This window comes from Odocoileus virginianus, chromosome 30 (assembly GCF_023699985.2).
Source record: "Odocoileus virginianus isolate 20LAN1187 ecotype Illinois chromosome 30, Ovbor_1.2, whole genome shotgun sequence".
NCBI lineage: Eukaryota > Metazoa > Chordata > Mammalia > Artiodactyla > Cervidae > Odocoileus > Odocoileus virginianus.
The window spans coordinates 36,176,332-36,248,420 of NC_069703.1; positions in this window are offsets into that span (position 1 = coordinate 36,176,332).

Consider the following 72,089-nt stretch of genomic DNA (forward strand, 5'->3'; position numbering starts at 1 on the left):
ACACCTAATAAGTAATGTTTTTGAATGAAATATGCACACACTCAAAGATCCAGCAATTTTATTTCAAAAGAAATTAAGTTATAGCTGTGGTGTGGAGACACACCACAAGAATTTACAAGAATTATCATAGAGCATTTATTTGAAATAAGCCAACTAGAAATGATGCAAACATCCATCAATAGGAGCTGGATAAATTTATTGTCATTTGTTTCTACCATGGAATATTATACAGCAGTGAAAATAAATTAAAGCTACATACAAATACACAATGGATTCCATAGCACAATGATGAATGAATGGAGCAAGTAACAGAAAAAGACATATATAGTAGAATTAATTTATGTAAATCTCAAACATAAGAAAAGCTTAAAAAACACTCTTAAGGGATATCTTTTTATGGAGTGAGATGAAAAATAATTAGCAGAATAATTAATACAAAATTTTCTTGGGAGAAAGGCAAGAATCTATCAAGACCTACAAGGAGTCTCAAAGGTACACTAATTTCTCAAGCTGGGTGGTGTGGACACAGATATACATTTTATAATTATTATTAATTATACTGTTTTCTATTATTTAAAATTATTATTAGTTAAGCTGTATGTGCATGTTTATATAAACTTTTGAATGGATGAGATAGCTCCCAATAATTATACTCAATGGTCTATATGGCACACCGGCTCCTCTGTCCATGGAATTCTCCGTAAGAATAATGGAGTTGGTAGCTGTTCCCTTCTCCAGGGATTTCCCAACCCAGGGATGGAGCCTGGGTCTCCTTCATTTCAGGCAGATTGTTTACTGTCTGAGCCATTATATTGTGTTGTTTTCTATTATTTACAATTATTATTTTTTAAACTGTATGTGAACGTTTATATAAACTATTTAGTGGATAGTATAGTTCACAAAAAACTATCTTTAAGCATTCTTGTTTTGAGCAGTCATTTGATTCTTCATCATTACACTGTGAGTAGGCAGGCAGGACTGGTTGTCTTTTACCTTCATTTTACAACTGGGAAAATTGAGTCTCTGAGGGATTAAGTGACTGTCTCAAGCTAACCTGTCTGCTTCCAAACCTTCCATTTCTAACCTCTCACCCCATCTCTCAATGCTCTGACCTGACTGAGTTCAAGGAAGCAATGAGATAGCCGAAAAAGAAAATAGAAGTCTCTTTTGATTTATAAAAAGGAGAATCAACCCTTAGGTCATGGAAAAATTCTGGAGATGATATAAGGAGTGAGAGCAAGCTACCTCATCCCTCAGATTATGTAGATTCCTGGGCTGATGCGAATGTAAATGTGTCTGTGTGTAGCAGGGAGGCATGTGGGGTTTGGGGAGAGACAAAAGCAGTGAGAGTGGTGTAGAGACTATACTCTCTGATAAAGGTGGACCCTATACTATATTCCTGTAGGCCAACTGTTACAGGAGGGCAGTAGAAAGCTTCATAGGCTCTGAAAAAGATCAATGCATCTTAATTCCAGGGAAAGCCAAAGGAGGAAGCAAGACCCCAGAGTGCAAAAGGCTGGGTTGTATATAGGTTGGTAGTCTTGGATAGCTTCGCTGAACTTTCTAAAGCTGATTTTATGTAGGAGATGTGCAAATAACCAAAATATGAAATATAAATGGATATATCACTACAGAGTTTACAGATATTAAAAAGATATAAAAATTAACTTAAAAGACATTATGTAGAGTTTTACAATAATAAATGATAATCTAGATGAGCTGGACAAATTTCTCAAACAATTCAACTAACATAAACTGACATGAGAAGCAACAGAAAACCTAGTTAGTCCTATATACTCTTGAGAAAAGATATCCATTTAAAAAAAGAAGTATCAGAAAAAAAATTTCAGATACAGTTGGTTTCACTGTTGAATTCTTCCAAAATATAAGAAGGAAATCATATCATTCTTACACAAACTATTTCAAAGAATGATTTTTAAATCATATTTTTAATATATTTTAAGGCCAACATAATCCTGATGCCAAAACATTGCAAGAAAAGAAAATTATTAACCAATCTCTTGTGATTAATTAATTACTCCAAGATTCGGTTGTTTATTTGTAAAGCAGAGATTATAAGAATTATCTTCCTTCACAGTTCTTGTTAGAATAAAATGAGATAGATGCATAAATCCTTACCAAAATACAGGTAGACCAAATCCATATGTATATACACTATTATGGCCACAACCAAATTGAGATTTTTCTCCTTAGGAATGAGAGGTTTAGTTTAACATTTAAAAATCAATTATCTAGCAGATATAAACTATTATATATAAGATAGGTAAATAACAAGGTCCTACCATATAGCACATGAAGATAGATACATATATATACTGAATCACTTTGCTGTACGCCAGAAGCTAACACAATACTGCAAATCAATTATACTTCAAAAAAATTTAATCAATTATCATAACTGACCATATCAATAGAATAAATATATGGTAAAAATCATACAATCATCTCAATACATGCAAAAAATCCTTTGATAAAATTTAACACCATTCACAATTTTAAAACTTTTAGCAAATATTTAGAAAGGGAAAATTCCTTAATCTGACAAAAAGTATCTACATGAAACCACAGCAAACATCATACCCAAGAGAAAAATTTTAAGAACATTCCTCTCAGATTTCTTTTTAAAAAATTATTTATTTATCTGGCTGTGTCAGGTCTTCGTTACAGCTCGTGGGATCTAGTTCCCTGACCAGGGACTGAACTCAGGCCCCTGCACTGATAGTGTGGAATCCTAGTACTGAATCACCAGAGAAGTCCCTCCTCTGATATTTCTAATAAGACAATTGTATCTACTATCACCACTTCTAATTAACATCACACTAAGGATTCTAACCAAAATAATAAGAAAAAATAAATAAAAGGCATAAAGATTTTAAAGGAAGAAGCAAGAGACAATGTGGTTGTGTTCACAGAAAATCTGAAATAATGCACAAATAATTTAAATGATTTGACAAATTTAGCAAACAATTGAATCATTTTTCTAAATATCAATTATAATTAAAAAATGAAATATAAAATATATATAATTTATAACAGAATCAAAAGTATCAAACAGCTAATAATAAATCTAAGATGAAGTGTTATAAGGCCTCTACATAGAAAACTAGAAAACATTATTCAAAGAAATTAAAGACTGAAAATCAGTAGGAGTACACCATGTTCATGGATTAGAATACTCAACATTGTAAATATATCTAATTTCCATAAATTAGAGAGAATCCATAAATTTGGATTCAATGCAATCCAAATCCAAATCCCAGCAGGCTTTTTTTGGTGGAAACTAAAAGTTAATTTTAAATTTTTTTCATGAAAACACAAAGGTTAAGAATAACCAAGATGATCTTGAAGAACAAAGTTAAAGAACTTAAAGCACTGAATATCAAGACTTATTATAAAGGTAAAGTAATTAAGATAGTGTGGTATTAATAGAGACAGGGCTTCCCTGTGGCTCAAATGGTAAAGAATCCGCCTACAACACAGAACACCCCGGGTCAATCCCTGGAGAAGGGAATGGCTACCCATTCCAGTATTCTTGCCTGGAGAATTCCATGGACAGAGGAGCCTAGAGAGCTACAGTCCATAGGGTCACAAAGAGTCGCACACAACCGTGCGACTAACACTCTCACTCCCTGTCTCATTAATGCAAAGGCAACTAGACCAACGGGACATAAAAATAGAGAAGAGTCCATTTCTTGCAAATCTGAGTTGATGGACTGAGGTTTTTACACACAGCACAAACACCATAAATACCATAAGGGAACATCTAATGGGCAGGCCTTGACTTTGTCCTAGGGATCAGGAATGCTTCCTTGATGGAATGATAAGAAATTTGAAATCTGAAGAAAAAGCAGAGAAAGCATGTGCAAAGGGCCTGTGGGGGCAGCAGCTCTGGCCCACTCAAGAATTTGAGAGTTGATGAGGCCTGCACACAGTGTGGAGAAGGGGCCAGATGGGAGCAGTGGCCAGTGCGGTCACAGGTCAGAGTGGCCTCAAGAGCCCCAGTAAGAAGCACGACCTCATTTCCACTTTCACAAGGCTCCTTACACCTGCTCAGACACTTGCTCCCCATGAGGCTGTGAGCATCACCTGAGTGGACACGGGCTCTGTGTCACCTTGGTGGCGATAGGAGGTGCTCAGAGATATTTGATGAATACCTGTGATGGCAGAGCTGGGACAAGAGCCGAGGCCAGTGAGTCCTGTCTAGGGCTCACCTTGGCTACTCAAGGCTTCCAACAGCTCCCCAAACTTGCCTAGAATCCGCCTCCATCCCTCTCCCTTTAAGTACAAACACAGAAACGGCTTTTGCTTTACACACAAGACCTTCTCGATACTGTGTTGTACTCTTCTTGTCCCCAAGAATGAGGCCACAAGGTCAGCATCCGTACCCAGTGGCTGTCTCCCAGCTCCTGACACAGGACCCGGAACTAGGGAGGAGTCAGCAGACACTTGATACAACGTCTTCTGACAGCTCTGTGCTCAAATCCCAGTTCACCTCTTATCACCTTGGTAAGTAACTTCAGGCCATTTAACAGGGCTTCTGAGACTCAGTTTTTTGCCGTTCCTTCTCCAGTGGACCACATTCTGTCAGAGCTCTCCACCATGACCCGTCCGTCCTGGGTGGCCCCCCACGGCATGGCTCAGTCTCACTGAGTTAGACACGGCTGTGGTCCTGTGATCACATTGCCCAGTTTTCTGTGATTATGGCTTCAGTGTGTCTGCCCTCTGATGCCCTCTGGCAACACCTCCCGTCGCACTTGGGTTTCTCTTACCTTGGACGTGGGGTGTCTCTTCACGGCTGCTCCAAGCACAGTCTCTGCTCCTTACCTTGGACGAAGGGTATCTTCTCACGGCCGCCCCCTCCTGACCTTGAACGTGGGGTAGCTCCTCTCGGCCGCTGCCCCTGACCTCAGGCGAAATGGACATGGAACAACAGACTGGTTCCAAATAGGAAAAGGAGTACATCAAGGCTGTATATTGTCACCCTGCCTTTTTAACCTATATGCAGAGTACCTCATGAGAAACACTGGGCTGGAAGAAGCACAAGCTGGAATCAAGATTGCCGGGAGAGAAATATCAATAACCTCAGATATGCAGATGACACCACCCTTATGGCAGAAAGTGAAGAGGAACTAAAAAGCCTCTTGATGAAAGTAAAAGAGGAGAGTGAAAAAGTTTGCTTAAAGCTCAACATTCAGAAAACTAAGATCATGGCATCTGGTCCCGTCACTTCCTGGCAAATAGATGGGGAAACAGTGGAAACAGTGTCAGACTTTATTTTTTGGGGATCCAAAATCACTGCGGATGGTGACTGCAGCCATGAAATTAAAAGACGCTTACTCCTTGGAAGAAAAGTTATGACCAACCTAGACAGCATATTAAAAAGCAGAGACATTACTTTGCCAACAAAAGTCCATCTAGTCAAGGCTATGGTTTTTCCAGTAGTCATGTATGGATGTGAGAGTTGGACTGTGAAGAAAGCTGAGTGCCAAAGAATTGATGTTTTTGAACTATAGTGTTGGAGAAGACTCTTGAGAGTCCCTTGGACTGCAGGGAGATCCAACCAGTCCATCCTAAAGGAGATCAGTCCTGGGTGTTCATTGGAAGGACTGACGTTGAAGCTGAAACTCCAATACTTTGGCCACCTCATGCAAAGAGTTGACTCATTGGAAGTCAACTGGGAAGGACTGGGGATAGGAGGAGAAGGAGACGACAGAGGATGAGATGGCTAGATGGCATTACTGACTCGATGGACATGGGTTTGGGTAGACTCCAGGAGTTGGTGATGGACAGGGAGGCCTGGTGTGCTGCAATTCATGGGGTTGCGAAGAGTCAGACACGACTGAGCGACTGCACTGAACTGAACTGAACTGAGACTCAGTTGTTCATCTGTAAAATGGGGATGATAAGAGCTATCTCCTCCCAAGAATTCTGTGAGGAGTACATGAGACAATGCATGAAAAGTGCTTAGTAAAATCTCAGTTCAGTTCAGTCGCTCAGTCGTGTCTGACTCTTTGCGACCCCATGGACTGCAGCAAACCAGGTTTCCCTGTCCATCGCCAACTCCCAGAGCTTGCTCAAACTTATGTCCATTGAGTTGGTGATGCCATTCAACCATCTCATCCTCTGGTGTCCCCTTCTCCTCCCACCTTCAACCTTTCCCAGTAATCACGGTCTTTTCCAATGAGTCAGTTCTTCGCATCAGATGGCCAAAGGATTGGAGTTTCAGCTTCAACATCAGTTCTTCCAATGAATATTCAGGACTGATTTCCTTTAGGATGGACTGGTTGGATCTCCTAGCTGTCCAAGGGACTCTCAAGAGTCTTCTCCAACACCACAGTTCAAAAGCATCAATTCTTTGACACAGCTTTCTTTATAGTCCAACTCTCACATCCATACATGACTACTGGAAAAACCAAAGCTTTGACTAGATGGGCCTTCTTTGGCAAAGTAACACCCTGCTTTTCAATATGCTGTCTAGGTTGGTCATAAACTTTCTTCCAAGAAGCAGGCGTCTTTTAATTTCATGGCTTCAGTCACCATCTGCAGTGGTTTTGGAGACCAAGAAAATTAAGTCTGTCACTGTTTCCATCATTTCCCCATCTATTTGCCAGGAAGTGATGGGACCAGATGCCATGATCTTAGTTTTATGAATGTTGAGTTTTAAGCCAACTTTTCACTCTCCTCTTTAACTTTCATCAAGAGGCTCTTTAGTTCTTTACTTTCTGCCATAAGGGTGTGGTAAAATGGACAAAGAAATGAATATATCTGTGAGCAATATGAGTGGAGGTGCTCACAAGCTTCTTTATGTATTTCTGTAATGATTAACATTGCCCATCAGGCAAATATTGCTTTGGTCACTTTTAAAATGAGTAAAACTTACCTTCTGAATTGTCATGAGGATTAAACAAGGCAGCTAGCACTTAGCACAGTATCTGGTTTATAGTATGGTTCAATAAATGGTGAATTTGGTTATTACCAACAATAAGCAGGATCCTTTGTGCAGGAATAGGTCTTCTCAGCATGCCAAGTCTTGACCTGTCCAACCAGCAGGTAACTTTTTGGGGATATTCATGTGTTTCCTGGCTGATGCAGAAAGCACCAGAGACCCTTCTCCCATCGTGGCCTGTGCCTTCTCCCCTGACTTTTCTTATAGAGCAATTATCCCTGGGGTCTTCAGCCTGCCTCCTGCCAGGATATAAAAGACACCAAACTCTGGTGGCTCCATCCAGGCTTCTGACCATCAACCCCAAAAAGTAACTACAGTCCTCATGCCATATGTAAGCCAGCCCTAATTTTGGAGAAAGACATTTGTGTTTTTACGAGAGGCAGGCCACCGGTCTTGGAGTTGAGCAGCCAGTACCTCTGTCCCTGGGTGACAAAGGGAGCCCAGTGCAGCCAGGAGACTGAGGCCTAGGTGCCTCAACAAACAGGCTCTGTGGTTCCTGTAGACTTAGAGGCAGAGAAGAAAACTCCCAGCTTGCCCCTCTGACTCCCAGCCAGGGCTAAACTTCACAGAAAGTTAATGTTGGGGAGAAGGTCCCCCCTCCTCCACTACCTCCTCGGGCTGGGCCACCTCATCTCTCACCTCAACCAGAGGGATGGTCTTCTTGGTGGTTCCTCCACTTCCATTTTTAGCCCCTGTATTAGGCAGGTCAGGTTAAGCAGTACTGCAATAACAAATGATCTCCCTATCTCAGCAACTTAAAGGAATAAAGACATATTTTGGTCACACTGCCTGTTCACTGCCAGTAAGATGCAGCTGTGATCCATGTCATCTTTAGTCTGTACCTCGGTAGATGGAACAACCTCCCTCTAGAACATTACAAGTTGTTTTAGAGCAAGAAAAAAGGACATTGCAAATCACACTATGCCTTAAACTTTCTGCCCCAAAATGGCACGTGTCACTCCCACTCCCATTTCATTGGCCAAAGCAAATCATAGAACCAAACTGGAAGCCAGTGAGGCAGGAAGGCCTGAAACTCCCACCAAGAAAAGTGGATGATTGAGAAGAATAATACAACCCACCCCCAAACATACTACCACCCACTGTACACCAATGTGTTTTCAGTCAAGCAGTTAGAGTGATCTTTAAAACATAAACCAAACCATCATGCCCTCTTCTTCAGGCCCTCCTGTGCCTAGTCGCTTAGTCATATCTGACTCCCTGCGACCCCACGGACTGCAGCCCACCAGGCTCCTCTGTGCATGGGATTCTCCAGGCAAGAATACTGGAGTGGGTTGCCATGCCCTCCTCCAGGGGATCTTATCAACACAGGGATTGAACCCAGGTCTCCCACATTGCAGGCGGATTCTTTACCAGCTGAGCCACACCCTTCACCTTTAGAACAAAATCCAAATTCCTGGCAGGACTGGCCCTGCTCCCTCCCACCTCATCTTCAGTTATACTCCTTGATGCACACTTGTTCCGTTGATACTGGCCTTTGAATGTGCAAGCTCTTTGCTACCACAGGGCCTTTGTACTTGCTGTTCCCTAAGTCTAGGTCAATGCTCTAATTCAATTCCTCCCAGGCCTACCTCTTCTCACTTTTTAGGGATCAACTTAGATGTCACAGAAGAGAGACTTCCTCGACCACTACATGATTCTCTCTCATAATACCCTGTTTACATCTTTCCTAACACTTAGAAAGCTGGAATTATCTTGTTCACATAATAGTATATTTTATATATTTATAATACATAATAGTATTATTGCTCATTGCCTGTTTGTTCCACACACACACTGGAACCTCAGCTTCTTAGGAGTCCATGTGTCTGTCCTGTTCACCACTGTACCTCTAACTCAGTAGTTCGGCAAATGATAGAGATATGAATAAAAGAATCAGATGAAGACAGAAGGGGCAAGCCTGGCCCAGATAGTCCAGCATGTTTAAGTATCATGAAACCTCCCATCCCTGAGAACGTCCCCAGGATGTCAGGGCAGGGTGGAGCCTAAGCCTTACTTCCTCCTTGTCCTTGCCCATCCACTGCAGTCCCTTCAGAACCAGAAGGCAGGTTTTATGTTGCCTAAAAATTAAAGCAGAGGTAACCATTTATTGTGGAGAAGGGAATGGCAACCCACTCCAGTATTCTTGCCTGGAGGATCCCATGGACAGAGGAGATTGGTAGGCTAGAGTCCCTGGGGTCACAAAGAGTTGGACACGACTGAGCGACTTCACTTTCACTTCAACCATTTGTTGAGCTGTTACCCCAGACTGGGTTCTATGGTCTGCACCCCACCAGCAGCGTCTTGAGTGTTTTCTGCAAGCCTGTGAGGTGGGTGCTATGATCCTTGACAGATTTGCAGCTCCAGCTATGCAGCTCACGGTGGAGAAGCTGGGAGATGAACCCAAGACGGGCTCCAAGCAAGGCCTGGACAGGACTTCTGTGCCACCTGAAAGTTTTGGAAGAAGGCACTGTCTTGACACCTATAGTGGCAGAATACTGGCCCGCAAAGAGGCCCGTGTCTTACTCCCTGAAATCTGTGATATGCAAAGGGACTTGAAGGGTGTACTTAAGTTAAGGGTTTGACATGGAGGAGTCCCCTGGGTCACCCCTCGCGACTCCTTTGAGACCACATGGATGACCATCTGGCAGGGGTGTAGAGTCACAGAGAGGACTAGAAAACGCTGGCTGATGGCTTTAAACATGGAGGAAAGAGGTCACGAGCCAAAGACTATGAGTGGCCTCTAAAAGCTGGACAAAGCAAGGAAACGGACTCTCCCTCCAGAGGGAACACAACGGACCCACACCTTGACCTTAGTCCATGGACACTTCTGATCTACAGAACTGCAAGAGAACAGTTTTGTGTTGTTTAAAGCCAGTAAGAGAGCGGTCATTTGACACAACCCCTCACTGCACTGGCACATGTCCTGCCTCCCCCGTCTCCCCAGCTGAACTGTTGATTCTCTTATGGCAAGGGTGGGGTGTAGGAGGCATTCAGTAATGACTCAGAGTATAGTTCAGTGGCAGGCAGGAGTGAAAGGGATTCATGAGCGTCCAAGAGGAGGGGAAGCAGGGACAGCTGGTGAAACGAGACAGGTTGTGGGGGAGGCAGGTGGGATGCTGGCTGGAGAAGCCCCAAACACCAGCCCCTGCAGCATGGCACAGACCTAAATTCCACTGCTGGAAGGATCCACCAAGCCAGGACAATAACTGCCGGTTTACACATGCAAAGGCCGAGACCCAGAGAGAGGAAATGACTTGACCAAGACCTCTAAGCAAGATGGTGACCAAGATGGAATTAGAAATGAGATCACTGACCCCTGTCAATCTTGTTCCCATGCCTCTGGCCAGCCCTGCTCCACCTTGGATGCTAAAGATGTCCCTGATTTAGGGGCCTGGAGTGGCAGATTACTGACAGGCCAGAGGCTGGGGACCAAAAACAAGTAGGATAGGGGAGAGGTGTGGAGAGGACCAAGGCAGGCTCCTTACCCAAGAGCTCTGTCAATCTGTTCTCTGGGAATCAGAAACGCAGATTCTAGGCCCAGCTCTGCCACTCTGTGACTTCCAGCAAGCTTCTCTCCTCTTTGAGCCTCAGTGTCCCTATCAAGGGAGTGAACCTGACCTCTGAGACCTTTACTGGCTCTTGTGGGGTTTGATCTGCCATCAAGCCTGCCTTGCCATTAGCCCCCTGTGCCCCCGACTCTAGCTGGGGCCCCTTGGCTTCTCAGCAAGTTCACATCCTCTCCAGACTCTGCCCAGCCCCCACCCAGGGCTCAATAATAGGAGTTTCTCACCCTCCTGGCCTTTACCCCTCCCCTCCTCCTTTTCTTCCAGCATAGTTGAGTTTGCAAGCTACTCTGCTCTGGGGTCCTAGCCCCAGAGAGAGAGAAGAGGGGCTCAGATTATTACATGGGGCAAAAAGGCATCCAATCCCATGTCTGAGTCTCTCCTGTTCCCAGCTTCCCATCCCTGGGCCTTCCCAACCCTCCTTTTAAACCTACTATGACCACTTCTTGCCTACACCCCAGACTTCGGTCCCTGTGTCATGAATAGCTGGACTTTCTCCTTAGGCTTCAAAAGCCTTCAAACTCCTCCCAACCCCAATATCCTGGTATCCCCAGATACCAGGTCCAGTTCCCCATACCTCTTGGATTCCATCCATGGAAAGGGAAAGTGAAAGTTGCTCAGTCGTGTCCGACTCTTTGCAACCCCCTGGACTATAAAGTCCATGGAATTCTCCAAGGCAGAATACTGGAGTGAGTAGCCTTTCCCTTCTCCAGGGGATCTTCCCAACCCAGGGATTGAACCCAGGTCTTCCGCATTGGGAGCGGATTCTTTACCAACTGAGCTATGAGGGAAGCCCATCCATGGAGAGGCTTACAAGAGAGTGAATCCTAGCATGAAAATCAATGCACAGAGACGGTCGGCAATCGCCTGGAGGACACACAGCAAAGGCACTGAGCCTCCATATGCAGTTTCTTCACCTGGAACTGCTCCCCAGCACCCCTACCACTGCCCATCAACCCCCTTCAACAGCCTGAAGGACAGGGAGAGCAGCCAGCCCTGTGACCGATGGCCAAGCCCACAGCGATGCTATTCTTTCCTCGAGTGAGCTCCACCCACCCTGAGCCCGATTTAGCTGTTTAATGCAGCCGGGCCTGCTCTGCCCCTGCCTCTGAGATTAGCTCTGGAACGGGGCTTTGAATGCCTGCCCAGAGATACTCAGCTTAAAACACCAGGAACCAGAAAAAAAAATCGACCACATTTAATGGAGCCGTTAGCGGGCGGGTCCGGGCCGTCCATTATGCGGCCCTGCCAGCCCAGGGAGCCCAGCCACGTGGCCGCCTGACCACAGCATTAAGGCGACATTAGCCACAGGCCAGGCTCGGGGTGGGGGAGGGAGGAGCTGCCAGAGCCCAGGCCTGGGCCCTGTCCCTCCCACCCCCCAAGGTCCAGGGCCCCAGGGATTCTTGGTGCCACTCAACAGGCAGCAGAGAAGGAGGCCTTGCTGGATAAATCAACCCCTTCTGATCTTCCCTGGTGGCTGAGACAGTACAGAATCCACCTGCAATGCAGGAGACTTGGTTTGATCCCCGGGTCGGGAATATTCCTTGCAGAAGGGAATGGCTACCCACTCCAGTATTCTTGCCTGGAGAATCCCATGGACAGAGAAGCATGGCAGACTACAGTCCATGGAGTTGCAAAGAGTTGGACATGACTAAGCCACTTGCACACACTCATTCACTCTGATCGCGGGACCCCCATGCTGGAACAGCCCTGGGCATGACCCTTCAAGATACCCAGAAGTACTGCCGGTCTGAGCTCTATTGTGGTGAAAGAGATGGTATCAGCGAGGCGTCCCGGGGTGCCCTGTCCCCCAAAGGGTGCCCTGACTCCAGTCTGACATGTCCCCATGGCTGCTGCTCTCTTTCGTGGTTTAAAAAATTGCCTTCATTAACATCCATGCTGCTCTCGGACACTATCCCCCAAAATGTGATCCAGGAAACATCAGTCTCTCAAGATGCTCCACAGAAGACAGAAAAGGGAGAGAAGGTTCAGCAGTCAAGTAAGTTTGGTAAGTACTGCAAATGCCAGTTCCCTTCCGGAAGAGCTACAAGGCTAGGAAATGCTCTGAGAAGTCCTGTGATACAGTTTGATTTTATTTCAGCCGTTTCCCAGAGTGATAACAGAAGCCTCCCCCTTTATCTTGGCAGAATCCCCATTAATACACTGAAGGCCTAGTGTTCCAGGGAACACTCGCTGGAAAATGACACTTTTCTCCTTCTTCAAGCCCCAGCTGTGTGGCCTCCAATTATGAGGCTGCTCAAAGCCTCTGTGAAGAGAATAAGGAGATCCTGACCTTCAATTACAGGTGGATGCAAAAGCCAGAGTGACGAGGTGGGAACTGAGAGCCATCTCCCCCGGAAGGAGGGCCAATGTCACATGGCAAGAAGAGCACGTGGGGTGCCTCCCCTCCCCCACCCATCCTACTCGGAGAGTGGGGGGACTCAGCCCTGGAAGGAAGGGCTTGCCCTTGACAGGCTACTTCACACTCACGCCCAGGCTCCCAGGAGATTTCTGCTGCAGATTCATGGGCTACCCAGTGTCCTGGCAGGAGCACCAAGCAAGACAACAGGAGAACTGCATTCTGCTCCTGCTTTTCCTGATGGTCCGCGGTGTGACCCAGGGAAGCTCTCTGACCTCTCTGTGCTGGCGGCTGCAGATCTGAGCCCAAGTGACCCTCTGCAAGGACACACAGCTTATGCCACTGCCTTCCCCCGCCGCCCAGGAACACTGGGCTCTTTGCATACAGTGCTCTGAAATCCCACAACCCAGGCTTGTCAAGCTGCCTCTCTGCGTCAGTCCCATGCCTGGTGCTGGGGCCTCAGCCTACCCCCTTCCTCAAAGTCATGTTATCTTAACTGTAGGCAGATCTGGAGCACCGGTTGCTACAGTCTTCAATGAAGAAAAGCAGTTTGGTAAACATGGATCTCCCAGATGTGAGAGAAAGAACGCAGATGGGACATCAAAGCTCCTTTTATGTGAACTTCCAGGGCCACGGAACTCATACAGTGTGACAGATGTATTTTCCAAACATGACCACCATGACAACCTTCATCCACATGGTCTTTTAACACGGTGACAACCACCCTTTCTGCTCTTTCCCTTGATCTGGGTGGGCCTGAGATAATAGTGTTAGTGATACTCTGTGACTTCTAGGTCGGGACAGGCAACACGGCTTCCAGTTGCCCCCTTGGGACCCTCCTTCTTAAAACTCAGACGCCATGCACTGAGGAAGCCAAGGGCATGTTGGGGAGAGCATGGGGCTGGGCAGCCCAGGCAACTGGTCCGGCTGAGGTCCTAGAGGACGCCAGGATCAGCTATGAGACCTGACACTGACAGAAGCCCTCGGGATGACTCCCACCCTAGCCACACTCTGAGCACACCGGCATGAACACCAGAGCACGAACTGCCTCCCTGCGCCTGGGCAGCTCTCAGAACCAAAAGGTCACTGAAGAGTGCCACGGCCTTAAGTCACTGGATTTGGGATATTTTATCACCAGTGATTTACAACCAGAACATGTGGTAAGTAGCTTCCTTCAAACCCCCCTCGCAGGGGTGAGGAGGGCCCGCCACCCCTGGCCCTCTCTTCTGCCCTCTGCGGAACCAGGCCTCTATCGCCTGATGACGGTGATCCACACCAACCAGCTCAGACATGACAGAGTCCGTGCCCTCAGCACCTACTGCTTGCCAGGGTCTGATGTCCACTCCTGTCTATACCACTCATGCCAGCTAGATATCTTGAGCTGTGCTTTATGGATGAGGAAACAGGAGCTCAGATAGGTTGAGTGGCCTATCCAAGGCTGCAGGGCCACTGTAGGGAAGCCCAGGATTTGAGGCCGATCCGTTGGTGACCCTCCTCTCAGCTGCCTCCTCTCTCGTCTCGGTCTCTCTCTCTCTCTCCTAGAGTGGCCTGAGCAGAATGGTCCATGGAGAGCCACCAGGCCTAGGTCCCATCCTGACTCTGCCTCTCATTAGCTGTGTCCCTCTGAGCAGCTTTCTTTACCTCTCTGAGCCTCAGATTCCTCATCTGTAAAATGGGCTACAGATGCTTCGATGATAACAGGTGTGAAGATGTGATCATGTCTCCTTTGAAAAGAGGAAGTTCAGGGACCAAGTTCAGCCTGACACTTTGTGAAAGATCTGGCCAGTGGTCTGGACCCTAGACAAGATTGGGGACCACAACTTCAGCCCCCATGCCCCCCGACCAGCCCAGCCCTAACCTCTCAGCATGGAGCCTTCTCACCAGGTGTGGAAAACCTCCGCCAGGCAGCTCTTCACCTCTGGCTAAGCTGGCTCCACTGGACACATCTGTCGGCGACTCCTGGAGGATAAACTCCGGTGCCTTCCTCCTGGTCAATTTGCTTCAACAAATATTTACCAGCAACCAGCCGTGCTGCCTTTTCCAGCCACCCCTCCGGGTCCCATTTCTGCCTTCTCTGCCTTATGCTGGGCCCAAGACGCTGACTCACAGTGGGGCATCAACACACGCCTGAGCCCTGTGGCTGCCCCCTGGGAGCCAGAGGAAGGAAGGAGAGAGGAGAACAGGGACAGACTCGCAGCATCTCATGCTGATAAAACTGGAAGGAGGCTTGGAGTTGGAACCCACCTCCTCAAGTGAGGATTCCAGGGCCCAGAGAGGAACCAGGACATGCCTAAGCTCACACAGCGAGTAGGTGGCTAGTTCTATCTCGTCTACACATGTGGGTGGGGAACACGGAGGGGCAGCAAGAAAGATTGGGTTTGACCCCCCTAGGTGCTGAAGAGCACCTTCCCCGGCGTTTCAAGGGCCCCCTCTCTAGTCACTCCATACCCTTTAACAAGGACTCAGACCAAACCCCTGCCCCTGTTCTAACCTCAGGCTGATATTCGGGGTTAAACCTCAGCCATCAGGTAGGACAATGGTATTTGGAGTCTAAACTCTAGAGCTGGTCAGCCTAGTTCAAGTCCTGACTCTATTGCAGACTGCATGAGCTTGGCATGCCACTAAGCTCTCTGTGCCTCAATTCCCTCATCTGTAAAAATGGAGAGTAACAGTCCCCGCCTGACGGGACTCGGTGGGGATTAAATGAGATAATATTTTTTAAATTCCACAGTCGTTCCAACAAACGTCAGTTGTTCCTAAGACCCACTCCCACTCCCAGATCACAGGTAAACAGGCATTTTCAAATTGGAAAAGCTTTGGGGTCTTATTTTGGTCTGCTATAACAAAATATCACAGATGGCGTGGCTTCTAAGCAACAGAAATGTATTTCTCAAGGTTCCTGAGGCTGAAAAGTCCAAGATCAAGGTATCCGCATGATTGTGTTCTAGAGCAGACCCTCTTCCTGGTTCACGGCAGTGCCTGCTTGCTGCGTCCTCACACGGTGGAAGGGACCAGGGGTCACTCTGAAGCCTCTTTTAGAAGAGCGCTCATCCCATTCATGAGGACTCCACCCTCACACTTCAATCCCAAGCCCCACCTTCTAAACCATTGTCTTTGGGGGCGGGCTAGGGTTTCAACATGTGAACTTGAGGGAGAAGGCAACATTCCGTCCATGGCATGGCCCATCCAGTCCACTCTGTCAGGACAGATGAGAAAACTGCACTCTTCTCCTGGGCGCCTCCCAGCTCCCTGCCCAACATGTGCTCTTGATGTGTGGTTGGTGGAGGAAGGGGGGGTTCTGCTTCCTGGCCCCCACTCCTATCTCTTGGCTGGAGTCACCTCCTGAGATAGCCTTAGCAACTGCTAGAAACTCTTGCAGCCTAGAGCTCGGGATTTGGGCCAGATTCCTCCCCATTCCCTTCTGCTTCCCATGACTGCCACCAGCCCATGTGACTGTGGCCCAGTGCCTTCATGCCTCTATCCTGCATTCATTTGCTGAGCTTCTAGCATATGCAGACCCTGCGCTGGGCACCAAGGAGGCCTCGGAGAGCAGAGCGTAGAGAGCAGACAGACAAGGAAACAGACGGGTGTAACCCCCCAAGATCAGCACTAGAATATGATCCCCTGGGGTGCTGAGGAAGTACCTGACCCAGCAGAGGAGGGCACGGGACCGGAGGGGGGACCAGGAGAGTGGGTCAGAGGTCCCTAGAGGAGCAGATGGCTACCCTAAGACACAAAAGATGACTTGGATGTAACAGATTTTTAGTCAACAAATATTAATTGAGCATATACTATGAGCCTAGCACTGTTCCAGGCACCGTGGAATTTGCAGTGAACAGACGGGATGAGGTTCCTGGAGGCTGACATTCCAGGACGGGGGAGACTTTGATGACCCTGCAGGTCGAAAATGTCAGACGTTGAAGCACAGGAAGAAAGATGAGCAGGGGTACGGTGGATGGTGGAGGGAGTGGGGAGTCTGGGCAGAGGCTGGTTGGAAAAAACGTCTTGGGAAGTGAGGAGGAGTCGCGTGGGGATCTAGAGAAGGGTGTCCCAAGCAGAGGGAAGGAACCAGGGCAAAGGCCTGGTGTGAGAGGGGCATGGGCCCCGGCGGGCATTGCTGGACTTGGTGTAGCTGGAGCCTGAGGGGCTGAGGCAGGAGATGGAGAGGACTTTGCACGGCAAGAAGAGGACTCTGGGTTCCCTCCCAGGGACCTGGGGAGCTGTTGGAAGGTTGAGCGAATGCGCATGCTCAGCTCCTTCCTGCCAAAGAGCCATCCTTGCAGCGAAGTCCTTGCTTATCCACCCTCCAGTGTCTCACCTCCACACTGGCCTGAGCCCACACGGGCCCCTTGGAGACCAAGCGTCCACGCAACACCCCGCGCCCCCAGCCAAGCCTGAACAGATCTGAGAGGCACACGGGAGAGAGCCGGCGCCAGCCCCCAGGCCAGGGTCAGCCCCTCCCGGGGGGCGAGCGGACCGCCCTGAGGTCTGGGGCGACGACGCCGCGCCCCGCCCGCCCAGCAGAGCTGACGGAGGCCGGAGCCCTGGGTCCTCTTCTGACCCTGCCGCCTCCCTGTGTGATGTGGGGCGAGCCCTTCCTCGCCGTGGGCCTCAGTGTCCCCTCAGAACCCCGCCAGCCTTTTGGAGCCGCAGCTGTATCTCGGGCGGACTTGCCTTCTGGGGTTAGCATCTCCAAGCGCCCCCCTCCTCAGAGCCTCCAGAAGCAACGCTGACCCCAGGGAGGCCCGGGGCCTCTTTTAAAGAGCCGCACTCCGGAGACCAGCGTCTCCCCGAGGCCGCCAGACCCCAACTCTCTGCTCCCTGCCGGCCGCCCTTCTCCCCTCGGGCTCCAGCTGCCAGGAGGCGGTGGAGGGGTTTGGAGGGGGAATGTGCTAATTCCACTGGAGGCCCAACCCCACACTCATTTATTTCAGACATGACCTTTGATTTCTCGGGTAGAGTGTAAATTACATGTCGCCAGCATAAAATATTAAATCCAATTTATACTTAATTATTGATGCTATTATGTATTCTATAGTAATGGCATCAGAATCGCAGGCCCCCGTCCGTGCCCAAGTAAATAGCTTTTTTGCATTAGGGCCTCCTTGAGGTAAGAAATCTTGCTCCATCCCTTCTTAACCGTATGATTGATGATTATGGGGAAGTTCGTAAATAGTCTTCCAGAAATATTTCTCGGGTGCGTCCGCAGCTCCGAAGGAAGGCGGGGGCCGCGCTAATGATTGGGGGCGGCCGGGCGGATGCACCGCCATTTAGAGCCGGTGCGTTGAGGGTTGGCGAGATGGGGACGGTTTAAGCGAAGCCGTGCTGAGTGGTTTAAGAGAGAGAGAGGAGGAGAACCACAGCGGTTTTCTGAAGGCTTTAAGTCACATGTAATCTTTACATGGACACTGGGGTTTTGTTTTTTTATTGAAACATTAATAATTCCGGTTTCTTGTAAAATATTCATGGTTCCTGTTGCTGCCTTCAAACCCACCCTCGGACGCCGCTTTTAATTTCCAACTCAGCCGTGCAGGCTTCTACTGTCGACCACCCAAAGCTCCCCTGCAATTCATTAAGTGGAGGGATCGGTGGCCATCGGGTGGTCAGAAAAATCGAGCTCAGGGTTTGTCTGCAGCTACTGATCGCAAGCCAGAACGGCCCCAGGGTGGGCAAGGCTGCCGCTGGGCAAATGGGGGAGCACTGTGGCCTGGAGCATCTTTCCAGCCCAGTGGATGTTGGAGATGCTGGCTGAGTAGGACTGGATTGCTGGAGGCAGCCTGGTGGGGTCGACAGAGGCAGGATGGCAGGGACACAGGGAATGAGGAGGGAGGGAAGAGCATGCTGAGAGGGTTGTCGGCAACGGTACAGGGTGGGGGACAGCCCAGCAGCAACAAATGCAGGCTCTGGGGATAGGAGGCCAGGGTTCGAGCCCCAACTCTGCCTCCAGTTAGCAGTGCAACCTTGATGAGTGAGTTCACCTCTCTGAGCCTTAAAAATGGGCCCCGAGGACAGACAGTATGGGCTGTCCAGCACATTATACCCCTTCCTGGAAGATGGCAGCTGAGCCAGCTACGGTGGTTGGTTGGCCAGTGCCTCAGGGAGGGCCCTTGGGTGGCAGAACTTGGAGAGATCTTAAGAGACCTGGAAGTCCAGCCCTTCTTTGAACAGAAGAGAGGCGAGGCCCGGAGAGGGGAAGTGACTTGCTCACAGTCTCTTGTCCCTCCTTGTGAGTAGGATTCAACGCTGTGCCCAAACCTGAGCTCTGAAATTCAGTGTCTTTAAAAACAGTCAGTGATTCGGGGATCACAATTGCCTGAGTTTATCCACGGAGCCCTGCCCCATCCCTAGCCTCCACCACCACAAAGAGCCATGATTAAAAGGTTTGACTGTCGTTGCAGCTGGGGTCCTGTCCCCACACCTTCCATCAGGGTCCTTCCATCCACCAAGATAGACTATTTCCGCTCAGAAATGCCCTCCCGTTTCCCTGGGCTCAGCTAGGAGTGCAGCCCACTCAAGGCCAGTTGAATCCCAGGAGGTCAGTTCTGGAAGTGAACTCAGCCATCAGTTTCCTCTGCTCCCTGGCTTTGTGAGTGAGGAAACTGAGGCCCGGAGAGGTTAAGTGGCTTGCCCAAAGTTGCACAGACACAAACAGAACTCCAGCCCCTCAACCCTTTAACCTACAGAGGGAAATCCGTGTTGATTCCTCCTGTGAAAGTGTGGGGAGGGGAGAATAGCCCCAAGACTTCAAGCAGGAGTGACCCTAGGGTCTCACACACCTGGGGAGGTGGACCCCCACCTGCTCCGGCCATTGGTGGTCCATTACCTACAGGTTCTTTCAAGCCAGATCCATCGGTGTATCTGCCCATAATCAGAAATGTGTCCGTGCACAGCTGGACACACTAAGATTCAAGTGTCCAGAGGGTCTGTGCCCACATGCAATAAACAGACAGCCTACAGCCCCACTCCTGAGTGTCAGCGCAGAGGGCCAGGAAGTACCAGCGTCCCCAGAGGAGCGGGGCCTCCTCAGTTCTCCAGGAAACAGGCAGAGACCTTGACTGGCCCACCTGCCCCAGGGACAGAGGAGTGAACACCTGTGTCAGCCACAGATCCAGTGATGCAGTGGGGACTGTCTGAAGCAAAAATTTCCCAGGATCTCTGCTGGCTCTGGAGATGATTTTTCCCACCTTGGTCCTAAATTCAAATATAACTTATTATTAGTCATACAGAAAACAAAACTCTATGCCTGACTCTTTGTGGCCCCATGGATTGCAGCCCACTAGGCTCCTCTGTCCGTGGAATTCTCCAGGCAAGAATACTGGTGTGGGCAGCCGTTCCCTTCTGCTGAGGATATTCCTGACCCAGGGATCGAACCCGAGTCATGCAGGTGGATTCTTTACTGTCTGAGACATCAGAGAAGCCCCCGTCAGAGACGGATCAGAACAGAATAGAAAGATTCTTCCATTATTTTGTGTGTGAATCAGCTTCAACTTTGCTTTAGGGTTTTTTCCTTCATATGAGATAGTAACAGAACATCCCCTCCCTCCTGCTTAGTTTACAGGCAGCTGCAGCATCAGTCTTTCACAGCGAAGCACATTGCAAAGGATGACGAGGCTGGTCTCATTCTCTCTCGGTGCTTCAGTTTATCTTCTGGGCCAGGGGTGACCTCCACCCCAGATAGCCTGTGGCCTCCAAACTCTAAGGGCACCCACATGAGCTTCTTGGTTTCTCCTTGATTCTCCAAGATGAAAATTCAAAAAGCTGTATGCTTGCCATGGAGTCAGCTAGCAGGACTTGATCCTTGAGGAAGTAGACCCCAGACATGCTGGGATCTCACCCGGGGCCCAGGCTGTGGCCCAGAGTAGTTCAAGATTCTTGGCAGATCTCAGGCCTGAGATCTACTTCAGGTTTCGCTGGTCACCAGATGTGTGACCTTCAGCTAGTTGCTTCTCCTCTCCAGGCCTCAGTTACTGCCCTGGGAGCTTATTTTTAAAATAGGAATTCTGTCCCCCCACCCCCACCCCTAGAGAGATGTTGAGTGTATAAGTCTGAAAAGAAGTAGCCTCCAACCCACCAGCCCCAGGGCTCACTTCAATCAGAGGGAATAGACCCTATCGAAGAATTTGATCCAAGGTAAAGAAAATTTTCATGTAACGGATGGAGACCAGGAGAGAGTGGCTCTGTACAGAGTAGGCTCAGGGCCCACCTGCTCTGCAAAGGAGAGGACCTAGAACTTGGGACCATTGGTTAGTAACTGGGAAAGGGGAGAGAGAAACAGAGGAGACTGTTTCTTTGACTGGGAGTTAAAGGAAGGATATTGCCACCAAAAAAACCTCTGCTGGTAGGGTGTGGCCGAGACATTTCTAGAAACGTGATGTCTGGCATTGATTTTGAGACTTGTCCCTGTTCTTTGCTGAAATTACCCCCTGCTGTGCCCCAACCTTCAGGAAATACCTACTACACACAGAAATCTTGTGCTAGGGTGCCTCACAAAGATGAAGGCAGAGGCCTGGTGTCCAGTGTGGGGCAGAGAGGCTGACAAGAGAAGAGTCAGGAGCAGGAAGTCAAAGGTGAGCATCAGGAGTAGGTGGTAGCTGGGATGTCTAAGCCTACAGCACAGAGGATGCTAGATAAGTGAGATAAAATGCCTCGTTTCCTAAATGTACCAGAGGATGGAGACCTTCAAAGGAAGAAGGGAAACATTTGGTGTATCAGTTAAGATTGGCTTTGACTGCATATTGAAAAACCCAGTAACAGTGACTTAAATAAAGGTTTATTTTTCATGTAAGTCAGGAAGAGCTGGGGTAGGTGTTGTAACTCCACAATGATCTTAGTATCTCTGGATCATTCTATCTTTCTTCCCCACTTTCCTTAGCACGTGGCATCCTCATGGTTTTCTAATGTTCCAAAAAGGTTGCTGGTGCTCCACCCATCAGGTCTGCATTCCAGATGCAAGCGAAGAAGGAGGGGAAAAGGTAAAATGACAGGTAAAAGGTAAAAGGTAGGTGTCTGAACCCCATTTAAGAGCTCTCCCAAAAGTGCCACACAACAACTTCCATTTGGCCACAAATCTAGTCACATGGTCACATCTAGCTGCAAGATAGACTGGAAAATGTGAACTTTTAATGACACAGGGATGCCCTAAGTAAAACCGGGGTTCTGTTACTAACGAAGGAGTAGACAGTTGAGAGAGTAGCATTGAAACATGTGCATCACCGTGTGTAAAATAGATACCTAGATGGAAGTTGATGCTTGATACAGGGAGCTCAGCCTGGTGCTCTGTGACAACCTAGAGGGGTGGGGAGTGGGGAGTGGGAAAGAGGTTCAAGCGGGAGGGGATACATACATGTATACTTATGAATGATTCATATTGTATGGCAGCAGTGAACACAACATTATAAAGCAATTATCTTCCAGTTAAAAAAATTTTTTTAAAGAAGAAGGTGTAGGCAACCCATGGTCTCTGGCATGAATGAGTTCCACTTAAGTAAGCAAAAACTTGCTTCCCTCTAACTTCTACCTGTGAGTCTTGGTTCTGCCATTTGTAACATCATCTGTAAGTATAGAGCCTATCTTCTAAATGACAGACTTCCTCTGAACCTCCTCTTTTCCAGGTTAACTCTCCTCATGTTCTTCAACCACTTTTCAGGACACAGGCTGACATAAGCCCCCAAAACTTCCTTTCACTGATTCCACAGATAGTCAACATGCACCTGCTCCCCGCCCTCCGCACATAGTAACGTATGTGACAGACACTGGGGCTTTCAGTTGGGATGGTCGAGGAACCCGTCCTGGCCAGGGAGACGATATCCTAACACAGAAGGAGGATGTCCAGAGTCAAAGCCTCCCTGCAGGAGTGATGTTTAAGTTGAGTCCCAGGAATGAGGAAGAGTTGCCTGGGAAACCAGGGAGGGGATGAGTATTCCAAGTGGAAGGAGCAAAGAGGGATGAAGGCACAGAGCTCCCAGAAGTGAGCGGAAGACTCAGGGCAGTTCAAGGAACTAACACAAACTGGGGAATGGCGAGAGCTTCAGGATCCAGGAAGAGAGGGCTCATGGGGAGGCGTACCCATCGGGCACAATCTTTGGGGAGGTTCGTCAGTCATGCTCCATCTGCTCTGGCCACCACCTGGCCTGCTTATCAGATCAAAGGGAAATAAGTCAGCATGGCAAAATTTTTCTCCCAGCAGTTACACTTTTCAGCATATGTTCACTGGTCTGTCCTAGAATATTACAGCAGTGCAAGGCAGGGCCTCCCGGTGGGTCAGTGATCTCCCTGAATCTGCCTGTCTCTCTTTTTTGAAAATGATACAAGAGCCCTCACCTCCCCAGCGCTAGTCTTGCCACACCTCCTCAGTTAACCATTCCTCAGGGGTGACAGTGGCGGTCACTCTGTGGTTCTGAAAGATATGAAATTCATGTAAGGAAGCCTAGTATTGTCCTGAAGGGTCCTTAGACTGCCATTTCTTTTTAACCATTTTTGGTCTTCACATTGTCAAGAAACCACGTAGAGAAAAATTAGTGTAGTGTGGGTCAAGCCCCAACAGGGTGTAGACAGCAGCCAAATGACTTCCTTCTTCCTGTAAGGTTTCTGCTGACATTTTAGCCCAGAGCAGACTTGAAGAAAGTTCCCCACAAGCTCACCAGAGAGCCCACCCCTATCCCTCACCAGGATGCTGGACCATGGGCTCTTTCTGTAGGAAAGATGATAGAGCCTTTCGTCTATAGGAGAAAGAGAGGAATAGTGTCACCTCTTAGGAAAGGCAGCAGGAGACCATCAACAGAGCATGCTGGAAAACAGACCAGGGAGGAAATATGTTCTGAGCCTCACCCCTAACACGGCCCCAGTCATTTCCACCTTGGGAGGATAATCATATTAAAAAGTGGGGGGAATGCCAACAAAAAGTTACAAATATTAAAGTCTGTTTAAAATATTTACATATAGTGAACTTAACGCCCTAAAAATTATACTGCAATTTGTGGAATTTCCAAGATTGCCCCCAGATGTACTTTAATACATATGAATGTGTAGCTTGCTCCATCCGTGAGGTGCAGAAATGGGGAACGGGCTCTGTGTAGTCCAGGGTCCCGTAAGATAGGTGAGTAGTCTCATTTGAGGAGGAAGTCAAAATGTGTATTTGAGGCACTTTGATAATGGGATTCTTTCCAAATATCTGGAAGTAAGACCACCCCTTAGATCAGTCGTTCTAAACCAGGAATGATTTTGCCCCATTCCCACAGAGGACATTTGGCAATGTCTAAAGACAGCTTTAATGGCCGTGACTCTGGGGGTTGCTAGTAGGCAGAGGCCAGGGTGGCCGCTAAACATCCCACAGGGTAGAGGATGGCACCCACAACAGAATTGCCAACCCAAAATGTCAAAAGTGCCAACATTGAGAAACCCTGCTCTTAAGTGAGGCTATTCTGGACCCTCTCTGCCAAAACCTAAAACAAGCCTGGATAAAAGCCACAAGGAAGAAAGAATTTGGAGGCTGAGTCCCAGCATATTAGAGAGCCTTGGGGAAAAACTTGAACTTCCTCAGCTCTGCTTTAACAAGGTATAAAACCAAATTCACACAAGTTTAAGATGATAGGCCAATTATTGAACTACCTACAGTTCAGTTCAGTTGCTCAGTCATGTCCAACTCTTTGCGACCCGTGGACTGCAACACACCAGGCCTCCCTGTCCATCACCAACTCCCAGAGCTTGCTCAAACTCAAGTCCATCAAGCTGGTGATGCCATCCAACCATCTCATCCTCTGTCATCCCCTTCTCCTCCTGCCTTCAATCTTTCCCAGAATCAGGGTCTTTTCCAGTGAGTCGGTTCTTCTCATCAGGTGGCCAAAGTATTGGAGTTTCAGCTGCAGCATCAGTCCTTCCAATGAATATTCAAGACTGATTTTCTTTAGGATGGACTGGTTGGATCTTATTGCAGTCCAAGGGACTCTCAGGAGTCTTCTCCAACACCACAGTTCAAAAGCATCAATTCTTCGGTGCTCAGCTTTCTTTATAGTCCAACTCTCACATCTATACATGACTACTGAAAAAACCATAGCTCTGACTAGACGGACCCTTGTTGGTAAAGTAATGTCTCTGCTTTTCAATATGCTGTCTAGGTTGGTCATAGCTCTTCTTCCAAGGGGCAAGTGTCTTTTAATTTCATGGTTGCAGTCACCACCTGCAGTGATTTTGGGGCCCCCCAAAATAAAGTCTGTCACTGCTTCCATTGTTTCCCCATCTATTTGCCATGAAGTGATGGGACCAGATGCCATGATCTTAGTTTTCTGAATGTTGATTGAACTACCTAATTGAACACAAATCAACAACATTCAGAGGAAGATAAAAGAATGCAGACTCTCTACAAAGAACAATCCATTGTAAAAAAAAAAAAAAAGTGAACAGTTTGTAGTTAAAAAAATTATCAGATGTGCAAAGTAGCAGGAAAATGAAACCCAAACTCAGCAGAGGGATTGAAACTAACTTTAAAAGACTCAAATAGAAGTTCTACAACTGAAAAGTACAATAATGGAAATGAAAATTTTACTAGACGGACTTCACATTAGATTGGAGATGGAAGAAGAAAGGGTCAGTGAACTTGAAGATGGATCAATAGAAATTACCCAATTTAAAGAACAGAGAGATAAAAAGATTGGAGAAAAGTGAATAGAACCTCAGGGACCTTTGGGAAAATAATGAACTACCTGATGTATGTATAACTGGGGTCCCAGGAGAAGAAATTAGTAAGAGTAGGGCAGAAAATAGCATTAGGACATGATGCTGAGATTTCTGAAATTTGAAGAATTGTACGCAGGGTCCCACAGAGAAGATCTGGAACTGGAATCAGGTTCTGTTACCTTGAAGGGTGGCCTGTGTTCCCTGCTACACGCCCCAGAGGGGACCACCAAGGTCCCATCCTAGCGCCAAATCCAGTGATCCTCTGTGCCTCTTGGTGAAAGAGGCAGGCCAGGGGGATAAGCTAGGCCAATGTAGGCCTGACACAACATGTCTGCCACCAGGGGAGCCACGAAGACAGTGAAGGATAGACAAGCCAAGGCAGATGCCACAGCTGGGTTCCTCCGAAAGAAACTAACAGATCCAGTAAGATCAGAGCCCAGGGCTTCCTGGGGATAGTCTTCTGTCTTACAGCATTCTTAATAGATAGGGGACTCCTTATTGCAGCTCTTGAAGAAATGAGCTGGGCAGAAATCTGTTGGTGTTCTCTGAGCACCAACACTTTCCAAGGCTGACAGAGCAGAGTCTGCCAGGAAGCCCACAGCTACCAGAAGCAGGCAGAGCCGGCTTTGGCCTCTGCTGAAGAGAAAACCTCCTCCATGAGGGCAGCTGGACAAGCCTAAAGTATTCTCCCTGACTCAGCGCCTGAAATGCCACAGTCAATGCTGCGCTAAGGCTGTGGCTGTCACATGGAAGTTGCTTGAGAGGAAAAACATACTGAACCACTGTTAGGCAGCCACACTTCCTCTGGAGCCTGTCACTGGTCTCTGCTAGTATGTTGAAAGCAGCAGAGACTCAGAAAAATATTCAGAGTTGGGGGGTCTGCAGCATTTTTCCTTCCTCTCCTTTTTATTGACTGGGGGGGGGGGGGGGGGAGGGCTTGCCGAGGGGCAGCATGGGCTCTTTTTTGTGGTGTGCGGGCTTCTCTCTAGATGTGGCTCACAGCCTTAGTCCCTCCACAGCCTGTGCGGTCTTAGTTCCCTGACCAGGGATCAAACCTGTATTGCCTGCATTGGAAGGTAGATTTTAGCCACTGGACCACCAAGGAAGTCCCTCTTTCTTGTTTAGAGAACAGCAGGATAGGGCAATGGCTAAGACTCAGTTTCCATAGCCAGGGTTTGAAACTGGTATGTGGACTTGGAATCATCTCTCTGTGCCTCAGTTTCCCCATCTGTGAAGTGGGGATTCAGGGGTGGTTGTCTAGTAGGACTCTGATGAGGTTTCAATGAGATGGTGCATAGCACATGGTATTTGTTATTCATGTGGCTTGGAGCAAGTCCCTTCCTTTCTCTCTGGGTCTCAGTTTACATACCTGTGAAATGGCCAGGAAGTTCTGAGACAAATTTGGGGTTCAGCCAGATTTTCTGGTACAGTCATCTCCTCAATTCCATTCACCGCTCTGGTTCACTTACTTTGGCCTTGAATTAATGTTTCTAGTGTCTACACGTCTGTTTTGATCATCCTTTCTGGAGTCAGGATGAATAAAACACATTGATAAATATGCACAACTCCCAAAAGTGTTCCCTTCCCAGTTTAAACATGGAGCAATCTGTGACTTATAGACTGAGTCAGACCCACCAGGAGTGAGCTGCGGCTGGATGGTCACTCTCCTGGCCTTGGTCTGAGCCAGGCAGAGCCCTGGACCCTGCAGGGGTACAAAGAAGCCCCTGCCCCCAACACATACACAGAGCGCAAGGTACAAGTGGAAATGGGGCCACATGGTCCATGAGAGGCACACAAGTCAGATAACATAGAAGACAGAGACGGGGGCAAGTGTGACTTCATTGGGCACCTGGAACCTAATCCCATCTTTTCATTCATTCATACATTCACACTTTCACTTTAAACCTTTATGGAGCAGCCGCCATAGGCCAGGCCAAGTCACTGGCAGAGTCTGAATCAGTGGAGAGAAGGATGGCAGGGGAACATAACAGGCACTTCAGGGGTAATATAAAAGGTGAGCTGCCTGGCTGACGAGGATGGTATTCATTCATTCTTTCATTTATTCTGCCCCTGTCTATCAGGCATTGTCCTAGGGAGTACAGCTAGAGAGATCTGGGGCCACAGAAAGGTGGGCCCCTGACCCCATGCAAGGACGCTGGGATTTTCGTAGGCCTGGGGAGCTACAGCAAGATTCCTGAGCAGAGAATGGCAGGATCAGTGGGTCAGCCTGGGCTGCAACCTGACCAGGGCCCCAGCCAGCACTTCCTGGTCACAGGCGTGAGCTACCTCAGCCTTGGCCTTCTCTGCAGCTCCCTGCCCAAAGCCCAGGCCCTCCCTCTGCGGTGCCCAGGGGCTCAAGAGATTGACAGCCTCCTGGAGCTTGGGCGCCGCTTGCCTTCCATTGAGCCCGTTAGGGGCTGGGGTGTGAGAACAGCTCACAGAGGACGGCTTGCCCACTCACACATGATCCCAGTGAATTTGGGTCAGTGGGAGCTGCCCTTCCATCTCCAGCTCCACCCAGAGCTGAGCCAGGAAGGAAGGGTGAATGGTAAGGCCTTGAGAATTCTCTGAGGGCCGGGGCCAGGCATCTGGGGGAGACCTACTAAAGGTGGGGGTCCAGGGAGGCCCTATGGAGACCCAAATTTGAAACTGTAAGGCTACAACAGGAAAGAAGACAGTGGTTGAATTACAGTGGCAGTTCAGGCAGTAGGGCAACCCAGGACTGACCAGTGTATCCAATTTTTATAAATACACAAAAAAGGGAGGCAAAGAAAACAAAAACAAAACAAAGCCAAGGCCAGCAGGGACGTGCACTGAAGCCGGTTTATGAGCTATGATGCTTCTTTCTGCTGGGTCTGCATCTGGCAGAGGGTAGCTTCCTTCTGCTTCGCGGCACAGACCATTGGCTCCAGGAAATCTGGACTCTTTTTGCCAAAGTCCCTTCCAATTGATGTTGACATGTTCACCACTTGCTTCCTGCTCTGCCAGGGCCACTCTGGGCAAAGGATGAAGGGGAAGGTGGGCTCTGGGCCCGGCTGTCTGCACACAGTCCCGAACCAGAGACAGCTCCAGTCTTAGCATCTTCCCCTCCCTGCCCTGCTCACAGCAACAACCCCCCCGCCCCAACCTGCCATCCCACAATGCCACCAGCTCTAAGGGCACCACCTCCTGAAACAAGCCCTAAGGCCTACATGAGCATACAGGCATCAAGACAGTCACTGATTTGGAGAATTATTCAAGTCAATACGGTACAAGATCACTCCAGCATCAAACACGCAACCGTCAGAGGATATTTAATGACGATGGAAAGTCGTAGACAATAAACCAAGTCAGTGGTTCTCAAACCGGAAAGCATCAGAATCACCTGGAGGATGTGATAAAACAGACTGCTGGCCCAGCTCACTAGAGCCTCTGATTCAGTAGTGGGGATGGGGGCCAAGAATTTGCATGTCTAGCACCTTCCTAGGTGAAGCTGACATGCTGCTTGTCAAGTATCACTCTTCAAGAACCACTGCACTAAGCAATGAAAAAGACAATTCAGGGACTTCCCTGGTGGTCCTATGCTGAAGAATTTGCCTTCCAATGCAGAGGACTCGGGTTGATCCCTGGTTGGTGAGCTAAGATCCCACATGCCGTGGGGCAACTAAACCCGCACCTCACACCTGCTTAGCCCTCCCATGCAGCAACAAAGACCCACCACTGCCAAAAATGAATCAAACATATACAGCATGTATTTATGTGTAAGTACAGATTAGATGGGGCTTCCCAGATAGTTCAGTGGTAAAGAATCCGTATACAAACACAGGAAACGCAGGAGACATGGGTTCAATCACTGGGTTGGGAAGATCCCCCTGGATGAGGAAATGGCAACCCACTCAAGTATTCTTGCTTGGAAAGTCCCATGAACAGAGGAGCCTTAGTTCAGTTCAGTTTAGTCGCTCAGTCGTGTCCGACTATTTGTGCCCCCATGAACTGCAGCATGCCAGGCTTCCCTGTCCATCACCAACTCCCGGAGCTTGCTCAAATTCATGTCCAAAAAAAAAAAAAAAAATTCATGTCCATCCAACCATCTCATCCTCTGCCATCCCCTTCTCCTCCCGCCTTCAATTTTTCCCAGCACCAGGGTCTTTTCCAATGACTCAGTTCTTCACATCAGTTGGCCAAATTATTGGAGCTTCAGCTTCAACATTATGAATATTCAACATGAATATTCCAATGAATATTCATGACTGATTTCCTTTAGGACTGACTGGTTGGATCTTCTGGCAGTCCAAGTGACTTTCCAGAGTCTTCTCCAACACCACAGTTCAAAATCATCAATTCTTTGACACTCAGCTTTCTTTATAGTCAAACTATCACTTCCATACATGACTACTGGAAAAGCCATAGCTTTGACTAGACGGACCTTTGTTGGCAAAGTAATGTCTCTGCTTTTTAATATGCTGTCTAAGTTGGTCATAGCTTTTCTTCCAAGGAGCAAGCATCTTTTAATTTCATGGCTGCAGTCACCATCTGCAGTGATTTTGGAGCCCCAAAAAAAAAGTCTGTCACTGTTTCCATTGTTTCCCCATCTATTTGCCATGAAAAGATGGGACCAGATGCCATGATCTTTGTTTTCTGAATATTGAGTTTTAAGCCAGGCTTTTCACTCTCCTCTTTCACTTTCATCAAGAGGCTCTTTAGTTCCCCTTGACTGTCTGCCATAAGGGTGGTGCCATCTGCATATCTGAGGTTACAGTCCATGGGGTCGCAAAAGAGTTGGACACAACTGAGCGACTGAGTACACACATGATTATGATGTTGACAGTAATTATTACTGTGTAATGAGATTGATTACAGGGTTTCTGTAATTTTGTTTCTTGTTTTATTGTATCTTCCAAATTGCAATAAATATGTCTTAACGTTTAAGCACCTCCTTCATGAGGCCTCCCCAGGCCTCCCATGATGAGAACTGACTGCCCTCCCATCTCCCATGGTCCTGGCTCCTCTGACAAAGCCTTCCTCCTCCTGCTTTGTGTTTGTGTTACACGGTCCAACGCTAGTCCTCACCAACAGGCAGTAAGTGCCTTTCATAGGAACTCTGCCTCCGGCACCTTCATGCCCCCAAGCAGGGCCCAGCATGGCACCCTCCACCCATCTGAAGTCAGTGGAAACTCAGGAGGCATAGGATGCCATGAAATGAAGGTGAGCTGCCAAGTCCAATGGCCTGGGTCAGGCCTGAGCTCTGCCACTGCTTGGCTGCTCTTTGGCCCCTATTATGGGCACTCAAATGGTCCATCCTGCCCAACTGGTCACCAGCTTAGACCTCTAAGTATCCAATATCTTTGCATGACAATATGGCAATATATCTGGTGCTCTCTCCCACCATCAAGCATGCTGGTTACCACTATGGTCATTGGTGATGGCACCAATGTCCAGAGGGTCCCTGTAGGCCTGGAGATGCAATTTCTTCAGGCCCAGAAACCTGGCCAGCCAACTCAGTCACACAATGTACATTGTCTTGATTTTGTCACTTGCCAGATGCGTGATCTTGTACATGACCTTGTACATATAAACTTCACATCTCTGAGTCTCAGTTTACTCAATTGTCCAAAATGAGCTTGCATTGAGAACAGACAGCAAATACCTGATACTCGTGTGTCCCTCCCCAACCTCACCCTGACAGACATTGCTAATTAATCACAGTATTCTACCCTCCTTAGTCGGGATGCAGCCTCAGAATTTTTTTTAATACTCTGCTCCAGGCATGGTGCTCTAATCAAAGTAAACCAACATTTGAGATGGAAGCTAATTCATGTTCCTAACATCATTCTTTACTTCCCTGAGACCTAGAACAGAACTCAGCCTGGAGTGAACCTTTGTTAAATAAATCCACATGGACACGTTGCAGGTATCACTGGTTATTAAGAGAGAAATGTCTGGTAGTCGCCAACCATCATGTTCTAATCCCTGACCAGCTGCTTCCTCCTTCCTGGGATTCCTAGCCATTCCGTTGACGCCCTCTGCCGTCCGCCACCCTGTACTGCGAGGGGGAACTGTCGGCGGTGATGCCGCTGCCGTCGCAAACAGGCCCAAACCGCCTCATCATGATACCCCCCTGGATGACTCTGGATGCAGTCACACAGACACCCATTTAGTCACTTTGAGCTTTACTTGGTCTCCTTCCCTCCTCTCTGCTCTCCTCCACATCCACCCTCAGAACTGAAAATTCCATGGCCCAATTCTCACTCCACGGCTGATAATATTAAGGCCAAGTGAGGAGAGGAGACTGGCTCAAGGTCACATAGCCAATCAGACCAGAAGTCTGATCACCACACTCCCAGGCTCTGGCACTTGGACATACCAAGCTGCTCTTTCTCTTCTCCAAGGGACAGGACAGGAAAGAAGTTGCCCGGGGTTGTGGAGGCCTGGAGACTCTCTCCGAGAGTCTCATCCATCTGGGGGTTCTGCTTGGAGCTGAGGAGCTATGGGGCCTCTCTGAGATCATCCTGCCATCTCCCCACCAAGACCTGCTTGATCTGACTTCCTCTCTGAATTCATTCTCCCGACTCTAGCTCCCATTCAGTCTCCTCCAGCCTCAGTGACCTCATTCCAACCTCAGGGCCTTTGCACTTGCTATGACTTTTTATGAAATATTTTTGCCCCAAACTTTTGCATGACTGACTCCATCTTGTTGTTTCTCAGATGTTCCCTCTGCTAAGAATACTTCTACCACCTGAAGGTACCTCTCTGCGTCAGTTTGGGCTCCTATAACAAATTACAATAGACTAGATGTCTTATAAACAACAGAGATTCACTTCTCAAGTTCCAGAGGCTGGAAGCTGGAAGTGCTAGCATGGCCAGGCTCTTGGCAAAGGCCCTCTTCCAGACTGACAACTTCTCATTGTATCCTCATGCGGTAGAAAGAGAACTAGACAGCTCTCTGGAGGGTCTCTTTATAAGGGCACTAATCCCACTCAGGAGGGCTCCACCCTCAAGACCTACTTGTTTCCTATTTAAATTCCTTACCTCCTAATACTATCACATTGGAGGTTAAGATTTCACTGCATGGATTTGGGAGACACAAACGTTCACTCTATAACACCCCCACACTTCATCATACTCCCCCCCCCCTTTTTTTTTTACTATCTTTCCATACAACACATAGGGCTTCCCTGATAGCTAAGTTGGTAAAGAATCCGCCTGCAATGCAGGAGACCCTGGTTTGATCCCTGGATCGGGAAGATCCCCTGGAGAAGGAAGGGATAGGTTCCCCACTCCAGTGTTCTTGGGCTTCCTTTGTGACTCAGCTGGTAAAGAATCCGCCTGCAGTGCAGGAGACCTGGGTTTGATCCCTGGTTTGGGAAGATCCCCTGGAGAAGGGAAAGGCTCCCCACTCCAGTATTCTGGCCTGGAGAATTCCATGAACAGTCTATGGGGTCGCAAAGAGTCGGACACGACTAAGTGACTTTCACTTTCACTTTATACAGCGCATATTTATCAAGCAGATACTGGGCACCCTCCCTTTTCTGTTTTTCTGTCCGTTGCCTGCTGTCTGTCTCCCCACATGCACACCCCTTTGGACCAGGGGCTTCTAGCACCCAGCACTAGAATGAGCACACAGGAAGCACACAGTAAATATTTGTTGGCAAAATGGATAAATGAGGAACTTGAAAAGGAGTTAGGAAGAGCGTTCTAGACAGGGAATCAGGGGTTAGAGGATGTGAGTTTGAGACCCTCAGCTGCTGGGTGACCTTGGGCCAGTCACAACCTCTCTGAGCCTCATATGTCCTGATTCTGAAGGTCCCTTCCTGCCTGGAGAGCCTGAGGCTCTCTGACCAGGAAGACCTCTGAGCCCACCCAGAATGCAGCTCTGTCCCTTGGACCTAGTGAAGGGGGAAAGGTGGGCTCCCTTTCCCCCCTCTCTGTGGTTCCTTCCGTTAGTTCCAGGTCCAAACCTTCCTGGGAAGAGAGGGTAGAAGCCAAGGCGAGCAGACAGCCCTACTCCCCAAGGGCCTGAAGTCCGCACTTGGCCTCCAGGATTAATTGCGGCCAGCCGGGCTGTGACTACCCTGCCAGCTCCCAGCTCCCTGCCCCTGGGAAGCTGGGGAAGTTCAGCCACTGCCCACATGTGGTTGTTTGATCAGGGAGTGAGAAGAGGGTGACGGCAGCCAAACTGCTGACCCAGTCCCTCCGATGGTCTCACTCGAGGGCCCAGATGTAGAAAGAAGAGCCAGGCACAGTGAAGTGTCAGGGGCCTCCCTGCTAGCTGGGGGCAGCAAAGAGGCCCCAGGCCCCAGCTCAGAGCCATGTGTGGCCGTAGGCTTTCGTAGTCAGATCCCTTCCCAGCCTAGAACAGTGAGGAAAAGGTAGACACAGTTCTAAAGCCCTGGTGGCTCAGACCAGTGAAGAATCTACCTGCATGGCCGGAGATCCACCTAGGTTCGATCCCTGAGTCGAGAAGATCCCCTGGAGAAAGGAATGGCAACCCAGTCCAGTCTTCTTGCCTGGAGAAATGCACGGACAGAGGAGCCTGGCAGGCTTCAGTCCATGGTGTTGCAAAGAGTCGGACACGACTAAGCAAATAACATTTTCACTTTTTCACCTATAGTTCAACCCAGTGAGTGAGGAGTGAACTGCTGATAGGAGCAGAGCCTGTGCTGATAGAAGTAGAGCGCGTGCACTCCTAGACTGAGAAACAGGGATAGAAGTCAAGGCTAGAAGCCTAGGGGAGTTTAGGTGGGGTTTGATTCATCCATGGAGCCAGTGCCATACCAGGCTCTCTGCCCATGGAAGAGGGAAGCCAGGCTGGTTCACACTCCCGCATGAGGGCCTCTCTAGTAACAGGGCAGGCAGGGCACCATGTTCCTAGATTACCCCCTCCCCGCACCCGACTGCTTTCAGTCAGGAGCCAAACCGGAAGGGCACTGAGCCCCCAATTCACACTAAGGTGTCAATGACTACAGGGAGATTAACAGGACAAGTCTTCAAGTGGAGATCAAGCTTCTTGGGTTCAGAGCCTTTCAACATTATCCCAGGATAACAGAGCATTATCCCAGGAAGATCAGTCATACATGGAATGAATTTTAGTTTCAGATATGTAAGAGTGTGTGTGTGTGTGTGTGTGTGTGTGTGAGCATAGAGAAAGAAAGGAAGCACACTGTCTGTCTGCTACTTTTCTATGTCTCAAGAGATCCTTAGCCTTAGCATGGGCAGACCCAGCTCAGAACGGCCCTCCGCCCAAGCCAGGTCCTCTCCATGGGGTCCCCCATGGAGTGCGGGCAGAAGCCCACCCTCACCCCCTCTCCCTGTCGTGTGTTTCACTGACTCCCAGAGATTTCACGTCCCAAACCCCTCCTGCTCTGCCCACTTCTCTCCTGAGTGGTGGCCATGCTGGGGCACCCCATAGACTTGTCTCCCTGTCAGGAGAGGCACAGACCACGGTGGGCCAGAGCAGGGCCTTCTAAACAGTCCAAGGACGATGCCGTGCCCACCTCCACTCTGGATGCCCTGCCAACCTCTTCTCTACTCACCGAAGCGATCTTTAAACAGTCCATCGGGGTGGCCTGATCCAGGAAGATCTCACAGGCCTAGAAGCAACTAAACCCGTCTGCCACAGCTATTGAGCCTGCGCTCCAGAGACTATGGGCCCCAGCTACTGAAGACCGCGTGCACTAGAGCCCGTGCTCCGCAAGAGAAGCCCCTGCAGGTAGCAGCCTGAGCACCGCAACCAGAGAGAGGCCCCACTCAGCACAACTAGAGAAAAGCCCGTGCAGCAACGAAGACCCAGCACGGCCAAAACTAAAGAAATAAAAGTTTAAAAAGCAAATACAAGACATTAAAAAAAAATTTAATTGGATCAGGGACTTCCCTGGTGGTTCAGTGGTTATGAATCACCTTGCAAGGCAGAGGACGTGGGTTCAATTCCTGGTCAGGGAACTGAGATCCCACATGCCACAGGGCAACTAAACCCGTGCGTGAGTCACAACGAGAGAGTCTGTGTGCCACAACGAAAGATTCCACATAACTCAGTGAAGATCCCACGTGCTGCAACTAAGACCTGACGCAGCCCAATAAATATTTTTATTAAATCCATCAAATCACATTACACTTTTCTGCTTTAAACCCTTAAATGGCTCCCCCTTGCTCTCAGATAAGCGCAAAACTCAAGTGCCCCCTATGAGGCCTTAGGATCTGACCCTGCCAGCCTCTCTATTCCTGTTTCTGTCACACTTGCCCCACTCTCCACCCCGGTCATGATGGCCTTCTTTCAGCCCCACACTGGCCATGTCAGTCCACCCACAGGCCTTAGCACATGCTGTTCCCTCTGCCTGCCACGCTCTTCCCTACCAACTTGGCCTAGTTCATTTCTCTGCAATCTTCACATCTCAGCTCTAGAGTCACCTCTACACAAATCCTTCAGGATTTCCCTGCCCACATCAGCCTCCTGGGTGCAGCCCTCAAAGCTCATTGTAGCACATTGAAGGCAACTTGCCCCTGGCCTGTGTGATGATTTGATTAACATCTTTCTTCCCCCGCTCGACTGAGGCTCATGCAGCCTGAGACCTGTCTGTTTTTGCTTGCAATCTGGCACAGAGAGTAACAGCTGGCATTTATTGAGAGCTTACCATGTACCAGGCACCGTGTTAAGTGTTTTCCATGCATTATTCCCGTGAACCCTCGTGATAACCTTACAAGTTTCAGGGTTGTATGCTGCCATCATATCCATCTTGCAGGTGAAGAAACTGAGGCACATGGGGTTAAGAAGCTTGCTGAGGTCACATTCAGTAACTGGCAGGACCAAGATTGAGCCGTGCAGTGTGGCGGAGTCCATAGGCTCCCCCTCTCATCATATCGGCATCTCCATTGCACGTACTCCATGAATAGTTTTCAAATGAACAGAAAGACACACACGCACACAGTCCAAGACAGCAGGATGAGAACAGATGTGGTTTCTGGTTGGTGGGATCATGAATGTTTATTTTCATCTTTCACTTACTTGTATGTTCCAATTTTTCTATACGAAACAAGTATTTGTTGATGCCTTCAAATTAAGAAAGAAAACGTTAAAAATCTCTTTAATCTTTTAAAAAGGGGAAACCATGGACCAAAATCAAGACTTCCACAGCAACGGTCTGCCATTTCTACTTTGGCAGAAGACACAGAACATTTTCCATCAGTGAAGGCCTTGGGATGTGTCAGTAAGAACATAGGTGTTAGCTTCAAACAAACCAGGGTATCAATCTCAGCTCTCGTTGTGTGGGTTTGAGCCAGGCTTGTCACCTCTCTGACCTCAGGGGACCTCCTGACTTCTGACCTCGTCTGTAGAACAGGACATTACTACCTTATCATCCTGACAGGACTGCTATGAAGCCTGGCGAGAAAGGACGTGAATGCCTCCACGGGAGGGCTTGGCACATAACAGATGCACAGTGAATGGTGGCCGTCAGCCTCAGCCCAGCCCTCCTGGACCGACAGGAGGACGTGGTTGCCTCACAGGGCCCACACGACCACACGTAGAAGCAGCCACCTCCAGCCACTCCGACGTGCCTCTCATGTGCCCGTTCCCGCCCGCCGGCCCTAGCCGCGTCTCTCTGGGTCTAAGGACACTGGGCCGCCTGAGGTGACCTCGAAGCAAGCCGCAGGTGGGAACCCAAGGATGCAGGCCACCCAGACGGGTGTTTTCATGCCTGCAGGCGCCCCGTGGGGGTGCAGCTCCCTCCTGCCACATCCTTGCCACCCCTCCAGGAGGACAGAAGGAGCATTTTTTCACCTAGGCGGAAATCCCAAATCAGCTTCTGGGGCCATGGTTTGGAGACGAGCTAGGGGGATCCTCTGGTGAGGAAGAAAAGCAGAAGAGGGCCAAGAGGCAGGGAGGGAGGGGGTGAGCTGAGAAGGGGCCGCCTGGCGGCCCCCGCGGCTGGACTGGTGTTTACTTTCTGCCACAGCCTTGAACACTGTGGGGCTCTGAAAGAATTTCCAAGAAGATCAAAATTTGAGGAAATCAAAGTTTAATTAGTCACAGCTGCCGTAATGTATTCCAGGTGATGGCTGGTGTGGCCGCGTCTCCCCTCGCAGGCCCCCTGACGCCTGTCACCCTCCACGGGGGCAAGTAAACAGTGGGGTGTTTGCGGCGGGAGCCCTTTCTTGGGTCAGCTGAGCAGGGATGGGCAGGCGCGAGAGGGCTGCGAGCTGTCTCCTGCCTCCTCGGCAGACCCTGGGGCGGGGAGGGAGAGGGAGTGTTAGGCCCAGCCTCTGCCCTCCTCTCTGCCCCGGCTTCAGTGCCCTAGCGGCTCTTCGCAGTGAGAGCGGAGGCGTTACGGAATGCCGGAGGAGAGACCGTGAGCCAGGAGTAAGGGGGAGGTCCCAGCCCGCTCCTGAGTTACAGTGTATAACTCCTGAGTTATAGTGTGACCTTGGACAAGTCGCTGCACTGGGAGCCTAGGAAAACATCCGGGAGACGGAGGAGCCGGTGGGAATCCCAGCTCTGCTCTGTGGCCTTGGAAAAGTTGCTGAACCTCTCTCTGAGTCTCTCCCGCTTCATCTCTAAAATGGAATTGGGTACCACATTGGCCTATAGGATTGTCGTAAGAGTTAAGCAAAGTCTCATGAGGATCACACGTGGAGGACATTAGCATAGAGCTGACAGGAGCACAGACACACACCACTAAGGGCTTCCCAGGTGGCGCTGTTGGTAAAGAACCCGCCTGTCAATGCAGGAGACATAGAGACACAGGTTCGATCCCTGGGTCAGGAAGATCCCCTGGAGGAGGGCATGGCAACTCACCCCCGTATTCATGCCTGGAGAATCCCATGGACAGAGGAGCCTGGCGGGCTACAGTCCATAGGGTCACAAACAGCTGGGCATGACTGAAGTGACTTAGCATGCACGCACGACAGAGGCTCAGTTAATAACCACGGTGGGCCTCAGTTCCCCTATCTTCAGATTGGAAAGGGGTTACCATACTGTAAGAGAGGGAGAAGCACTTTCAGCTCCTCAAAATAAAGCCAAGTCGACAGACATGCAAGGGTACGGTTAACCCATTAGAGCAGTGTTCCTCAGAGAGGGGACGGCTGGCAGCCCAGAGATGCTGACCAGTGGCCCCAGGCATCTGGTGATGAGCCCAGCTCCAGAGATGGGGGGATAACTGATGAGAATGGGGAACAGGTTCTCCCTTCTCTGGGTCTGAACCTGCCACCGTGCCCACCAGCAGGCGGCTCTCTGCTGTGCTGACCCCAGCTGTCCCCTCTCTCTGGCATTGTCATCCTGTCAAGAGGAGTGTCCACACTCCCAGCTCCGGATGGATCACAAGCTGGTTCTGCTCAGTCCCAACCAAGTTTGGGGAGATGGGCTGGGGCTGGGACTGGCCCTTTCCCCCCACTCTGCCTCCAATGAGCCCTATGTTTGGGGACTCGAGTGTCCTGGAATGTCAAAGGGGGCTGTCCCCAAGAACACAGATAGGCACAGTGCCAGCTGGCTGGTCCATGAGCAGTGCTCTTGCAGCAGTCCCTGGGAAGACCTCACGGACCAGCAACCCAGCCCCGGTGGGCTCGAGGACGCTGGGCCATCTGCAGTGTGCCTTCCACTCTATGCAGCCCCCTGGGGTCAGCCATAGAAGGTCTCCTCAGGATGGAGGTGAACTCAACTCCTCTCCTGCCCGTGTGGTCTCTCCAGGGTCAACTCCCTGCCCCTACCCACCAACTCCTCCCTCTCTCTTTCTCTTAATTTATTCCCAGCCTTGGAAGTTATTTCGAATGTAAGTTTTTGAAACTCAAAGCTAAGAAGTCATTCTTTTTCTCCCTGCATTTCTGCTATGTCACCCCTTCCCTGAGGCAATGAACAGAAAATTCAAGTGAACTGAAGGGGGGGTCAAGGGGTAGAAGGAAACACCCGAAACCAAGGCCTCTCAGTTAACAGTTCAAAAACCGTATCCGGGTTTGTAGCAGAGGGAACTCATGTGTAGTTCCCAAAACACGGCCACACGGCCACCACACGTAGGCAGCCACAGTGTTGTGTGGAATATATTCCTTCAACAAATACATTCCTTGTGAAGCTATCACTTGTCCAGTATACACCTTTCTCTTCCCTCACAATGGTTATAAAGACGTGAAAGGGAGTATGGCAGACACTATCACTTGTCTGTCAGCAGTCTTTCCTCCTCTTTCTTCATCAGCCAACCTGCTTCTACCTCAGAGGCTGAAAATACCAACTTTCCTAGCCTCCCTTGCAGCTAGAAATGGTCATGGGACCTGACCATTTGATTCTGGTCAATGGGACCTGAAAGGAAGTTGGCTGAGGTGACTTCTGGGAAGGTGACTTTCCTCTCTGACTTAAAAGGAAAAAAGGTAGGTGAGGAGAAAGGCTCCTTCCTGCTCATGGTGGCCATCTTGTGATCACACAAGGACCAGCCTGACGACAGAAGCCAGCACTTGAGGTTGGCAGAGCAAAAATGGAAAGCACTTGGGTCCCTAGTGCTATCATCATGCCCTGTGGAATCAAGCCTGAGATGTCTGGTTAAATAAAACAGTGTTCTCGCCATGTGAAATCGCTTTCAGCTTTACTTCAGTTGTGCGTGCATGCTGTGCTAAGTCGCTTCAGTCATGTCTGACTCTGTGACTCCATGGACGGTAGCTTCCTCTGTCGTTGGGATTCTCCAGGCAAGAATACTGGAATGGGTTGCTGTGTCCTCCTCCAGGGGATCGTACCAACCCAGGGATCAAACCTGAGTCTCTTATGTCTCCGGCATTGGCAGGCAGTTTCTTTACCACTAGCTCCACCTGGGAAGCCCTTACTTCAGTCACTTGTAGCCAAATGTAGCCCAACTTATGCTGAGAAAATATTTCAGAATCCTTTCAGGTCCATGCTAGTCAGGGCTCTTTTTAGTTGCAAGGTAGCCACAGGAATCCAGCTTCAACTTGCTTAGCCAAACAGGGCAATTTTAAAAGTGAATGTAAGTCGGTACCTTGTGAAACAGCAGAAATATGACTGGGCCTCAGAACAGTTGGAACCAGGAACTCTGAGACCATCAGGATTTTCTCTGTCACCCTCATGTTGTATGCCACCATTTTGAGGTGGTAAATCTTTAAGGATTTATCACAAAATGTCTGGCTTCCCGAACTGGTATTTTTATTTAATTTTTATATGCCTTGAGAAAATAAAAAGATGGACACATTTCTTAACTTTAAAACTATGTATTATAGAAAGATTTTTTAAGAAAATAACTGACTCCTATTGTTAGTAATTTTCTTCTGGTGTTCTAAACGTGTACCCATGAGGCCTCAAGTTTCTGGGAAAAGAGTTTCTTTTTTTGAATGTTCACCGTGTCATACTCTGGGTGCAATATGAGTACGGCTGATGGTGAGAAACCCTCTTCGGATGGGCAAGAGCTTCCTCCCTGGTGTCTGTGTGAGGAAGCCAGTGCCTCAGACACCAGCGGGGCTCACTTCCTGTTGGGGGAACACCGTCTTCTGATAAATAGAAACCTTCTCTCTGCAGATAACCTGCTGCTTCACTTTACTAAAATGAGTTCAAGGTTTGGTTTCAAATCCTCCTTCAAGTGTCAGTGCGGAAAGAACTCTAAATATCGTGGGAACTCAGTCAACCTATAAAGATTTTTGAATGTTGTGTCAGTAAAAAGTCAACGTCTTATGATTCTTTACATGGACCACAAAAGTCATCTCTTTTTCACATGTTTCGAAGCAACAGATCAGTTTTTGAAAAAGAAAAACTTGATGAGAATAGCACAATCTGGGCTTCCCCGGTGGCTCAGTGGCTAAGAATCTGCCTGCCAATGTAGGAGATACGGGTTCGATCCCTGATCTGGGAAGACCCCACATGCCTGGGAGTGACTAAGCCCTTGTTGCCACAACTATTGAGCCTGTGTTCTAGAGCCTGAGAGCCGCAACTACTGCGCCCACGCGCCCTGGGGCCTGTGTTCTGCAACGAGAAGCCACTACACTGAGTAGGCCCCGCTCACTGCAACCAGAGAAAAGCCTCCGCAGCAAGGAAAGGCCCAGCACAGCCAAAACTAAATAAATAAATAAAATTATATATAAAAAGTAATAACACGATCTAATGCAGAACCAAAAAGAGAAGGTGGGCAGTTAGGAGTGGATGTCCTCCAACACACCCGGATGGCTTGGCCACTGGTATGTTTAAAAGGCTTTTCTGGTGATTCTGGGGCATAGAATATCAGTGCCTGGAGGATAGGGCCCGCGTCTTATGTCTCATTGAGTCCCTGTCCCTAGCATATATGTGACAGGCACACAGTAGGTTCTTAACAAGTGTCCCCTGAATCAGTGAACAAGGAAGAGAAAAGATGGAAATGCAGAATCTGCAGAAGGGGTTTTTTCCATAGGATTTTCTCATCCACAAAATATCAGAGAATCTGTGTCTCTGGGAATGGCCCCTCAAGGTGAGGGTGGGGTTCAGGAGGTGGGGGTGGGGTAGACCGGAGCTCAGTGGGGGCCAGGGCCTTGCCAAGGGTGCTGACCAAAAGCTGGGATTCGACCCAGACAGAGCGGCTTCTCGGAAGCCCTCGGCCCATGGGGAGGCTCACCGCCCTGCACCAGGCCCCCGAGGAGAAAACGCATTTGTTTACTTGACCTGAGTGACATATTCATTGATTTCTCTGGAGCGGTTCATTCATAAACGCAAATTGAGCCCCCCTCCTGGGGATGCCAACGGCCTTTTAACAAGCTCCCCAAGGCGCAACTTCTGAAAATGAGTCACTGATGAGCCAGAAATGGAGTTCGCCTGCCCAGCCTGGGCCTGTTGGCTCGGGGGACCGCAGGGCAGCCAGGAAGGAGGTGACATCCCAGACTGGGGACCTCAGCCAGCAGGCGGGGCCCAGTGGGCGGGGCAGAAAGTGGAATGCACCAGCTCCTTTATTCTCAGGAGCATCTGGTCAATTAAGGCAAAAGGGGTTTGCTGCTCACATTCTCTAGATAAATCTCCCACTGCAGTCAGCCTGAGTAGATGAATGTAACCAGGGAAATGGACTGAGAGAGTTTCTTCAAGAGAAAACACTTTGTTTTCTTTCTTTTTCTCATACTCAGTCGCTTCAGTCACATCTGACTCTTTGTAACCCTATAGACCGTAGCCCACCAGGTTCCTTTGTCCATGGAATTCTCCAGGCAAGAATACTGGAATGAGTTGCCATGCCCCTCATCCAGGGGATCTTCCCAACCCAGGGATCAAACCCGCGTCTCCTGTGTCTCCGGCATGGCAGGCATGTTCTTTACCACTGAGACACCAGGGAAACCCTTTCTTTCTTTTGGGTCCCAACAATTTCAGTTCTTGCCAACACCAGATGCTCAGCAAATTTTGAGGAGACAGAGCTGAGAGAGGAGCAGTGACATGCCTAAGGTCAGACCTCTTGGTGCTTTTTAAGAGAGATTTACTGGTCACAATCTGGCACATTTATACCTGAAGTCTCACCTGATGCTTACAGTAAACATATGGTATATATTGGTACCCAGCAATATCTGGGTGTTGGAGATACCCAGATATTGGTAGATAAAGGTACCCAGCACTTTATTTTATTGTACCATCACTTAGCATTTTTTTTAAGCTTTCTCACTCACACTCTATTTTAGGAAAGATTTTATTTTCTTTTATCTTACCAGATGACCCTGTTGAAGCTGATCATCAGAAGGCATCTGGGATCCGCTGGCCCGGAGAACACTCGCCTCCTTTGCTTTCATTTTTTCCCCTTTGCTTCTTCCTTTTACTTCCTTATCCCTCTCTTTCTTCTCCACTTGTACCTATTTTTCCTCCCTTCCCCTCTCCCCTTTTTGTTTGCTTAAAGCGCAGCCCAGAGATTGGTCCAAGAATTAAAGAGATATGGAGTTTCAGTTCCACCAACTTTCTGGCTGACCTGGAACAAGTCACTTCTCTCTGCGCTTTGTTTCCCCATCTGGAAAAGAAAAGGTGGAGCCTTTGCTCTTTGAAGTTGCTTCCAGCTCAGACAGCCTAATACAGCTACAACCTCTGGTACTCTGTCAACTCATGACAGAAGCAAATGGATCTTCCACTTTCTGATCTGGTGGCTGAAGTCTTTAAAAAAAAAATTTTATTTATTTATTTGGCTGTGTCGGATCTTAGTAGCAGCCTGTGGGATCTTAGTTCCCTGACCAGAGATTGAACCAGCATCCTCTGCCTTGGAAGGCAGATTCTTAGCCACTGGACCATCAGGGGAGCCCCTGGCTGAAGTCTTAACCAGAGAAATTGGGGTGCATTAATAAGAAGTCCCACCAATGGGACAGCCTGGTACTCCTGACCACTGGAGAGGCCACCTCCATATCTCGCTCATGATTTCCACTGATGAATCCCCAGTGTGTTCCCATTGGCGAGAGGGCTCCTTCCTCGCACTCGCTTTCAGAATGATGAGCCGTCTCTCTCTGTTCTGTTGATTGTGTGTGACGTGGCTGTCACTATTGATTCATAAGAGAGAAGCTTCTTATTTCCTCTTAGAGATTTTACTAGCGAATAGCATGTGCAGCCAGCAGGGGAGCAATGGAAACTTGGTAATGGTCAAAGCCTTTTATATTCCATTATTCTTTGGGGAAAAAAATGGTTATGAAAAGTATTCGATAAATAAGAAAGAGTGAAATAGTCCTAAAAGGTCAGAATATTTAAGGAAAGCAACTCATAAACATAATATGATACTCTTCTCATAGTATTCTTTCAACTCTGCTCTTTCTAACCCTGGTTTTATCTGAAGATTTGTCAAATACTTCTTCCAACCTCCCCTTGAATAGATTTTAAGAGGAAAGCATTCCCAGCAAGTGTTTATGTTCTAGGATTTGAAGATTTCACGGAGTGGGTATCTGAAAGCCCAGATCTTTGTTCTCCCTAAAAAAATCAATGTTACTACCTATTTTTGACTAATCACAAACCAGTATTATTGGTCTTAAGAAAAAGGCTGTCAGATGTTGTATTGTTCTATTGATGCTTTAGCAAATTACCACAAATTAGTGACAAGTGATACTAATGTGCTATCTTAGAGTTCTGAGGTCAGAGGTCTCACTGCACTAAAAAGCAAGACGTTGGCAGGGCTGCAACCCTGCTGCGGGCTCTAGGAGAGAACTCATTCCTTGCCTTTCCTTCTAGAAGCTGCCTGCATTTCCCTTTTCCATCGCTCTGACCTCTGCTTCTATCATCACGTCTCCTTCTCTGACAGGACTCTTCCTGCCTCCATCTTTTACTTATAACAATACTTGTAATTACATCAGGTCTTCCTGGATAATTCAGGATAATCTCCCCATCTAAAGATATTTAAGTTAATGCTTTGATTAGGGACTTCCCTGGTGGTCCAGGGGTTAAGACTTCGCCTTTCAATGCAAGGAGTGCAGCTTCAATCACTGGTTGGGGAGTGAAGATCCCATATGCCTCGCGGCCAAAAAACCAAAACAAAAAACAGAAGGAAAGTTGTAACAAATTCAATAAAGAATTTTAAAGTGGTCCACATCTCCCATCCCTTCAATAGCTTGGTAGAGGACTGTAAAATGGTCCACATAAAAAAAAAAAAATCATTTAAAAATACTTTAATTCATTTAATAGTTTAATTATTAATAATGTAATAATGAATTATTTAAATTACTAGTTGAATTAATCTGCTAAGCCCCTTTTGCCATGTAAGCTAACACATTCATGAATATAGCACTAGAACGTGGACACCTTTGGGGGACCCATTATTCTGCTTACCTACAGGTATCTTTTGACTTTAGGAAAAACAGCCTGATAGACTGCAAAAGTAGCCACTGATTCCTTTCATCCCTAGACCCATGACTCTTCTCAACAGGACTTTCTAACTCTTTCCAACAAGAAGTTGATTCTGTTCCTCTACCTTTGAATTTGGGCTTGGTCATATGACTTTCTTAGGTCCATGGAACATGAGTAATGTGATATAAGCAAAGACATTAGGACTGCCGGCTCTTGCTACTCTAGGGAACCCCATAATGATACCCATGTTAACAAGCCTTAGGTAGCCTGCTGGAAGATGAGACATAGCTCAGTTATCACTATTGCCCCAGTCAACAACCAACCACATACTGGACAAGTGAGTGAGACAGTCATCTGTCAGCTGACATGTGAATGAACACATGAATGACATGTGAATGTCATGTGAATGAACTCAGCAGAGACCAACAGAAGAACAACCCAGCTGATACTGGCCCAAACTGCCAAGACATAGATTCCTGAGCAAACACATATCTGTTTAAGCCACTACATTTTGGTGTGGCTTCTTACCCAGCAAAAGCTTACTAGTATAACTAGTGACCCACTGTTGTCTGATCAGATGAAGATTTTTTAATTATGATATCTTACTTCAAACATTTCCTCCTAATTCTGATGGATAATTCAGGAGAAATTTTTGTGAAATGAATTATGTCATACCATTATGACAAAGAGACAGATACCTTTCCATTGACCAGTAAAATATAACAGAATTGCTTCCCAAACAAAGATTTAACAAAGCATTTCAAATTTTCTTTTCTCTACTAGAGTTGTCTTGAAAGTGGGGACAATGTCTTCCAGGTCAAGTCTTTTTAACAGACTAGGAATTTACATGGACTCTGGAGACTTCCCTGGTGGTCCAGTGGCTAAGACTCTGCCCCCCCAATGCAGGTGGCCAGGACTCGATTCCTGGTTAGAGAACTGGATCCTACATGCTGCATCTAAGATCCGGCACAGTCAAAGAAAATAATTTGTAATTATTTTTAAAAAAAAGAGCATAGACTCTAGAGCCAGGAATACAAGAGTTCCAATCTTAAAACTTTTCTGCTGATTATAAGAAATTAGGCAAGTTGCTTAACCTCTCTGTGACTCACTCTTCTCAGCTTTAAAATGAGGCTAATAGCATTTGCAGCAACATGGATGGACCTAGGGAGTGTGTCATACTGAGTGAAGTAAGTCAGACTGAAGGAGAAGTATTGTATGACATACCTTATATGTGGAGTCTAAAAAGAAATAATACAAATGAATTTACTTATAAAATAGAAAGAGACTCACAGACTTAGAAAATGAACTTATGATCGCCGAGGGAAGGGATAGTCAGTGAGTTTGGGACTGACATGTACACACTGCTATAATCTAAATAGATAGCCAAGAAGGACCTATGACAGAGCACATGGAACTCTACTCAATGTTATATGCCAGTCTAGATGGGAGGGTGTTTGAGAGGGAATGGATACATATATAGCTGAGTCCCTTTGCTATTCACCTGAAACTACCACCACATTGTTAATTGGCCATACCCCCAATACAAAATAAAAAGTTTAAAGTTGGAAAAAAAAATTAAAATGAGGCTAATAGAAGTACCTACCACATGGGATTGTTATTAGGATTATGCCCAATGATGCTTATGAGCACTTTGAAGAATGTCAGGTACAAGCACTCAAAAATGTGAATGATTATTACTACATTGGGCAGAGCATATAGTAGGTGCTCAGTAAAAACTTGCCCATTTGACTTGGACTTGGGGGATTTAGTTCTGGAAGAACAAGGAACTAAAATTTCCAGGGCCCAAATTTAGACAAACGGCTGTTCTTTATGAGAGTGTGAGGATGCCTGAGACATTACAGGTCAAAGAAATGTCAGCTCTCCTCACTCAGAAGTTTCCCTGCAAATTAACACTTGACCCAAGTCTCCAGAGTAGATCCTGATTTTCAGCCATGCCAGAGTGACTGAAGCCCTTGGGACCTTCATGATTTAGTGCTGTTCCCATGGTGTGTGTGCGCTACATTGCTTCGGTCATGTCCGACTCTGCGACCCCATGGATTGTGGCCCACCAGGCCCCTCTGTCCTTGGGATTCTCCAGGCAAGAATATTGGAGTGGGTTGCCATAGCCTCCTCCAGGAGATCTTCCTGACCCAGGGATCCAACCCACATCTCCTGCGGCTCCTGCATTGCAGGTGGGTTCTTTACCACTGAGCCACTGGGGAAAGCCCTGATTCCATGGTAACTAGTCTCTAAAAATATCTTCCCTCTGAACCAGTGAACACAACTCCCAGTATTCAATGTGCCAACATGATGGCATGTGACTTCCCAAGGCTGGGTCGTGTGACTTCCAAGGCTGGGTCATGTGACTTTCAAGGTTTCAGCCTGGGCCTCTTGGAATGCTTGCTCTGGATGGAGTCAGACACCATGGAAGAAATCCAACGAGCTTGAGTCCACCATGCTTCCTTATGAAGCTCAACCAACCACATGGAGATGCTACCTGGCAAGAGAGATGCTTCAATCATCTTGGATATCTAGGTTAGGTGAACCTTTAGATGACTCCAGCACCAGCTGCCATCTGACTGTAATCATTGGAGAGACCTCAGGCCAAAACCACCCAACTGAGCCCCATCAAATCCCCATCAAATCCACAGAACCATCAGAGATAATACTAAACAGTTATTTTAAGTCACTAGGTTTCAGCATGATTTGTTATACAGTAGCAGATAACCAGGAAAGCTCCTGGAACTTCCCTTGAATTCATTCCCAAGATACTTTTTTCATTGATTCAATCTACAAACTTTAAACAAATGAATCCAAGTTCAGTATAGGACCCGGTGTGGGGAGTTCACAGTCAAGCAATGTTTGGGAATCCATGGCCATGGGCCAGCCACCAGCCACTTTCACACATTTAATGGTATTTTTTTTTTAATTTTTATTTATTTTTAGCTGTGCATCTTTCTCTAGTTGTGGTGAGAGAGAGGCTACTCTTCATTGTGGTGGGTGGGCTTCTCATTGCAGTGGCTTCTCTTTTTGCAGAGCACAGGCTCTAGGCAGGCAGGCTTCAGCAGTTGTGGCATATGGACTTAGTTGTTCCTCAACATTGGGGAATCTTCCCGGACCAGGGATCAAACCCGTATCCCCTACATTGGCAGGCGGATTCTTAACCATTGGACCACCAGGGAAGTCCCATTTTATGGTAGTTGAACTAGTAGCTATGAGCTCGGACTCTGCCATTAGACTACTTGGGTTCAAGTCAAGGCTTTACTATTGACTAGCTGATGACTTTGGACAATTTAACCTCTGTTTGCCTCAGTTCCTTCTTCTATAAAATATAGAGGATAGTAACACCAACCTCATAGTTTAAAGGACTAAACAAAATAACTCCTATAAAATGCTATCTGCCTGGTCACAGAGTAAATATTCAGCAGCTGGAAAATACTATTTAATTATCATCACAACTACAACTGGGTCTGCCTTTGAGGAAACTGGAGGCACAGGACATGGGTCGAATAACATTCCAGAAATAAAGCAGGTATCCATAAGCATTTGTGAAGAGTTGAGTGACTCAATTACAAGGTAAAAAATATCCCAGTAATGAGAAGGGGGGAGATGTGGTGTCATTGGTGCTCCAAGGTAAGAGAACTACTTCTGTCTGAAGGGAAGGCCTCCTGGAGGAGATGGCTTTGGAGCTGTCTGGTGAGAAGTAGAGAGGATTCCAGCATCAGCAACGACGGAGTGAACCCTCCAGGTGATGGGGACAGCCATGCAAACCTGGGCCACCAAGGGACCCACACGCTGACCCACTTGGCTGAGACATGGAGTGTGCAAGGGAAGAGGGAAGAGAAAGGTAGATTAGGGCCAAATCATGACTGGTTGATTTCCTGCATTTGTTTAACTCACTGGAGCTTCCAAATAGAGCCAAGCATGTCAGCCAGGAAGGCCATGTACAGCAGTCTCTCACGTCGGGGAGGGAATGCAGGAAGCTGGCCCCCAGCCTGGCTTAGTACCCAGAGGATCACAGAGTTCCTAGACAACCAGGGGCCTCTCTCCATTCTGCTTCTGGCTCAGGGAGCCCTGGCGGGACCTCTGGGTGGTTCAGTCCAGCCCCCAAGGCTCCTGACACATGTTCTTTTGCCTTCCTCAGCATCTACCACTTCTCTCCTTCCAAATCCATTTTTAAAATCTGGCTGTCACTCCTCAACTCCCACTCACATTTTTGTCCTTAGACACTTACATCAGCTCAAAAAGAGAGGGTGGGCAATCCTGATTGAAGAGACATCATCCCAAGGCCTTGGGGGGAACAGAAGTCCCCACCCATCAGTCCTTCTGTGAGCCTCGGCCCCATCCTCTCGGTCTCTCCTGACTCAGCCTGAGTTCAGATCATTCCGATCCCAGCTCCACACCTTCTAGCTGTGTGACTCTGGACCGATCACCCAAATATCTCTGGGACTCAGTCTCCTCATCTGAAAAATGGGGAGAACCGCCAGCCCAATTGTTCTGTGGAGACCAAACGGGAGACATAAAGGTGAAAGCCCAGGATACATAATGAACACACAAGAGACACCAGGTACTGTGACAACCACTGTACTTCCTGTTTCCGGGCAGAAGTGGTTCTGAGCCCCAGCCTCATACCCGGAAGCCAGGCTCCTACTGTCCCGCCCTGGCTGCCTGAGCATACCCTCCCTGATCTCCCTGCTCAGGGAGGCTGGCTGGCCAGGGAGCCCAATTCTTGCCTGCTGCCAGAGGGGCCTTCTTGAGTGTTGAAATCCTTCCATTCCACGGGGCCAGAAACTTGATTATGTTATTAATTAAAGCAAGATGCCGGGCCTGGGAGATTTATTTTCTTTTCCATATCTGTGGCCATAAATGCCACTCAGGGAGCTCAAAGGCCCATGTCAGCCTGAGTCAGGCTCTTGAACAGACGTTTTGTTCCCAGTTCGGTCTCCTCGGCCCCTCCTCCTCGGTGCCAGGAAGGAAGTGTGTGTTGTGATACCCGGCCCTCACCCCAAGTCCCCCTGCTCCATCTGCACGAGGCAGAGAGGGGGAAATACCTGGGCAGTGTGGCATGGGGAGGGAATTTTCCAAGAAATTTGTTTTAAGTTTCTGCCTCATCATTGTAGGACTTGCGCATTTCTATTTTTAGCTGCACAAACGAGCCAGGCCCACATTCCCCTCATCTCCCTGCCTCAACCTTTGTTTATACAAAGCACATGCTGAAATCATTATTTAAAAACCTCCAAACCCATAATTGCTCAGGTAGGCAAAGAATGCAGGCTTTATGGAAGTAGCTTACAGAGGGGCCAGAGTCTTCCTGGGGAACTATGGCTTATTCATATTTGCATCCCCCTGTACCTAGCCCACAATGAACCCCTGGAAGGCCCAGAGAAATCAAGGAACTTAGAGCAAGAAGCAACATTATTGACAATAAGAGTCCAAACACCAAATTTTACTTTTTATTGGTGTTGTTTTTTTTTTTCATGAAAGCATGGTTGATTTATAATATTCTATTCATTTCAGGTGTACAACATAGTGATTCAAAATTTTATGTACTACACTCCACTTATTTATTCTTTCATATTTTTGGCTTTGCTGGGTCTTCGTTGCTGCAAGCGAGCTTTTCTCTAGTTGCAGCAAGCAGGGGCTACTGTCTAGTTAAAGTGTGCAGGCTTCTCATCGTGGTAGCTTCTCTTGTGGTGGAGTATGGACCCCAGGTGGGCAGGCTCAGTAGTTGTGGCACACAGGCTTAGATGCTTCCTCGGCACATGGGCTCTTCCTGGACCAGGGATTGAACCCGTGTCCCCCGCACTGGCAGGCAGATTATTAACCACTGGACCACCAGGGAAGCCCCATACTCCATTTAGAGTTATAAAATGATTGCTATATCTTCTGTGCTGTGTGACACATGCTACATTTTAGAAGAAGAAATAGAGACCTTGAATACACATCCAAAGGGCCACAGGATCTTAGCGTCATTGCTGGGATTTAAACCCGGACGTCCCGACTTCCAATATGGCACGATTGATTCTACTCTACTATAAAAATGAGTCTAAAGCTGGACTCTGTCTCAGTGTTTCATTAGCTATCAGACCTTGAACAAGTTACTAAACCCCTCTGTACCTCAGTCTCCTTATCTGTAAAATGGGGATAACAAAAATACCCACCGGAGAAGACTGGTGTAGGAGTCAGTGAGTGCCTGGAAGAAAGCAAGCCCTGTGCTTTGGTTCTGGTCTCACCAGAAGGAAGAGCCAAGCCATTAGCCGCACCCAGGAGGTCATGTCTTCCTGTGCAAGGGGGACCACAGAGCATGCTGCACACAGCGCTGCCCATCAAGGATTTCCCTTCACCAGATCTCTTAGGGTCACCCCTGAGTGGGGATGGCAACAATCCAGTTTTGGCTTTCCAAGTACTGCTTCGGCTCACTTGTGAACCAGGCCAAGTTCTTCCTTCGATCAGTCTTAAAGAAACCCCACCAAGGACACGTATGAGCTATGAAAGGGGTGTCAGTTTGAAGAAGATAGTTATGTGGGGTTCTTCTTTATCTGTTCTTGATATGTGTCTCCTGGACTCACTTGACCTTAACCCCAAATTAGCCATTTCCATCATCCAACCTGAAGCATTAGAACTAGGATTCTGACTTGGATTCTCTGACAAGACGCAAGTGGACAGGCAGCTCTGGCCCATAGGCACTTGTGCCCCATCGTTAAACATTCAATCTGCTTGGAGCTGCTTTTCAGATGAAGAGTAGCTCTCTGCCAAAGAGGGCACGGCCTTGACACAGAACCTTAGGGTTCCCCACACTCTGACTGTCCTAATAAGACTGACCTGATACTCTAATGGTGCCCTGATCTGGTACTTGGCTCCTCTGCCCATAGAATTCTCAGGCAAGGGGATCTTCCCAACCAAGGGATTGAACCTGGGTCTCCTGCATGGAAGTCAGACTCTTTACCAGCTGAGCCACCAGGGAAGCCGATAGGTACTCCTAACACCATCAAATCAACCGGATCCCAAAGGCAGAGTAGCACCTAGTGCGGCACTGTGGCTTTCATGGGGGCCAGGCATTTTTGCTCTGTGGGTCCTCTCTTTGTTTCAATTCTTTATTAAATTTTTGTTACAATATTGCTTGCTTTATGTTTTGGTCTTTTGTCCACAAGGCATGTGGGATCTAAACTCCCTAACCAGGGATCGGATCTGTACCCCCTACATTGGAAGGCATAGTCTCAACCACTGGACCGCCAAGGAAGTCCCTGTGGGTCTTTTCTCTCATCAAAAAAATAATATTAAAAACGTGTATTTTACAACTCCGTTGGTATAAAGATGGATATAATCTAGGCTGAATTCATGATCATTAGATTCATTCTTCCTTTTGATTTTAAAATAAACTAAAGTTAAAATGTTTTATGGGCCCTTAAATGTATTGTGGGCCCTAGGCACTGTGCAGAATGAATAAGCAGACACTGCTTGCATCTCAGTCTGGACTCATTGCAGAGGCCTTTCTTGTCCTGGACCCATTCAAAATTGGCAGCTTCCAAGTCATCTAATAAACGAGTAAGGGCAGTTTTAGCTAGTGTGTAAGCAATGCCTCCAAAAACCAAAAGGGCCTACCAGGCATTAGGTCTATTTCTTAGGAGTGAGTTGTGTAAGACACAATTTGTCCCTTATTTTAGAGAAGACATACTAGCACTCCCCAGACCACTGTATCCCTACAAACTTCACCAATTTTATGACAGGCCTCTGAATTTTTGTGGGGTTTATACCTCCATCCTTATGGAATATATGGGTCTTTCTTTAGGTGTCTTGGTATCTCCTTCCTGTTCACCAGGTCCATTATCATGATGTCATCAATATAGTGAACCAATAAAATATTCTGCAGAGTATCAAGACTATCAAGATCCCTAAGGACTATATCATATCAGAAAGCAGGAGAGTGAATGTAGCCCTGGTGCAAGACAATAAATGCACACTAGTGCCCCTGCCGTGTGAAAGCAAATAGTACCTGCTCTTTTCTACTGATGGGAACAGAGAAAAATGCATTCACCAGATTAACAGTCACAGAATGAGTTCCAGAGTTTGTGTTGATCTGCTCCAGTGTGCATATCACACCCAGCACAACAGCTGCAATTGGGGTACCCACTTGGTAAGTTTACTGTGTGCCATATCCACTCAAGCTAGATAGGTGGATTGGGTAGGGATGCGGTGCGGATCGCCACTCATGCACCCTTCACGTCTTTGCTGGGGGGCACTAATCCCTGCAGTTTCTCCTCAAATACACTATTGCTTCTGATGCACCATCTTGGCCAGGAGTGGCAATAGGAGAGAGTGTCAAGGGCTTGCATTTTTCATCTCTTAGCATAATGGCTTTTACCTCCACGGGTCTGGAAAACAATGAAAGGGTTTATCCAGCTTCCACGCATATCTTCCCCAGGTATACACCCAAGGATCAGTGAGTAACTTCAGAGTAGATCTGCAAAGACTCATGTGAGATGGGTCCAAACTCCGTTTATCACCTGACTTCCAAAAACCCCCACTCAGCTTAGACTCCTTACCTAACAGTACTCCAACAGTCTCATAGAGCCTGACAGTAGTTAATGAATGGCCCCTTAGTGCTGAGATATCCTGGCCAATTTCCCTGCCCAAGTTGACACTTCTTTTCAATCTATCAGTTATTTCAGTACCTATTAAATTACCATTTTTTTCCTTTAAAAAAGATGTCAGTTTCTATTGCTTTCAGCCAAAATTATTTTAGTAAACACAACAATAGTAAAATGTCTATCACCGAGGACTGATTAATCAAGCCCTTTCTCTTGTTACTTAACTCTCAGTGTCACTTAATACCGTTGACCTCCCAGTCCTTCTGGAAACTTCTTTCTGGTGGTAATCAGGACTCCAGACTTCCCTGGATTTCCTCTTAACTCACGGCATCTCCTTCAAGTAGAGAGGACAAGGAGGTCTTGTGGCATCATATAATCATATTCAAGAACACTTGGCCGAGGTTGCGATTTTGCCACTGTTTGGCTCATGTTTGTCTCCTCCATTAAACCCTAAGTTCCATGAGGGCAACTGCCATGAATGATTTTCCCCCTACATCAATAGCGTTAAAACTTTCTAGTTGTAGGATCCTTTTCCACTCTTAACAATTATTGAGGACCCCAAAGTGCTTTGGTTTATACTGGCTGTATCTATAGATCAGAGGTTCTCCACTGGGGGCCATTTGGCTATGTCTGAAGACATTTCTGGTTGTTACAACTTCCAGAAAATAGCGGAAGAGCAGAGAGTGATATTGGCATCCAGCTGGTAAAGATCAAAGATGCTGCTAATATCATCTACAGTTCATAGGACAGCCCCAATGACAAAGAATTATCAAACCAACATCAGTAGTGCCAGGGAAGAGATCGTGCTATAGATATTTACCATAATAGAAATTAAAACAGGAAATTATAAACATTTACTAATTCATTTAAAATATTGATGATAAACCCATTACTTGTTTGCATTAATGAATTTTTTAAATAACTGTATTTTTCAAAACAAAAATATTAATAAGAAGAATGTATTGCTTTATTTTGTAAATTTCTTTAATGTCAGGCTTAATTGAAGACAGCAGGATTTCCATATCTGTTTCTGCATTCAATCTGTTTCAATATGTTGTTTTTGTTGAAGTATATGAAGAAAATCTGGCCTCACACAGTATGTAGCTGGAAAGGGGGAGAGTGTTTTAAAAGCCTTTTCAGGTAACTATGCATATTCTTCTTTGTTACTACACCAAAACTCAACGATAGCAGTTTTTTAAAGGTTAGTTACAATGTGGAACCTGAAATCGCGTCCATGAATTTTTTTATATTCAGTTATTTTTAAGTACTTTGATCTGTCTTGAACTTTGAATGAATCTTTTCCCCATGCGTGATTTTGTGACATCAAATGCCTCATGTGTTATGGGCTGAATTGTATCCACCCACACTCTGACACCCAAGTCATATGTTGAAGTCCTAAACCCCCAGGGCTTTAGAAAGTGGCAAGAATCACTGCAGATATTATTAGAAAAGATGAGGTCATACTGAGGTAGGGAAGATCCTAATCCAAAATGCCTAGTACCCTTATAAAAAGAGGAAATTTGGACACAGACACATACAGGGAGCTTGCCAGATGAAGATAAAGGCAGAGATCAGGTGATGCATCTATAAGCCAAGGAATGCCAAAGATCATCAGCAAACCTCCAGGAGCTAGGAGAGAAACATGAAAGTTTCTTGCCACAGGCCTTGAGAGGAATGAACACTGCCAATACTTTGATCTTGGACTTCTCGCCTTTAGAACTAGAAGAAAACAAATCTCTGTTGTTTAAGGCAAAGTGCCAGGTAGCGGTACTTTGTTAAGGCAGCCCTGGAAAATGAAAACATCATACACTAGGCACTTTGAAAACAGTGGTTCCTTGAATTATGCAGATCTTCCAAATGTTTACACATTTCATTATACTATACCAAAAATCACATTTGTTAATAGCACCACAGATTTCATCAGAGAAGTCTGCAGGTCTTGAGAAGCTGTCAAGCTCACAGTGGCAGATACAAGCTTTCCAAAATTCTAATTTTTCACTTGAAAGCTCAAATTTTATCATTGACAATGAACACTGTCCATTATTTTCCTTGAAGTGGCAGACTCTTAGGGCTCATTTTCAAGGAAAGATCTACCAGAGACCCAAGTCTGCATAACAGTGGTTTATCCATCAGTCTTTCAAATAAACACAGTGATCCATGAAAGAAGCATCTAATTTCACACACCATCCAAATAATCCACCAGTGTTTGTTGTCTAGGCAACCATCAGACTTCCGTACACAGAGTTCTGTATGTGTCTCCCCATTTCCTCACACAGAATACGAAAGAGATGTGTACTCAAAAATGAAGATTTAACAAAACTAACTTTGTTTCATTTTTACTGTGTATGCATGGCCATGAAGAATTAAATGACCCTAGTACATTGGGTACCTCTGCCTCAATTCATGTTAGGAGGCCCATTTCACAGACCTTCTGTAAGGGTCTCAGAGGCCCCCCAGAGGCCCAAAGACCACACTTTGAGAACCACTCCTCTGATCAAGCACAGTGGTAAGAGCCAAACAAATCTTTCTGAAGGCCTGTTCAAATGGATGGATGGATGGATGAAGTAAATAAAGAAATAAAGAGAGAGAGAAGGAAGCCCAGATTTGCTTCTGCCCTTGTCTTTCTGTATTATCTGAAAGACTGGGCCCTACATAACTAGCTTTTCAGCTGATGGCAGTTAGTAGAAAGGGCTCTGCAGGGTTTGGCCCAAGCCTGGGAGACAATTCCACACATAAATGTTCCATCAAGTCTTGTCTTTGAAGAGGCTCAGTGAGGCATGTCTTAACAGCACACTTCATAGTACCTTGGCTCAAATAGCCCCCTGATCTCGGTGGCATGATTATGACAAAAAGAAGAATGGAGAGAAAGATTGTTTCAATCTTTAGTGCATGCAGAAAAGAAGTCATTATCAGTTACCATCTAGACTTCATGAACCACTTTAAAATATTTTAAGTTCTCTTTTGGAAAATTTTACAGAAATAAGAATAAAGGGAGAGTGAAGAACAGCTGCTCCATTAGATATTCTAATAAGAATTTAAACTTAAAATTTTTATTCCATGTTTTCCTGGTTTTGAAGGTATCTGATGTGGGCAACATCCTCTGAATGTAACTAACATCTCACTAACAGTCATCAGCTTTCACGCATGAATAGGAACACACACGTCTGGTAAATACTGATTTCAGATTCAAAGTGTATCTTCACTGGATTCTAGATGCTCATCATTTCTGATTTCTCTTCTCGCACTTGGAAATCCAAAATGCAGTACTTGAAATTTTTAAAACATTAGATGGCTCTCAATTTTGCTGAAGATGGACACCTTCTTCACTCCATAAATGCAAAAAAAAATTGCATTTCTATATTTCTAATCTCCAATCAAAATGAGAATCTATGATTTTTTAAATTTATACTCCAAGTATTTCCTCCCAATGACCTTCTGTTGATACCGGCCTTAGCTTTCGTCTGCTTCTGAACTATATCAAGTAGATGTTGGTGCACAAACATAACAAAGGATGAAAATAGTGTGATACATACTGTAGTAAAAGAGGATGGTCTGGATTCTTGTCCTGCTGGTTGAATGAGTGATGAAACGAGAAGACTGTATTTTCTTTTTTCCCTAGAAATACATGGCTTAATCTTTGATTCTTGAGTTTGAGAAAATTCATCTAAGACATCATCATCTGAAGACTGATGATCTGAGATTTTACTTACGTGATCAGTTTCACCATCCTCATTAATGTGAGTCTAAAGTGGTGCTATCTGGCTCTCTGCATTCATCTTCTGGATAAACCAATTATTTCAAAACGCTTTCCTCTGTCCATTTTCTTCTCTTTGTCGTTAGGGAGGAGAAGGAAAGCATCCTCGTTTCTCAGTTGTGTCCAGTGAAAGCAGAAGTCAGACTATAAACTGATGTCTCCAGACTTCTCTTCATATCTCCTGACAATGCAATACTTGGGGACAACTGTCTTAGTTTCCTACTGCATCTGGTAAATATTACCATGAAGCTGGTGACCTAAAACCACACAATATATTAGCATCCAGCTCTGGAGGTCAGAAGTCTGAAATGGGCCTCACTGGGCTGAAATCAAGATGTCAGTGAGGGCTGTGCTGCTTCTGGAGGCTCGATCCGTGGGGGAGTCGTTTCCTTGTCTCTTCCAGGCACACTGCAGAGCTCACAGCGCGTTCCCCCGTCTTCAAAGCCAGCAACGCTCTCTCTCTCTCAAGCTGTATCACCCTGCTGCTCCATTTTCAGAGTCACATCTTTTTCTCTGACTCCTTTAGGGAAACCTGTGATTATAATGAGCCACCCAGATAATCCAGAATCATCTCCCATCTCAAGGTCCTTAACTTAATCCCATCTTCAGTCTCTTGTGCCACACAAGGTCATGTATTCACAAGTTCCAGGGGTCAGGATGTGGGCATCTTTGAGGGGCCATTAACTTCCAGGTGGTGCTAGTGGTAAAGAATGCGCCTGCCAACATAGGAGACATGAGACATGGGTTCGATGCCTGGGTTGGGACCTGGAGGAGGGCATGGTAACCCACTCCAGTATTCTTGCCTGGAGAATCCCACAGACAGAAGAGCCTGGAGGGCTACAGTTCACTGCCTGCCATAGCAGTACAGTAAGAAAACTGTAGATGACATAACAGTGCTGGCCCGTGTACATCATTCTTCTAAATAATTCCATCATTGCTCCCTTTTGTTATTATTTCAGTCTTTTAGTACAGTTGAGAATAGTTGGCAAGTAATGTTGAAATGATTTCTAGAATGAGGAAACAGAGAAGGGTTTCAAGAGACAGGAAAAATAAGATCACTAAAATCCCAAAATCTATCTTAGATTTACAAAAGTATCCAATGGACCCATGGGGTAATTGCAAGATAGAGTAATATTTTCACTATAAAATAATAAGTACAACTTCTCTATTCTTTGAAAGATCTGTAAGGGAAAATAAAAGCCTATAACTATCAGGCCTTACAAATAGAACTGCTCAAAAAATAAACCAAATTAAACAAATTAAAATCAGGTGCAAAAGACCCTGACAATATACTGAAGTTTAAACTGTACTGAGCAAAAGCCCTATATGTGTTGTGTTAGTCGTTCAGTCATGTCCAACTCTTTGTGACCCTATGGACTGTGACCCTCCAGGCGCTTCTATCTATGGGATTCTCCAGGCAAGAATACTGGAGTGGGTAGCCATTCCCTTCTCCAGGAGATCTTTCCAATTCAGGGATCAAACCCAGGTCTCCCGCATTACAGGCAGATTCTTTAGCATCTGAGCCACCCGGGAAGCCAAGCAAAAGCCCTATCTACTCTCAAATAAGAAAATTAGGGCAGTGAAAGTGAAAGTCGCTCAGTCATGTCTGCCTCTGCCACCCCACGGACTACATAGTCCATGGAATTTTCCAGGCCAGAATACTGGAGTGGATAGCTGTTCCCTTTTCCAGGGAATCTTCCCAACCCAGGGATCAAACCCAGATCTCCCACATTGCAGGTGGATTCTTTACCAGCTGAGCTACAAGGGAAGCCCAAGAATATTGGAGTGTGTAGCCTATTCCTTCTCCAGTGGATCTTCCCAACCCAGGAATCAAACTGGGGTCTCCTGCATTGCAGGCAGATTCTTTACCAACTGAGCTATCAGGGAAGCTATTAGTGCGGTTCAGTTCAGTTCAGTCACTCAGTCGTGTCTGACTCTTTGTGACCCCATGAATCACAGCATGCCAGGCCTCCCCGTCCATCACCAACTCCCGGAGTTTACTCAAACTCATGTCCATCGAGTCAGTGATGCCATCCAGCCATCTCATCTTCTGTCATCCCCTTCTCCTCCTGCCCCCAGTCCCTCCCAGCATCAGGGTCTTTTCCAACGAGTCAGGTCTTCGCATCCGTTGGCCAAAGTACTGGAGTTTCAGCTTCAGCATCAATCTTTCCAATGAACACCCAGGACTGATCTCCTTTAAGATGGACTGGTTGGATCTTCTTGCAGTCCAAGGGACTCCCAAGAGTCTTCAACACACAGTTCAAAAGCATCAATTTTTTGGTGCTCAGCTTTCTTCACAGTCCAGCTCTCACATCCGCAGTAGTATAGGCTAAATCTGAAATTCTGAACATTGAGCTTAAAATGTGTTGGGACAAAATAAGTGGGGCAAAGAAGGAAGAATTAGTTAGGGCAAGTTTTGCTGCCATTACATAAATAAGCCACCAAATTCAGTGACTTTAAGAAAAAGAGTATATTTGTGTCTCTCATTCAAATCTGAGGTTAATGTTGACAGCTGGCAAGTATTTCAGTTCTATGTGGTGATTCAGGGACCCAGGTTCCTTCCATCTTGTGGCTCTGCCATCCTTTGGGAACTTATCATCTGTGTAGTTGAGGTCCCAGCTGGCTCTAGAGAGCTCAGAGAGAAGACCCAACCTCTCTCTCCAAGCTCAGCCCCAGAGAGGCATGTATCACTTTCTATTAGCTAGAACATAGTCGCATGACCCCTCTTAACTCCAAACGAGACTGGTACTTGTGGTCCAGCTACGTTCCCAGGAAAAAGGGAGTGCATGTCAGTGCACAGTTAGCAGTCTCCCACCCCCAAAGAATGAGCTTTGATGGCCGATGATGCTTTGATCATGACAGACAAGCCATCTCAGCTCCTGACGGACAAGAAATCATCGCAACACCTTACAGAGCAGGAGTTCTTTGCAGGTCGAAACTGAGAATCAGAATGACCAGGGAGGCTTTACAGAGGCAGGCATGCTGAGGGGGAGCACATTTTGAGAAAAATCCCCCAGGCGATTCTGCTGTGATTCCGATTCACCGTGAATGCAGAGGAGAGAAGTAAGCCAGAAATCTAAGATCCTTCCTGTAGTTGGAGCTGTGTGTGGGGATTGACCTGGCTGTGGTCTGCATCCTCAGGTGTTTCGTGATTGACCATACTCGACCTAGGGTCCCCTCCTCCAACCGTCAGGCCCAGGCCCAGGTTCTGGCCTGTAAAAGGAATTCAGTGAATGTTGAATGTCTTGTTTTTACTCTCACAACAAAAAAAGTAGAGTGGGGAAGTCCTTTCAAATGCCTTTAAACCAATAGATGAAAGTGTCATTTGACTCAATCTGGTTTCAAGAAGCAGCAGAGACAAACCACCCCAGAGGAAAGGCGTTTCCCAGGTATCACCTCCAGTGAAACTAGCATCTGCTCTGAGAACAGAGCTCTCCCTTCACCCACCCCACCCCCGACCCAGCCAGGGGTGTCTTCTCCACCTTAAACCTTCAAGTTGAAATGCAGATTCAGCTTCAGTAGGTGTGTGTGGGGCCAAGGTGTTGCATTTCCAATAACACTCAGCCATTGCCAGTGACACAGGGCCACAGACCAGGCTTCAAGGATTCCAGTTCTGGAAAGCAAATAATCAGCAAAGGGGGGATGTGATAGAATAAATGCAGAGACATCCCCCCACCTGGCAGCTGCACCCACAGTTCACTTCAGCCCGTTGGGCTCCTCTCTCCTCCCTTTCCCAGCCCCGCCCCTCTTTGGGGAGCAGGCAGATTCCTGTCTCAAATTTCAGGGTCCTGTGGTAAGAGCCAAAGATGTGACCTGGGGTGAAAGATGAAACCTGGGGCTTGGAGTCCCCTTCGCTAGAGAGCATTATCTTCAAATATCCTGTGGACGGAGCATAAGCCAGAAGAAGGCTTTTCTCAGTGACCCCAAGGACAAGAATCTTGGAACAGAGAGAAGCTTGAAAATGAGCTAGAACAGATCCAAGTGTTGGATTTCCTGAGTCCTGCTTTTGTGGCCCTTAACAGACTACATATCTGGACCTTCCCGTCCCCAAGTTCATGCTGAGTGCATCGACTCTCACACCTGGGACACAGCTACCCTCATCAAGAATCTATTCTCCCAACTGAGGCAGATGGGCAAAAACCATCTGCCTGGGCCCACAGAATGAATCCTATCTCCTCGTGTCTGGACTTCTGGTCTAGAGGTCTTCCCAGCAAGTCACATGGCCACCTACCACACTTGTAGGAATCAAGGACAATCGGCATGCCGCGCTGTCTCCCTGCCTGGCAGCCAAGGCAAAGGGACCATTGGCCACGGCCCATGCTGGGCACCTGACTTGAAACCGCGCACCCCACCCCCCCAGCTGCTTGCCTTGCAGAACTCCCTGTTTAATGTTTTATTCCTCCCAGTGTTTCATTATTGATTCAGCCCCTCGCTGCCGGGTCTGACCAACTAAGCCCTGAGCATCTGTATAATGTCAACTTCATCAAAAATGCAGGAGTTGGGGTTTTACTCGTCTGCGCGCTACCTAGACGGTTTAAGTCGATGATTGGCGGTTTTGTGAGCCAAAGAGGGTGCTGGCAGCCCACAAGCTGACTTCTGGCTTCTCCGAGGGGATGTTGGGTCCCCAGGCTCCAGAGAACCCAGCATCCCCCATCTCTTGCTGATGAGAATGAAGTCTAGGAGAGGACACTGATTGAGGTGGAGAGTTAGGAGGTTGGGAGGGACTTTTTAAAATAAGCACCAGGCACAAGTTTAGAAACAAATTCAGCAATGCATTATTATGCTGCTATTAAATGTAACAGGGTGGGCTTCCCTGGTAGCTCTGTGGTAAAGAGTTCACCTGCCAACGCAGAAGATGCAGGTTTGATCCCTGGGTCAGGAAGATCCCCTGGAGGAGGAAATGGCAGCCCACTCCTGTATTCTTGCCTGGGAAATCCCATGGACAGAGGAGCCTGGCAGGCTACAGTCCATGGGGTCGCAAGAGTCGGACACATCGTAGCTACTAAACAACAACAAAATGTATTAACCACAGATGAAAATCTAATGAGGTGAAGAAATGTCTATTCATCTATTTATTCAAAACATGTTTACTGAGCACCTACTATGTGCTAAGCACTAGCTCACTGAAATGAATAAGGCATACAAGGTTTCCATTCTCGTGAACTGAAATTCTATTTGAGAAAAATCAGGCTATAAAATGGAAATAGTGATAATAGTTTATACTTATCAAACGTTTACCATGTGTTGGGTACTGTTCTAAGCACTTTACATACAGAATGATTCAATTTCCCAGGATTGTGTTGAAAAGTCTACGTGTATACCTGCCCATAGAAACAAGACAGGAAGGATAGACACCAAAACATCAGCAAGCATCATCCTCAAATGGTGAGTTTGTGGAGAACTTTCATTTTCTTCTTTGGGCTAACCTGGATTATCTAAATCTTGCTTATGTCTAGAACAATAAGGGAGGAGATTTAAAGTAAGGAAGCTATGTTCTTGAGCCTCAACCTCAGAGAAATCAGGCAGAGAGCCTCCAAATGTTTCTCATTTGCTGCCGGTGTCTTCAGGCTCTGAGTATAGAGGCACTGGTCTGCTCCAGCCACTCTGGGTTCTGGCCCAGCTTGGAAATCCTTCACCTCTTCCTCCCCGGAGAAGAGAGTCCATGGAGAGCCCGAAGGCTGCAGCCCAGCACCATGTGGCTTGTGGTCAGCGCTGGGGGATGGCCGAGGAATCCCCCAGGAATGGAGTCCTTTAAACAAGGTCGCCAGATGGGCATCAGGAGCCTGGCCTCCTCTTGCCAGGTGTGCAGGCGCCAGGATCCAACCTCCCCTATCTTGGGCAGCTGGGACTATCAGCCGGTCAGACCGGACCTCTGCCCTGGCCGGAGAAGTGGACAGGACTGAAGTGGACACTACTTCAAACAGTTATGCCTCATGGCCCCAGAGGTCCTGCTGGGCCACTCTCTGGCTCTGAAGGCTCCCAGGGAGGAGGATGGAGGGCCCACCTTCAAGTGGGTGACCACCCCAGGGTGATAATAAAAACATAAAATAAAAACCATAATAACAACAACAAGTGGCCTCTGGGAAGCTCCAACTCTGAGCTCTGGACACACAAGGAGGCCCAAGGCTGAGCACTTTACATTTCTTATTGCATTTAATCCTCATTTTACCAATAAGGGGACAGAGGCCCAGAGAGGCTAAGTCACCGGCTGAAAGTCACACATCCAGGGAGTGTCAGCCTGGCAGGATGACACTGCAGATCCCACACCCTTCACCACATGGCCGAGCTGTTGCCCACCCTCTGCCTGGGCCCTCTGGGGACACTGCCTGCAGGCCTTTCCCCAGGGCCTGCCACATGAGGAGGACAGCAGCTCTGGCCACTGAGGAAGGATCGGAGCCCTGAGTAAAGGGTGGGTGTCCGGTAGTCCTGGTTTTGAATCCCAGCCCAGCTCCCTGTCACCGTGTGATGCTAAGCAAGTCATTTAACTCTCTGGGCCTCTGTTTCCTCATCTTCAGTGATGTCCAACTTTTCCGACTGCCAGGAAGTTTGTTTTCCACACGGACAATTACTAGAGTTGGGTGAACACGCAGTAAATATGCCAGATGCAATGGAGAAGCAGTGCGCATTTCTAATCTTTGTAACAGCCCGAGATACTAGGACCACCTCCACCTGGCAGACGGAGACTCGGAAGCTTGAACAGGTTGGGTGACTCCCATTGCTACAAGGAAGAAGCGAAGATCCGAGGCCATGTCCTCTGAGGGCAAAAGCCCACAGCTTCGCCCATCTGCTACAGACGCCGCGTCGACAGCAAATGCAATGAGGACCGCCCCGGGCTTGGCGCTGTGCCTGGCTCGTGTGAGCCCTCCAGCGACGGCTGTTACTGCCGTCGCTACTATTGCAGGAGAGAGAAAATGTATTTGCAGTCAGCACAGTGCCTGGTTCCTAGAAAGCCTCAGATCCCCCGCTTGTGTGAAACAGTCGCAGTTGTCTCCGGCAGGTCAGGGCTGCCTGCGGCAGCCAGGGCCTCTTCACCCAAGCCCTGAAAGGGCTCCAAGGTGAGCAAGCAGGTCCCTCCTTCTCCCCAGGGTGCGACAGTTTACCTGGGAAGTGAGGGAAAACCCATGTGCGGCAGTTACTGCCCTGCTTCCTCCTCCACAAAGCAGCCGGAGAGGCCCGTCCAGCCCTAACACACTTCACATCCTGCATGGAATTGGCACCGGGCGAAATACCAAACAACACAGCTTGAGTGCTGTTTGATCGAAAAAATTCCCAGGCCCGGGCTTCCTGTAGAACCACTTCCTATCTAAACATCGCCTGGCATCCCACCTGGGTCGTGAGTGGATCCTTAGGAGTTTGGATCCTGGGCATCTCCGCCGTCCCTCCCGCCTCAACCCCAACTTTGAAGGCTGATCCCCAACTTCCAAGTGTCCATCAGAGGCCTCAACAGCACTAGCTCACTTTTGACCCCTTGTGGGCAATGCTGCCAAACATGGAGGATTTGCCAAATCCTGTCCCCCAACCATGGTGTTCCTAACTTCCCCCTGGATTTTTCTACCACAGCTCTTGCTCCCATTCTGCAAGTCTTGACTCTGGAGCTTCCGGTGTTTGCCCAGACAATAGCAAATGTAAGACACCATCAATCACAAGAGGCGTCCAAATTCCAGAGGTGAAACGTATGAAAAGCTTTGTATTATAGAATGGATGGTTTGAGTAATAAAATTTATTATGGCCCAAGTATGAGCCTGGCCCTACTAGGTGCTCCTAGCACACATTTTCCCTTAGTGTCACTCCTCCCTTTGTTCATCATTGCTATCATTCCTCTATAGCCAAAGACACTGAAGCCCAGAGATGTAAAGCAACTTGTCCAAGGTCACACAGCTAATAAGTGGCAAAACCAGGACTTGAACTGTGACCTCTTTGATCTTGTAACAATAGCAGAAATAGACCCTCTCCTGGGTACTTCCTCCAAGCTGGCTTCTGAGCCCAGTGGATTTATGCAAAATTAAGCCAGCCCTGACCTGAGAAGCCTTTCCCATCTTTTAATTTCCTTACATTAGAAAGTAATAATAATAGTACTCTGTGCCAGGTACTATTAGCCACTATATGTGTCTTAGTACATGCAGTGTTCCCATCTGCCTTATACAGTAGGCTCTATCATTAACCCTACTTCACAGATGAGGAAACTGAGGTGCAGAGAGGTCACACCACATACTTAGGTCACGTTACTGGGAAAGGAAAAAGTAGTCTTGCTCCAGATCTCACTCTCCTAACCCACCCCATCTTCCCATCTCCTCAAGCTGGCATGGGAAGCCCTCTGCTACCCCAAGTCCCCTCCCTCCCCACCCCGACTCCTGCCACCCCAAATCCTATTTGACGTTCACGGTAGCCAGACCCCTCTCCTGCTGGGAGCAGGATCTGAGTTGTCAGGCTTTAGTCAGATGAATGGTCTTCCCCGAGCCAGGCTCAGCTTCCAAGTTTCTTCACACTGGACCCAAACATAACACAATCAAGCAGCTCTGGCTGCTCTTCAGAAAAAAAACTCAAGGGGCAGTGTGGAAAGAAATCTAATTAGAATTCCTCGGAGCCCCAGCTCTTCCTTTTATTAAATTAGCTCCCTTTGAAGTGGAACTTGGACTCATTATAATATTTGAATGCTGAGGAATTGTCTTCTATGATCCTGGTCTGAGAAAAATTGCTTTCACAATTGCATTTATCCATGTTCTGGTCTCTCTCCACTGGGACAAAAGATCACTGGATATGCCAAGTGGTTCCTGCTTCAGAGAAGAGCTTGGGGAGCATCCAGGGGGCTGACTGCCCTGCAGGCCAGAGCTGCTGAGATGAGTGCTGGGGCCCTCACACAAACGTGGGGAGAGGGGGGCCGCCCAGGTTTCCGACAGCATCACAGCCATTGGCCCCAGTCTGAGGGTCACACCGGGACAGGAAGGCTGGTGGGGAAATTCAGAAGGTCTGGGCCAATGCTTCCTGCAGTGAACGGTCCAGAAGAGGGATCCACCTAGTACAGATTCCAGGTTCCCACCCCTAGAGACGCTGATTCCTCAGGTCTGCCAAGGAGTCGGTCCTCTCATCGATTCAGGCTCCCAGATTGAGTCTGAGATGCAGCCAGGTTTGGTCCCAGCTCACCTGGTAGCACTGGGGTTTCTTCTGTGATACCCGGGATCCAATGCCCATCTACCACCCTGGAATCTCATTACTGCTACAGAGGGAGATTCCAGTGCCCCCCACCCCTGGGCTGGCAATATGCTTTAAAGGGTCAGCACCAGTGGCCCACTCCCTTTCTTTCCCTGGAGTCTGGATAACAGGACCCACGGCTGCCAGTCTTGGCATCCTTGGAGATCTCTCCTGACACCTCTGTTATTTTTGTTTGTTTATTTGTTTGTTTTTACTGTTTTTGGACCCTTTACTGAGGACACAAACAAGAAGTACTGTTTGCTTGAACATTTTTAAAGGAAAGTGTTTGGGGGGATTCTGATGTCTGCCCATCTTTCCTGATCTAGTCCAAGTCTTGCCTCCTCAAAAAATGTGCATGCGTTCTCAGTCATGTCCAACCCTTTGTGAACCCATGGACTGTGGCCTGCCAGGCTCCTCTGTCCATGTGAATCTCCAGGCAAGAATACTGGAGTAGATTGCCATTTCCTCCTGCAGGGGATCTTCCCGACACAGGGATCAAACCCAAGTCTCCTGTGTCTCCTGCATTGCTGAGTCATCAGAGAAGCCTCTGCTCTAAAAAAGCCTTCGCCCAAATCCTTCAAGTACCCCAGCCCTTACCTGGTCTCCAAAGCCCTTCGGCTCTGGACTGGCCCTCAGGTCACCTCGAGGTCAGATGCTGGGCTCCGTACTGCTTCCCGCCCTCCCTGATCTTTACACATTACTGGTGCTCTGGGGATCGGAGCCAGCCATCGGTTTATCAAGTTCACTGGATACAATGAATGGAACCCAAAAATTGATCTCTAGAGCAAGCCCAGGCCAGGTTCTCAAATATCTGACCAGTCATCCCATGGGGAATCCCCTGGGGAAAGGAAGCTTGGGGACCGGGGCCCAGCCTTCCCTCTTCACTGATGAGGAGCCTGAGCACACAGTGAAGGGTCCCCACTCTTTCCCCCATCCTTCCTCTGCCCAGAAAGTGGTTACTTGTGTCCTCTGACCTAGTAAGTTAACGCTGGGTATCCTCCCCTCCTGAGCAGCTATTTCCTGCCCAAAAGACACACTCAAGAAGGTTCCACAGAGGAGAGGAACTGTGGAGCCAGAGACAGCTCCAATAGCCCTGAGGTGGCCCCAGAGAGTGTGGCCTGGATGAGTTTCCATGCATCTGTCAGTTTAAGAAAGAGCCACAGTATTTTGGAAGAGAATTGTGGTCAGAAAAATGACTTGGTCTCAATGGTCTTATTTACTCAACGGAGCTTCCCTCCCCGCTGTCTCCTAGTCACATCCGCTTGCCTTCCTGACTTGAGGGCAGGGTCTCCACGGCGCAGAATGGAATGATCAACCAGCCACGATGCTTTTCCAGTGACTGCTTATCCTTTACCCCACCTCCCACCTTCCCGAGACCCTACAGAGTACAACCAATCCAAATATCTGATTTCCAGAAAATGTTTTCACCGATTGCCATTAGCCCAACCCTGAAATGGAATAAATCCAACCATTGCATTAGCTTGTCAAGAATACCCCTGCTTCAGCGTTACAGATGACGTCAAAGGCTGGCAAACCCAACAGCTTGCAGTGAAACGACCACAGGGTACCACCTTGCAGACCTCCCTGCTTCCTTCTTCCCATCTCTCATTCACGCGCTTCATTACTGTCTGTCCACACCGCACTCTACTGTAGGACATGAGTACTGCAGCGCCAGAGACTCAAGACACAGAACTGCTTTTTCTAGTCTTCCAAATCCTTTCAGCTGACATTTCATTATAGACTTGCCAAAGTGGGTTCAGTCACTTGTGACCCCTTCATCCTTGACGAATAGGCAAGGATCTACCAACCAAATACCAGGCAGAATACCATATGGGTCTTGGCACTCCATAGACTTGGGTTGAAGTCCTGGTTCTGCCAATCTGTGATCTCAGGCAAGTCAGGTACTCTCCAAGCCTCAGTTTCCGCATCTGTAAAATGGAACGATAATGCCAACAGGTTTACTGTAAGGATCCATTGAGATCAAAAGTTTTATCACAGTGCCTGGAAGAAAGTGAGTACAGTGAATGTTCTGTATTATTATTCTTTTTGTTTTCCATTGTGGTAATGCATATGAGGAAACTGAAATTCAGGAGAGGGAAAATGGTTTCTCAAGAGACACAGACATGTGAGGGATCTGGGACACAAACACATCCCCTGATTCTACATGCCGGGTCCTTTTTATTCAACAGCCCTGCAGAGTTCAGCCTTTATATTGACTTTGAGAACCAAAGCACCTAATATAGACTCAGAAAAGATCACATAGGATAGTCTCAAACAGAGGACTGCACAGAGGACCCAGGTGAAAATGTAGATCCCCGCTGATTGCTGCCACATCTCCTTATTGATGCAGAGAAATTTAAAAAAAAATGCAAGAGAGTATTAGGGGAGAAAAGACTGCGGGGTGTGCAGGGGGGAAGAAAGAGAGGAGCCTCAGTGTCTGAGGAAGGAAGCTGGAATATCAAACACCGTACATGTCACATATTCACTGCCCCCTCCCTCAAAGGTCAGATGGGCATCCAGGTCTGGCCCCTGTCTGGATAGAGAAAGGGCAGTAACAGAGGCCCAAACTTCAGCCACGCTGCCGGAAATGGTCGGCCCCAGAGACAACAAGAGGCTCCCAAACTCCTGGTCTCTGATCTCTGCCTTGGAACATTCTCAGACCAAGACAAATGTGGGAACCCAATGATAGACTCTTGGAGCTGGGAAAAAAAAATCCAAGATGTCACCCAATGTAGCCCAGTCCTTCCAAGCAAAACCACACCAAAACCATCCCGACAGTTGCTAATTAGATGAATGGTTTTCAATTAAATAATAGGGGAGGGGCGGGGAGAAGGGTGCCAAGGATAATTTGAACAGAAATGCAGTCCAGAGAAGAGAGTGGTGACGACTAAGAATGACTTATGTACACACAAAGGAAGCCGGGGTACAGGTAAGGGCTTGTTTTCCCCACAGGCAGCTGAAGGTGAAGATACAGCCAGGAAGCCTCATGAGCCACGGAGAGCTTTGGTCTGGTTCCCTCCCTTCTCAGCCAGCTTGCTGGTCTCTGCCTCCAGTCCTCCTATAGATGTGCCTCTAGCCTCATCTCCCTCCTCGCTTTCAATTCTTGGAATGCCTGGCACTTTCCCTTCTCAGCCTTTGCAACGGCTGTTCCCTTTGCCTGGAACACCATTCCCTCACCCCACTTCCCACCCAGGGTCCTGGCTCCCTAGCTCTCATCCTTCCTGGAGGTCCTGGGGAGCTATTGACCATCCCCACCCCAAAAAGACTCCGAGTGCCCGGGGCACTCCTGTGCCTACCCACCCCGGCCCAGGGCATGTCACTGTGGCACCCCACCCTCTAGGCTGGTGGCTCCCAACTGGCAAGGACTGTGGTCACCTTGTCACAGCTGTATTCCCACAGGGAGCCCTGAGTAGTAGACACTTCATAAATATTTGGTGGATTAAAAAAAGACACGAATGTTAATTTCCCCTAACATGGCCCACCACTTCCACTTTTGAGGCTGAAAATAACGAGAAATGAGTATCGCATGTGCCCTAACTGGTCTCTAAACAATAATAAAACAGACATTTATTAAGTGCTTCTAATGTGCTGTGCCCAATGCCGGGTGCTTTACACACCCCGACTCAGCTCAGGGCACACAACCCAGGCAGACAAGGGCTGCAGTGATTATCTCTATCTCCAGGATGGAAAAGGGAACAGAGGGGTTGAGTAACTTGCCCGAGATCACAGATCCTTGGCCTGACTGTGGGTCTGGCCAATCCCAGAGCCCAAATAGTTGCTACAGCACCAGCCTCTCCCCTAAAAACCCATCTCAGAAAGCCCCTTGTGTGTAACTCTAAACCGTGCCTACAGCAACGTCAGCCCATTTCCTCTTCTCCCATCTTAAGCCCAGATGGGGTCTGAGTGACATTTAGCTCGTCCCCGGTCTCAGAGCTGGAGCCCAACAGAGCCCTGGGAACATGGGTTCCCTGTGGACACAGAGCAGGAGGAAGTGACCGCTGGCCCGAAGGGGGCTTGGTCCCCTGGGTCTGCTGGTGGCATCTGGCCCCGGCTGCACACACCTCGTGTCAGTAAAGCAGAAGTCTCAGAGACAGGGAAGGAAGCCAGTGGCGAGCAGACTGTCATCACAGGTTAGGCGTTCTCCTGTCTGAGGACCACAGGAACTAGCCAAGGCTGCCCCTCCACGCAGCCTTTCCTGACTCCACATTTATGACCAAATGTTCCTTGAGCCCCCAGATCACTCTGCCGGGACCTGCGCTATGGCCCTACCCTGATCTTATGGGTACCTCGTGACCCAGCTGCAGCAATTCTGCCACTTACCTAACCTCTTAATTACTCGCTTTACTTCTTCTGTAAAATGGGACTGTTAATATCACCTACCGATCGCTGGGGCTGTTAGAAGGGGTATGTGTGTGTACACACTCATAAAGATGACTACAATGCGATTACACAGATGATTGTATAGATGTGTGAGTGTATAAATGCTTGGAACAACTCCTGGCAAATAGTAAGTGTTTAATAAACATCACCCGTTCTTATTAATGTCCATATGATTGTGGAAACACGCCAGGGAGAGACATCACTTGCAGTGACAGGGGATAATGCCTTTTATGAATCAGGCTGAGGTTCCCAAACACTGTTCTGTGAAAGAGCCTCCAGCGGGCCTCCCTGGAGTATTTGTTAGAGACAGTCCAAGGTCCTGCTCCTGAACCTATTAACTGAGTCTCGGAGGAGGAACCCAAGAACGTATGTTTTTACAGCCTGTCCGGATGATGACAATGGTCAGCCAGGTTAGGGACACAGGCCAGCCAGGCCAGCTGTCTCTTGAGCAAGTGGAGGCGTCGTCTCTGCTGAGATTCCAAAGTGGGAAGGGGTCTCTCCCTCTCTACCCACCTTTTCTTCATCAGTATCTTGAGCTTTCCTCCAGAAGAACTCCCAGCAGAACTTCTCCTGACCATGTGAACCCTGAGTACACTTAGTCTTCTCACCCACTAAATGTCCTTGAGCAGTTTGTTTCCCATCCTCGGTGCAAATAAAGGTTTGGTACAATTACGACTTGTTAGAGGCGGCCATGTCTGATCTCCCAGAAAAGTGCCTTGGAGCATTTACCCTCTCACTTCACAGCTAAGAAGCTGAGACCCAGAGAGGGTATGTGATATGTCCAGGGTCACACGGCAAGCAACCAGAGTGGAAACTATAGCCAAGTCTCTGGTCTCTTAGCCTCCACCGTATCCACGGTGACAGGCTCCTGTTCCAATCCCAAGGACCACTCACATGTCTGCCAGTTAGGAG